The 72,089-nt window shown below is 46.7% G+C and overlaps 1 non-coding gene across 1 annotated transcript; it reads left to right on the forward strand.

Annotated features, from left to right (window-relative positions):
• The first annotated feature begins 11,111 nt into the window (after positions 1-11,111).
• trnav-aac (transfer RNA valine (anticodon AAC)) lies at positions 11,112-11,184 on the forward strand. The gene has a single exon. It is a non-coding gene; the product is annotated as a tRNA-Val (tRNA).
• Positions 11,185-72,089: the final 60,905 nt, after the last annotated feature.

A 72,089-nucleotide genomic window follows, 5' to 3' on the forward strand; every position in this document is an offset into this window, starting at 1 on the left:
GGGACGTGTCCAGGCATGTCACACACACAGGCAATAAGCTAACAGTGGTTTATCACATTCACCCCCTGTTTAAAAAAGAGTCCGGTGGGGGTGAGGTGGGTGGAACGATATTTACAGAATTACAAATTTAGTCTCCCTGGGGGCTTGATCTGCCGCTGCGACCGCCGTAGTGCCGGTTGTGGTGTCGGTTCAGGTGGCCGCGGTGTTGGTTCAGGCGCCAAGTCGTAGTCGCTCGAGTCGCCTGTAGTCCCTTCAGATTGTCAGGTGCGTGGTGGCGGCTCCTGGGGCTCAGGCGTGCTCCATACGGGGGCGAGGGGAGCGTGCTGTGGCCCTGGTGCTGTATGGACAACGTTGGGGGTTGGGGGTGTGGGGTTGTGGGTCGTAGTGTCCCTGGGACACCTGCGGGTGCCAAGTCTCGAATAGCCACCGTGTCCTCCCGCCCGTCAGGGTACGCCACATAGGCGTATTGGGGGTTGGTGTGGAGGAGTTGGACCCTTTCGACCAGGGGGTCCGACTTGTGGGTCCTCACGTGCTTCCGGAGCAGGACAGGGCCTGGGGACGTCAGCCACGATGGTAGTGAGGTCCCCGAGGAGGACTTTCTGGGGAAAACAAACATTCTTTCATGAGGGGTAGCATTGGTAGCTGTACAAAGGAGTGATCTAATCAAGTGTAATATATCAGGGAGGACCTCTTGCCAGTGGGTGACTGGAAGACCTTTAGATCTCAGAGCTAGTAAAACAGGCTTCCAGACTGTCGCGTTCTCCCTCTCTACCTGTCCGTTCCCCCTGGGGTTGTAGCTGGTGGTCCTACTCGAGGCTATGCCTTTGAAGAGCAGCTACTGTCACAGCTCATCACTCATAAAGGAGGATCCCCGGTCGCTATGGATATAGCTAGGGAAACTGAACAGGGTGAAGAGGCTGTGCAGGGCCCTGACGACCGTGGCCGAGGTCATATCCGGGCAGGGAATAGCGAAGGGGAAACGTGAATATTCGTCAATGACGTTGAGGAAGTATATGTTGCGGTCAGAAGAGGGGAGGGGGCCTTTGAAGTCAATGCTTAGGCGTTCGAAAGGGCGGGTGGCTTTTATGAGGTGTGCTCTGTCTGGCCGATAGAAGTGCGGTTTGCACTCTGCGCAGACCTGGCAGTGTCTGGTTATAGACCTGACTTCCTCGATGGAATAGGGCAGGTTACGGGCTTTAATGAAGTGAAAAAACCTGGTGACCCCCGGGTGGCAGAGGTCGTTGTGGAGAGTCTGCAATTGGTCTATTTGTGCGCTGGCACATATTCCCCGGGACAGGGCGTCTGGGGGCTCATTGAGCTTCCCAGGCCGGTATAAGATGTCACAATTGTAGGTGGAGAGCTCGATTCTCCACCTCAATATTTTATCGTTTTTGATCTTGCCCCGCTGCGTGTTATTAAACATGAATGCAACTGACCGTTGGTCCGTGAGCAGGGTGAATCGTTTACCAGCTAAGTAGTGGCGCCAGTGCCGTACAGCTTCCACTATGGCTTGGGCCTCGTTTTCGACAGAGGAGTGTTGAATTTCAGGGCCTTGGAGGGTTCGTGAGAAGAAGGCCATGGGTCTGCCCTCCTGGTTAAGGGTGGCGGCCAGGGCGAAGTCAGACGCATCGCTCTCCAACAGGAACGGGATGGATTCATCTACAGCGTGCATCGTGGCCTTCGCGATGTCTGCTTTGATGCGGTCGAAGGCCAGGCGGGCCTCTGCCGTCAGGGGAAAAGAGGTGTATTTGATGAGCGGACGGGCTTTATCCGCATAATTGGGGACCCACTGGGCGTAATACGAGAAGAAGCCCAGGCATCTCCTCAGTGCTTTGAGGCTGGTGGGAGGGGGAGTTCCAGGAAGGGACGCATGCGGTTGGGATCGGGACCGATGACCCCGTTTTCCACAACACAACCAAGGATGGCGAGGCGGTGTGTGCGGAATACGCACTTCTCCTTATTATAGGTCAGATTTAGGAGTGTGGCGGAGTGGAGGAATTTGTGGAGGTTGGCGTCGTGGTCCTGATCATGGCCGCAGATGGTGACGTTATCCAGGTACGGGAAGGTGGCCCGCAGCCCGTTCTGGTCTACCATTCGGTCCATCTCACGCTGGAAAACCGAGACCCCGTTGGTGATGCCGACGAGGACCCTAAGGAAGTGATAGAGGCGGCCATCCGCCTTGAAGGCAGTATATTGGCGATCCTCCTGGCGGATAGGGAGCTGGTGGTATGCAGATTTTAAGTCGATGGTGGAGAACACCCGATATTGCGCAATCTGATTAACCATGTCAGATATGCGGGGAAGGGGGTACACGTCCAGCTGCGTGTATCGGTTAATGGTCTGACTGTAGTCAATAACCATGTGATGTTTCTCCCCAGCTTTAACAACTACTACTTGGGCTCTCCAGGGGCTGGTACTGGCCTCAATGATTCCCTCCCCGAGGAGCCGTTGCATTTCGGACCTGATAAAAGCTCTGTACCGTCTGCTCTTGGTGGCGATGGGCTTGCAATCGGGGGTGAGATTTTCAAACAGTGAGGGAGGGGCGACTTTAAGGGTCGAGGGGCTGCAGGTGGTGCGCGGTGGGCGATCTAAGAACTGCTGATTGCAAACGGAGAGCGGGGGAAAAGGCCCATTATACTCCATGGTGACACTCGGAAGGTGACTCAGGAAATCTAGCCCCAGGAGTACGGCAGCGCAGAGTTGTGGTAGCACGAGGAGCCTGAAATTTTTGTACACTGTGCCCCGTACAGTCAGGGTTGCCACGCAGTACCCGAGGACATCCACCGAGTGGGACTTTGAAGCCATGGAGATCGTTTGCTTCACTGGCAGTACTGAAAGGGCGTAGCGACTCACTGTGTTGGGGTGAATAAAGCTCTCCGTACTCCCACAGTCAAACAAACAGTTTGTAATGCGGCCGTTTACCTCGATGTCCATCATGGACCTGGCGAGTTGGTGAGGCCTGGATTGGTCGAGCGTAATCGAAGCCACCGTTAGATTTTGCGAGTAGTCGCACGCGGCTGACAGCGTCCAAGATGGCGGCCCGCACGGCCCACACGCGGCTGATGGCGTCCAAGATGGTGGCCCGCATGGCTCAAACGCGGCTACCGGCTGCCAAGATGGCGGCCCCCGCGGGTCACATGCGGCGCTACTGGGCTTGGAGGTCGATTTCGCTCTGCATACCTTCACGTAATGGCCCTTCTTTCCACACCCGGAGCAGATCGCATCCTTCGCCGAGCAGCGTTGTCGGGGGTGCTTCCCCAGGCCGCAGAAGTAGCACTTGGGGCCTCCGGAGACTGCCGCAGCGGTCGGGTCATTAGTGGGACGTGGCGTGGCGTAGGCCTGCGGCTCTCCCGAGTACAGAGGTGGCGGCGGCCGCATTGTCCACGATGCGCCCCTGTGGTCGGGGGTGTAGGCCTAGAGATTACAGAAGGCCACCTCTAACGAGTCGGCAAGTGCCACAGTCTTTTGTAGATCCAGCCCTCCCTGTTCCAGCAGTCGTTGTCGGATATAGTTTGACTTGATACCCGTGACATAGGCATCTCTGATTAAGTCCTCAGTGTTTTGGGCAGCTGTTACGGTCTTGCAGTTGCCGGCCCTGCCAAGTGCTCGCAATGCACGCAGGAATTGATCACCCGATTCTCCTGGCTGTTGTCTGCGAGTAGCCAGAAGATGTCTGGCGTAGATTTCATTAGACTGTTTGTTGTACTGGCCTTTTAAAAGTTCGATCGCATCCTTGTAAGTTTCAGCGTCTCTAATCATCGAGAATACCTGATCGCTTACCCGGGCGTGGAGCACGTGTAGCTTGTCGGTTTCGGTCCGGACGACGGAGGAGGAGGTGAGGAAAGTTTTGAAACAGCGCAGCCAGTGATCGAAGCTGTTAGAGGCTCCTACAGCTTGAGGGTCAAGTTCGAGTTTGTCAGCTTTTAGTATCTGCTCCATCCCAAAACATTTGCTAATAAAATTGATGCACCATCAATCGAGCAAAGACTAGTTTGTATGCAAGAACAAATAGGCTTTTATTAGCAAAAGACTTGGAGCACACCCATGCCGATGAACTGGTCCAGACTGAGGCAGGGGGGTGGGGAGCAGTCGCCTTTATACCTGGACCGGGGGGGGGGAGGAGTCTCGGGTAGGGCCGGCAGGGATGTGTCCAGGCATGTCACATATACAGGTAATAAGCTAACAGTGGTTTACCACAAAGATGTCAGTTGCTGTAAGTGACCAGGGGAAGTCTCAGGGCCTCCTGTAAATGCAGCTGTTCCTTTGCTTGATGCAGTTTGAGTGCACTGCACGGTGCGCATCCAGAGATTTTCCTCTCCATCTCGGTGTAGATGGAGGGTCAGGACAGTGATTCCTTGGCCCTGTATCCTGTGCTTCCAATCCGGAAAGGGAGGCTGCTGTGGTTTCAATTGTAGCATTTTGCAAAATGATTCCATTTGCCACATTTATTGGAATGTTTACCACATGCCCAACATGCTGCTCTGTTCTGACAGCGACGGCCAGTGCAGTCGGGGCAGGGTATGTCCCGTGTCACTAAAGCTTCTGTTTCCCGCCTTCACTCCTTGCTGTTTCATTTAGGCTGTTTGGTTAACGTGTAGATGCCATTGGCTGTTTATAACATGACACCTCTTTCTCACGGCAGCTGCTTACAGACAAAATCAAGGTGGATGCCTCAGCTATTCGACCCCTGACTAACTCATCAGTAAAGGGACCAAATACACATCTTCTTTTAAGGTTTTGAAGGTTGCCGTATCGGATTGTATCGATTTGATTTTGCAGTGTTAAACACGCCTGTTGAATGTTCACTGTGAGGCAAATGTCTTCAGGGTTTTTTCAGGATTCTCTGTCTCTTCCTCCATTGGAAAGATAAACAGTTCAAACATCTCGATGGCCTCACTGCTGCTATGTTTAGTGAGGTGTAAGCTTGTGCCTTTTTTGATTTGTCAAATAATGCAACACTGCAGTAAATATTCCACTCCTTCTCAACCCTTCCCAACCGTCTGCAATGATCTCATCAAAGACGAGTGGGTCGATGCGGCCAAGTCCTTGTGCCCTACTGCCAACTCCTGACACCATGTGGAAGCGCTGGGTTCCAATACCAAGTTCAATAGTTTCTTCACTCGTCTGGGCAGCTGCACATGCATGTACTCTGCCCACGCTCTGGGGAGAACCCTTGTGCTCCTGTCACATGACCCTTTCAGTAGCCACTTCATCACGTGACCACTCAGTCTACAAATGGAGCACCAATCAAGCGGGGCTGCCTTGTCCTGGATGGTGTTGAGCTTCTTGAGTGTTGTTGGAGCTGCACTCATCCAGGCAAGTGGGGAGTATTCCATCACACTCCTGACTTGTGCCTTGTAGATGGTGGACAGGCTTTGGGGAGTCAGGAGGTAAGTTACTTGCCGCAGAATTCCCAGCCTCTGATCTATTCTGGTAGCCACAGTATTTACATGGCTGGGTCCCAGTTCAGTTTCAGAACTGGTGATTGGGTGGTGGTGTTCCCAAATCCCACCTCCATTAGAATTAACTGCTGGAAGGAAGGCCAATTAATGACCAGTTCAGGGCCTCCTCCTGTCGCTGCTGGGTTATTCCAGCTGCAGGGGGGCAGTTGCTCTGCAGAGTGCGCAACAGGTATTAATGTACAAACCGCTTCTCACCTCCAAGGGTGCGGGTGGGAGGTCTTTTGATCAAAGGCATTCATTGCCTGACGAGGGACAGAACATTGTAAAGGGTGACCCGCTACGAGCAACCCCCTTGTCCTTGATTCCAACCCCCTTTCCCACTGATCCCCAGACAGCAAAATGTCCACCCCCATGTTATTTACCTGTTGCCCCAACATCAACCCTCTCCTCCCCCTCCCCCTCTGCAATCCTGGGAGTCCGATGCCTGTCCTTCTGTCAGCAGCCACCCCCATGCTATCCCCCCACCGCACACCCCCCTCCCCCCACCGCACACCCCCCACCCCACACACACACACCCCTACCCCTCACCCCCCGCCCCACTCACACCCCCTGCCCCACTCACACCCCCCCACCCCACTCACACCCCCCCACCCCACTCACCCCCGCCACCCCACTCACCCCCTCCACCCCACTCACAATCCCTCACCCCACTCACAACCCCCCACCCCATGCACACCCCACACTCACCCTCCCACCCCACTCACACCCCCCACCCGACTCACACCACCCCACTCACATCCCCCACCCCACTTACACCCCCCCTACCCCACTCACACCACCCCCACCCCACTCACACCTCCCCCCCTCTCTCTCTCCCCCCCCCCCCCCCCCCCCTTCCCCCCCCTCCCCCACTCAAACTCTTTGTGATCAAGTTTAGGTTTGTCTCAGTGGCTGTTGGTATGTGATTTGCTTGCTGAGTTTTCACTGTTTTGTCGGGTTTCCTGTATCTTTCCAGCTGTACTCTGCAGTTGATAAGTGTCTCTGTTCTGGACTTTCTCATAGACCTGTGCTTCTACTAGCTGGGAGATTGTTTGATTGTTTTCAATCTCCAGATTCACTTTCAATGTCTGCCAAGATATTTTCAATTTGAACATTGAGTTAAAAATAATACCCAGTTTCTGTTTTGCAGCAACTGAACATCTGCTGGTTTCTGTGGTGTTTCTATTTGTTCTGTTTGGAGGGATTGGAGTCTTGTGTAGAATATTTTAAATCAAATGACTCGATGGGCTGTGCTACCGGGGTGCTGCTTTGCTTCAGTGTAAGGTGCAAGCCAATTATTTGTTGTTGGCGTGAGGGAGAGGAGTTTAAAAAAGCACCATCTTCATACAAGACAGTCTTTGGAAAGTTGTTAAGTTTGAAAATGACATACACCCAGCACAAACAAGAATTCTAAACTTAAACAAAACCAATCACATTCCACAGCTATGAGGGGAGAATTGGGTAACATTTAAAACATTCGGGTAACAGCTAAAGAAACAATTCAAAATGTTCGGCAAGAATATATTCCACCTAAAAACCAAAATTCAGCAAGAAAAATCCATCCTTACCTATTAAAGAGGTTAAGGATATGATAAAGAACAAAGAACAGTACAGCACAGGAAACAGGCCCTTCGGCCCTCCAAGCCTGTGCCGCTCCTTGGTCCAACTAGACCAATCGTTTGTATCCCTCCATTCCCAGGCTGCTCATGTGACTATCCAGGTAAGTCTTAAACGATGTCAGCGTGTCTGCCTCCACCACCCTACTTGGCAGCGCATTCCAGGCCCCCACCACCCTCTGTGTAAAAAACGTCCCTCTGATGTCTGAGTTATACTTCGCCCCTCTCAGCTTGAGCCCGTGACCCCTCGTGATCGTCACCTCCGACCTGGGAAAAAGCTTCCCACTGTTCACCCTATCTATACCCTTCATAATCTTGTACACCTCTATTAGATCTCCCCTCATTCTCCGTCTTTCCAGGGAGAACAACCCCAGTCTACCCAATCTCTCCTCATAGCTAAGACCCTCCATACCAGGCAACACCTAAAATAGTTTCAAAGAAGAGACTTAAAGAACGTTAGGAGGTCTGTGTATTGGGAGAGTTTTAGAAACCAGCAGAGGGCCCCCAGAAAGTTTATAAAAAGGTGAAAATAGGAATTAAACTAACCAGGAATATAAAAACAGATCGTGGGAACTTTTGTAAGGACATAAAAAGAAGAAAGTAACTAAATATTTAAAAATTAATTTACAGGGACTTCGGTGTCACTGACGAGGCCAGTATTTATTATACTTCACTGGCTGCCCTTCAGAAATTAAACACTGGAGCCTCAGAAGAGAAATTATCATTGAGGGATGAGGAAATGGCAGAGACGCTAAATAAATATTTTGTGTCTGTCTTCCCAGTAGAAGACACAATTACCAGAAATGGATGGTAACCTGGGGGCTAATAAGAGTGAGGATATGAATGTAATGAATATCAGCAAAGAAACAGTATTGGAGAAACTCAAGGGACTAAAATCGAACAATTATCAGGACTCTCGCGTTCTCAAAGAGACAGCGGGCGGGATTTTCCAGTGCCGGATATTAGCGTATCCGGCCCACTGCGATTCCCGTGGTGGGAGGGACGGGAAAATTCCACCCAGTGGATGCTCTGGTTATGATTTTCAAAATTCCTGAAATTCAGGAACAGTCCCAGCAGATTGGAAGTTAACAAATATCAAATCATTATTCAAGAGAGGTGAGAGAGAAAATAAATGGGGAACGACAGGCCAATTAACCTAACATCAGTCATTTGAATAGTGAAGTCTGAATCATGCATTTAGAAATACACAGAATGATTAAAACACATCAACACTGTTTTCCAAAAGAGAAATCTTGCTAGAGAAAGGTATTAGAGATTTCTGAGGATGTAACTCATAGGGTTTGTAAAGGGGAACCTGTAGATGTGGTACAGAGCTGAAAAGAAAACAAGCTGAAGCTTTTCATCTTGCACTCATCAGGACAAACACAAGAATGCCAGATTTAAAATTATTACAAAAATCAGCTCCACTGATTATCTTAAATTGGTTGTTAGAGTAGCTATTAGTGCAATCAGGATTGTTCAGCAAGTACTGCCCAATCATAGAAACAAATTAAGGGAGGCAGTGGTGCAGTGGTATTGTTGCTGGACTAACAATCCAGAGACCCAGGGTAATGCTCTGGGGACCCAGCTTTGGATCCCAATACGGCAGACGGCAAAATTAAAATTCAATAAAAGTTTGGAATTAAAAGTCTACTGATGACCATGAAACTATTGTTGATTGTCGTAAAAACCCATCTGGTTCACTAATGTCCTTCAGGGAAGGACATTACCCGGCGTAGCCTATATGTAACTCCAGAGCCACAGCAATTGCCCTCAGGGATGGACAATAAATGTGGGCTAACCCAGATCCCATGAACAAATTAAAAACCACACGTAACAGCAGATGTTAAAAATAATTCTGCTTATGATACATTTGAGCAACTTTGTGCCTGAATTTCAATTTGGTGCAAAACCAGATATTTAGACTGTTCCAATGATTGATTGAATCAAACTGCACCTTCCTTGTTTGTTGTTTCTAATAAGCAGAGTACAGACCGTACTCAACCAGCTGTGGTTTTAAAACCCAAAACAAAATATCTACTGTTAGATATGATTCCACAACTGGGCAGCTCTTACTGAACAGACCTGAGTGTGCTAATAGCTACACCAACAACCAATTTAAGAACATCAGTCGGGCTCCTAACATGATTGATTTGCACTCGCTGGAAGTGACACTTTCTTTGTACAAGCCTTTCTTTTTGCAAGATAAAACAGTTGGTGTCCAGCATCCAGCCATTTCATTTGAGAGATTTCCTTTCTCTCCAACATTTGTTTCGAGCTGGCAAGTTCAATCCATAACTTTTCCCACTCACACTATTCGCACAGTGTACCTTATCCCACAATGAAGGATTATCTACAGAACATGAAATAAATATTGTATCTTCTGTATGTCCCTTCTACCAAAAGCAGAATGGAATCCCTAAAGCCACTGCCTTAACAAGATTCAGTGTTTCAGCAGCTGAAGTATTTTTACTGGGGTGGCACGGTGGCACAGTGGCTAGTGCTGTGACCTCACAGCACCAGGGACCAGGGTTTGATTCCCGGCTTGGGTCACTGTCTGTGCACAGTCTGCACGTTCTGCCCGTGTCTGCGTGGGTTTCCTCCGGGTGCCCCGGTTTCCTCCCACAGTCCAAAAGACGTGTTGGTTAGGTGCATTGGCCGTGCTAAATTCTCCCTCAGTGTAACCCGAACAGGCGCTGGAGTGTGGCGACTAGGGGATTTTCACAATAACTTCATTGCAGTGTCAGCCTACTTGTGACCAATAAATAAACTTTATCAATACTTTATATTTTCTATCTTCCCAAGCTAAAGAACAACATTTCCCATTCTCACCCATAGAAAATATTATGAAATGGGCTGCACTTGAATATCCAACAGTTAGATTATCATGTAAAGCATCATTAAAAACATAGCTTCATGTTCTTTGGTTCGCCTAAGGATGAGAATTTAAGTCTGCATTTATTCGGATTTAAAATATTTAAAGTTTTATCTATCCTTTGAACCTTCTCCACTGTAGGATGCTTCACCAGATTTAACTAGATCCAAAGTAGCAGCTAGTGAAGTCTGTTGGCCAGCCTATTCCACCAACCAGGACTCAAACATTTAACACATCATCTTTCTTGTCCAGGTTATTTCCAGGTCATTGAGTGTCTTTAAGACAGAGATAGATAGGTTCTTGATTAATAAGGGGATCAGGGGTTATGGGGAAAAGGCAGGAGAATGGGGATGAGAAAAATACCAGCCATGATTGAATGGTGGAGCAGACTCGATGGGCCGAGTGGCCTAATTCTGCTCCTATGTCTTATGGTCTTATGGTCTTCTGGTCTTGTCAATTTCATCAAGAATTCTTTTAAAACCCTCATCACTATCCAATGATGGGCATCACACTCACAAAAATCTTTACTTTGAATTTTATTTCTGGTAAGGGGTGACAACACCTATTTTCTCTTTGGTAAGGTGTAATCAATGTCAACATATCCACTTCATTCTTCCACTGGTGAAGTGGGGATCATACTCAGCAATTTACACTTTCTTTCTGTCACTTTCCAGAATGATGGCTAGGATTGTAGTTTTTTTGCCTGATTTATTTTCTGAGCTTTCAACCCTCACCTTTAGGAAACCACAGTCTGCTACTATGTTCTAATCCAGAAACAGTAAGAAGTCTCATAACACCAGGTTAAAGTCCAACACGTTTATTTGGGATCACGAGCTTTCGGAGCGCTGCTCCTTCATCAGGTGAATGGAGAGGTAGGTTCACAAACACGGCATATATAGACAAAGACACAATTACATGATAATTACAGATTGGAATATGAAGAATGGTTGGAATGCGAGTCTTTACAGGTAATCAAGTCTTTACAGGTACAAACAGTGCGAGTGGAGAGAGGGGTAATCCCAGGTTAAAGAGATGTGAATTGTCTCAAGCCAGGGCAGTAAGTAGGATTTTGCAAGCCCAGGCCAAATGGTGAGGGTTACATGCAGTGTGACATGAACCCAAGATCCCGGTTGAGGCTGTCCTCATGCGTGCGGAACTTGGCCTCCCTTTTAGTCAGTTGTTTCTGTAGTGTAGTGGTTATCACGTTCGCCTAACACGCGAAAGGTCCCCGGTTCGAAACCGGGCAGAAGCATTAATTTACTCATTTATGGGTGGCACGGTAGCACAGTGGTTAGCACTGCTGCTTCACAGCTCCAGGGTCCCGGGTTCGATTCCCGGCTCGGGTCACTGTCTGTGTGGAGTTTGCGCATTCTCCTCGTGTCTGCGTGGGTTTCCTCCGGGTGCTCCGGTTTCCTCCCACAGTCGAAAGATGTGCGGGTTAGGTTGATTGGCCAGGTTAAAAATTGCCCCTTAGAGTCCTGGGATGCGTAGGTTAGAGGGATTAGCGGGTAAATTAGCGGGTAAAAAAAAGGGATTAGCGGGTAGGGCCTGGGTGGGATTGTGGTCGGTGCAGACTCGATGGGCCGAATGGCCTCCTTCTGCACTGTAGGGATTCTATGATTGGCAGAGCCCTTAAGAGTATTGATAGGCAAAGGAATCTGGGTGTACAGGTACACAGGTCACTGAAACTGGCAATGCAGGTGGAGAGGGTAGTCAAGAAGGCATACAGCATGCTTGCCTTCATCGGCCGTGGTATTGAGTTTAAAAATCGGCAAGTCATGTGGCAGATTTATAGAACCTTAGTTAGGCCACACTTGGAATATAGTGTTCAATTCTGGTCGCTACACTACCAGAAGGGTGCGGAGGCTTTGAAGAGGGTACAGAAAAGATTTACCAGGATGTTGCCTGGTATGGAGGGCATTAGCTATGAGGAGAGGTTGGAGAAACTTGGTTTGTTCTCACTGGAGCAACGGAGGTTGAGGGGAGACCTGATAGAAGTCTACAAGATTATGAGAGGCATGGACAGAGTGGATAGTCAGAAGCTTTTTCCCAGGGTGGAAGAGTCAATTACTAGGGGGCATAGGTTTAAGGTGCGAGGGGCAAGGTTTAAAGCAGATGTACGAGGCAGATTTTTTACACAGAAAGTAGTGGGTGCCTGGAGCTCGTTGCCGGGGGAGGTAGTGGAAGCGGATACGGTAGTGACTTTTAAGGGGCGTCTTGACAAGTACATGAATAGGATGGGAATAGAGGGATATGGTTCCCGGAAGGGTAGGGGATTTTAGTTAAGTCGGGCAGCATGGTCGGTGCAGGCTTGGAGGGCCGAAGGGCCTGTTCCTGTGCTGTAATTTTTTTTGTTCTTTGTTCTTTGTTTAATCCCAACAAGCACAGGTAAGTCATGTCTATTTATAGGTAAAGGTAAAGTCATCTTCCTGTTAGATGACCATAGGCTGTAACAGGTGGTGATTTAACCTGAGGGTCACCACACCTCAGGCAAGGGGCAAGGTTGAGAAGGCGGGGCCTTCATGGATAATCTCAACCGGTATGGGAATTGAACCTGTGCTGTTGCGTCGCTAACCAGCTGTCCAACCAACTGAGATAAACCGACCCCCTATTTGTCTACTTATAGGGTTCAAGTGAATCCCTGGTCAAAGCACATTAAACACAACTAGTATATAAGAAAGAGAGAAGGTATACACCTCTCCAAATGAAAACAAGTCAAAATTGGGAAAGAAAGTTGAACCTGGGCACCTGTGTATTTTTTATGGCACGGTCATCATAGAAGCAATATAGCAACATAAGCAGATCACATCAAAAAATGAAAGTAATTTCGGCACTTCAAACCAAGTTCAGTGTAGTGCACGGCGTGAAATTAGCAACCGTATTAACAATCTGTTCATTCTCATCTTGCATTACCACTCGCTCACTCCTGGGACTGTGTCTCACTTTCCCACTTGTGTTGACATCTACTTTAGACTCATATTTGTACAATTCTGGAAGCCGTTCCTTCACTTGACCTCAGCAAGGGAAGTTGTTATCTGACTTTCAAGGTTAGTCTTGCATAATGACAATTAGAACATAGAACATAGAACATAGAAAGTCACAGCACAAACAGGCCCTTCGGCCCACAAGTTGCGCCGATCACATCCCCACCTCTAGGCCTATCTATAGCCCTCAATCCCATTAAATCCCATGTACTCATCCAGAAGTCTCTTAAAAGACCCCAACGAGTTTGCCTCCACCACCACCGACGTCAGCCGATTCCACTCACCCACCACCCTCTGAGTGAAAAACTTACCCCTGACATCCCCCCTGTACCTACCCCCCAGCACCTTAAACCTGTGTCCTCTCGTAGCAACCATTTCAGCCCTTGGAAATAGCCTCTGAGAGTCCACCCTATCCAGACCCCTCAACATCTTGTAAACCTCTATCAGGTCACCTCTCATCCTTCGTCTCTCCAGGGAGAAGAGACCAAGCTCCCTCAACCTATCCTCATAAGGCATGCCCCCCAATCCAGGCAACATCCTTGTAAATCTCCTCTGCACCCTTTCAATGGCTTCAACATCTTTCCTGTAATGAGGTGACCAGAACTGCGCGCAGTACTCCAAGTGGGGTCTAACCAGGGTCCTATAAAGCTGCAGCATTATCTCCCGACTCCTAAACTCAATCCCTCGATTAATGAAGGCTAGTACGCCATACGCCTTCTTGACCGCATCCTCCACCTGCGAGGCCGATTTAAGAGTCCTATGGACCCGGACCCCAAGGTCCTTCTGATCCTCTACACTGCTAAGAATGGTACCCTTCATTTTATACTGCTGCTCCATCCCATTGGATCTGCCAAAATGGATCACTACACACTTATCCGGGTTGAAGTCCATCTGCCACTTCTCCGCCCAGTCTTGCATTCTATCTATGTCTCGCTGCAACTTCTGACATCCCTCCAAACTATCCACAACACCACCTACCTTGGTGTCGTCAGCAAACTTACCAACCCATCCCTCCACTTCCTCATCCAGGTCATTTATGAAAATGACAAACAGCAAGGGTCCCAGAACAGATCCCTGGGGCACTCCACTGGTCACTGACCTCCATGCAGAGAAAGACCCCTCCACAGCCACTCTCTGCCTTCTGCAGGCAAGCCAGTTCTGGATCCACAAGGCAACAGCCCCTTGGATCCCATGCCCTCTCACTTTCTCAAGAAGTCTTGCATGGGGGACCTTATCGAACGCTTTGCTGAAGTCCATATAGACCACATCCACCGCTCTTCCTTCGTCAATGTGCTTGGTCACATTAGGCTGAGATATTTAGGATGAATATTCAAAAGTTCTTAAACCTTGGGCTATGTTACCCAGCACCAGATTTTTCTAATCATTAATAAAACATTTTTTCAGTCTGTAATTAATTGGGCAAAATGATTAACTAATTCCCCCATTATGCATAGAGATTAATACAAATCTCAACTGCAATAACAATTTCCATTTATATAGCATATTTAATACAGTAAAGATGTCAAGGAGTATCTCAGAGAAATGGATGACAAGCGGCAGTGGGAGAATGAGAAGATGTGACTGAAACATTAAAAAGTAGATTTAAGAAGCCTTTCGGGGCCACGGAAAGTGGTGACAAGGGGAAGAGGTTTACTGCGGAGATTCTGTACGTAAAGCAGTGATGGCTCCGCCATGCAATAAGATCATGGCTGATCTGTGGCCTAACTTCAATTACTTGCCCTCGATACCCCTGCTCAATAAAAAATTGTCTGTTCCAGACGAACAATTGAACCAGCATCCGGTGCCTTTAGAGGAAGAGAAACCTCCACCACTTTCTGCATGTAGAAGTGTTTTCTGATATCTCTCCTGATTGGCTTGGTCCTAATGTTTAGATTCCCTGGTTCTAGAACTTTCAACCAGTGGAAACAATTTATCCTTATCCACCCTGTCCTTCCCTGTAAATACTTTGTCAATTTCTATCAGATCATCCCTCAACCTTCTGAATTTGAGAGAATAAAGGCCTGATTTGTCTAATCTCTCCCGTAACTTCATCCCTGAAGTTCAGGTATCATTCTTGTAAACCTGCGTTGAACTCCCTCCAGGGCCGAAACATCCTTCCTCAGGTGTGGTGCCCATACCTGCTAACAGTACTCTAAGTGGGGTCTAACTAGGGTTTTATACAACTGCAGCTCAACAAGTGTGTCCCTATACTCCAGCCCTCTAGATATGAAAGCTAGCATTCTGTTGGCCTTCTTGTTGAGGGGGAGCCAGTGGATGTGATTTGGATTTTCAGAAGGCTTTTGACAAGGTCCCACCTAAGAGATTACTGTGAAAATTAAAGCACACGGGATTGGAGGTAGTGTTTTGAGATGGAAAGAAAACTGGTTGGCAGACAGGAAACAAAGAGTAGGAATAAACGGGTCTTTTTCCAAATGGCAGGCAGTAACTAGTAGGGTACCACAGGGTCAGTGCAGGACCTCAGCTATTCACTATGGACAGGATTTTATGACCTCGCTTGGGCGAGGCTTGTAAAATCCCGCCCAAGGCCAATGGAGAATGCTGTTGTGTGAGCCTCGCCCGCCCCAGAATTGATGGGATATGAGGAATTAAAATTCCTCAATGAGGTAAAATTCCGGATATAAATGATTTAGATGAGGGAACTAAATGTAATATCTCCAAATTTGCAAATGACACAAAGCTGGATGGGAGGGTGAGCTGTGAGGAGAATACAGCGATCCTTCAGTGTGATTTGGACAAATTGAGGAAGTGGGAATCTGGTGAAGGGACACCGGCCTCTGAGGAGTTATTTCAATCTCTTCAGTGCTTTATTCAGATCCTCACCGTTTTCCAGGTTGTTTCACTGTTACTTTGCTGCTTACCCAATGTGTGGGAGTTGTTATTTTCTTGATCTCTCCCTTCTTTCCCAGCTTTTTGCCCTTGTTTTTGATGCTTGATGTGGGACAGCTGGAACTCTTCTCTGCAGATGCAGAACTGCTCTCACAATCTCATCTACTTCCAGATGATATTCACCAGGAAGGCACATAAACCAGGTAAAGGCACCTTTGTGCTCCTCGAGGATCTGTGCTGTGATTTCCTGTGCTGCAACACATTGCAAATGGCTTTCGGCATGCTTAGGTTATCAGTCCAAGATTGAGACTTGCTCTGGCTGCGATGAGTGGTTTGTGTGTACCGTCTGTGACCTGGAACTTTAGATCTTTATTCTTGCCATTGCACTATACCCTCAGATTGATTTGTCCTCTCGGTACGAGTATCGTTCCATCAAGAAGCCTCAATCCTGCGGGCTTCATGTTTGGATTACAATGTTGAGCCACTTCACACAGTCTGTCAAGGCCATGGTGTTGCAATGATGCACCCGTGTCTATCGGATACTACATGTTGACTTGATGCTCTCCATCCACAGTCACAGCCACTTTATCACCGATACACCTGTTGTACATTGTGTAGAGTTCCAACACAATCTTTGGCTGATACTTCACTAGTGGCCATCTGTATCAGTTTCTTTTGCTTCCTTCCAGCTAAACACTTGTGTGTGTGAAATGACCTGGCTTCTTACAGTTAAACACTGCTTTCCCCAGACTGGACAAGATTTATTTTCCTTTGTGTGATGCTTTCTGCAGATTTTGAATCTGTCCCTTTAGAACATAGAACATTACAGCGCAGTACAGGCCCTTCAGCCCTCTATGTTGCACCGACCAGTGAAACCAATCTAAAGCCCATCTAATCTACACTATTCCAATATCATCCATATGTTTATCCAATGACCATTTAAATGCCCTTAATGTTGGCGAGTCCACGACTGCTGCAGGCAGGGCATTCCACACCCTTACTACTCTCTGAGTAAAGAACCTACCTCTGACATCTGTCCTATATCTATCACCCCTCAATTTAAAGCTATGTCCCCTCGTGCTAGCCATCACCATCCGAGGAAAAAGGCTCTCACTATCCACCCTATCTAATCCTCTGATCATCTTGTATGCCTCTATTAAGTCACCTCTTAACCTTCTTCTCTCTAACGAAAACAACCTCAAGTCCCTCAGCCTTTCCTCTTAAGACCTTCCCACCATACCAGGCAACATCCTAGTAAATCTCCTCTGCACCCTTTCCAATACTTCCACATCCTTCCTATAATGCGGCGACCAGAACTGTACGCAATATTCCAAGTGCGGACGCACCAGGGTTTTGTACAGCTGCAACATGACCTCCTGGCTCCAAAACTCAATCCCTCTACCAATAAAAGCTAACACTCCGTACGCCTTCTTAACAACCCTATCAACCTGGGTGCCAACTTTCAGGGATCTATGCACATGGACACCGAGATCTCTCTGTTCATCCACACGACCGAGTATCTTACCATTAACCTAGTACTCTGTAATCCTGTTACTCCTTCCAAAGTGAATCACCTCACACTTTTCCGCATTGAACTCCATTTGCCACCTCTCAGCCCAGCTCTGCAGCTTATCTACGTCCCTCTGTAACCTGCAACAACCTTCCGCACTGTCCACAACTCCACCGACTTTCGTGTCATCCGCAAATTTACTAACCCATCCTTCTATGCCCTCATCCAGGTCATTTATAAAAATGACAAACAGCAGTGGCCCCAAAACAGATCCTTGCGGTACACCACTAGTAACTGAACTCTAGGATGAACATTTCCCATCAACCACCACCCTCTGTCTTCTTACAGCTAGCCAATTTCTGATCCAAACCGCTAAATCACCCTCAATCCCATGTGTCCGTATCTTCTGCAATAGCTTACCATGGGGAACCTTATCAAATGCTTTACTGAAATCCATATACACTACATCAACTACTTTACCCTCATCCACCTCTTTGGCCACCTTCTCAAAGAACTCAATAAGGTTTGTGAGGCACGACCTACCCTTCACAAAACCGTGTTGACTATCCCTAATCAACCTTTGTCCATGATTGTTCTATTCTTCCAGCCTCGAATGTCGATAATAATGGTCCGTTCTCCCGTTCATCTGCCCCAGCTGACTTTTTACAACCTCTGCATGTGAATCACTTTCTTGAGAGTAAATTTCTCTGCTCTCACTGCAGATCCCCTCTGCCTCAGACAATCCTATCCTCAATGTCACCATCTTTTAGTTGTCTGAATTCACAGGATTATGTGAGCCATGTTATTGCAGTCACATACTGATCAGTAGACACTTTTTCACCTTGAACCCTAGTATTTAACACATAGCGTTCTTATGTTACCCTCACTTGGAATTCAAAGCATGCCTTCAAAACTTTCAAGATTTTTGCCATTTGTTTTTCTGTTCTTCGGAGAGATTTAGGGTGAAATACAATTTCTGGCAGTCTCCTCCCAGCAGTGTTAGAATTGTTGTTGCCTGTATTGGCTCCAGCCTGTTCATTAAATGTGTTGCAATCTTGTAGTTTTGACATTTGCAAGTGGAAAAACTGCTAGTTTCGCAGCATATCACCTTTCATCTCAACAGGAAATAGGAGAGGAACGTTAACAGCCATTTTGACTTACCCAATTGGTTTGCTTTCCTTTTTAGTGGCCATTTTTAGCAGTTCTCTGCAGCTGGGAACATTTCTGCGTTCCCACCAGCAGCTGTGGCTTCACCCCAATTCTTCAAAACCCAATCCCAGCTCCACTTCTGACACCATGTTACGAGAGTGTGTGTGTGTGTGTGTGTGAGTGTGTGTCTGTGTGTGAGTGTGTGAGTGTGTGTGTGTGAGTGTGTGAGTGTGTGTGTGTGTGAGTGAGTGTGTGTGTGTGTGTTTGTGAGTATGTGTGTATGCACGAGTGTCTGTGTCTGCATGTGCGAGTGCGTGTGTGTGTGTGCAAGTGTGTGTGTGCTTGTGAGAGTGTGTGTGTGTGTTTGTGTGTGAGTGTGTGTGTGTGTGTGTGTATGAGTGTGAGTGTGTGTGTGTTTGTGTGAGTGTGTGTGTGTTTGTGTGAGTGTGTGTGTTCGTGACAGTGTGTGTGTGCGTGAGTGTGTGTGAGTGTGTGTGTTTGTGTGAGTGTGTGCGTGTGTGAGTGTGTCTGTGTGTGTGTGTGTGAGTGTGTATGTGAGTGTGTGTGTGAGTATGTGTGTAAGTGTGACTGTGTGTGAATGTTTGTATGTGTGTGTGTGTGCGTGTGAGTGTGTGTGTGTGTTTGAGTGCACGTGTGTGCGTGTGGGAGTGTGTGTGAGTGTGGATACATGTGTGAGTGTGTGTCTAAGTGTGTGTGAGTGTGTGTTTGTGAGTGTATGTGTGTGTGTGTGCGTGTAGTTTGAGTGCATGTGTGTGTATGTGTGCGTGTGAGTATGTGTGAGAGTGTGAGGGTGTGTCTAAGTGTGTGTGTGTGAGAGTGAGTGTGTGTTTGTGAGTGTATGTGTGCGTGCGTGTGAGTGTGTGTGTGCGTTTGAGTGCACGTGTGTGTGTGTGTGTGTGTGTTTGAGTGCACGTGTGTGTGTGTGTGTGAATGTGTGTGTGAGTGTATGAGTGTGTGTGTGAGCGAGTGTGTGAGTGAGTGCGTGGGTGTGTGTGGGTGTTCGTGTGTGTGAGGGTGTGTGCGCGTATGTGTGTGTGCCTGTGAGTGTATGTGAGTGTGCATGTGTATGAATGTGTGAGTGTGTGTGTGTGGTGTGAGTGTGTGTGACTGTGTGTGAGTGTTTGTGTGTGTGTGTGTGACAGTCTGTGTGTGTGAGAGCGTGTGTGTGAGTGTGCGTGTGCGTGTGTGTGTGCGTGTGAGTGTGTGTGTGAGTGTGAATGTGTGAGGGTGTGTATGAGGGTGTGTGTGAGGGTGTGTGTGTGGATGTATATGTGAGTGTGAGTGTAAGTAAGTGTGAGTGTGTGAGTATGTGTGGGTGTGTGTGGGTGTTCGTGTGTGTGAGGGTGTGTGTGCGTATGTGTGTGTGCCTGTGAGTGTATGTGAGTGTGCATGTGTATGAATGTGTGAGTGTGTGTGTGTGGTGTGAGTGTGTGTGACTGTGTGTGAGTGTTTGTGTGTGTGTGTGTGACAGTCTGTGTGTGTGAGAGCGTGTGTGTGAGTGTGCGTGTGCGTGTGTGTGTGCGTGTGAGTGTGTGTGTGAGAGTGTGAATGTGTGAGGGTGTGTATGAGGGTGTGTGTGAGGGTGTGTGTGTGGATGTATATGTGAGTGTGAGTGTAAGTAAGTGTGAGTGTGTGAGTATGTGTGGGTGTGTGTGGATGTTCGTGTGTGTGAGGGTGTGTGTGTGTGTATGTGTGTGCGTGAGGTTGTGTGTGAGGGTACGTGTGGGGATCTGTGTGAGGGTGTGTGTGAAGGTCTGTGTGAGGGTGTGTGTGAGGGTGTGTGTGAAGGTCTGTGAGGGTGTGTGTGAGGGTGTATGTGAGAATCTGTGAGGGTGTGTGAGGGTGTGTGTGAGAATCTGTGTGAGGGTGTGTGTGAGGGTGTGTGTGAGGGTCTGTGTGAGGGTGTGTGTAGTGGAGTGAGATGCTGTGAACACGCCTCTTTTTGATTTTGAATGTGAAATGAAGAAACCTCCTGGGTTTCTCTCAACACGGGTTTGCTCCGAGTTATTAATCAATTAGATCTCACAAAGCGAGGGTTTGGGAAAACTTGCCACGGTGCAGTTTAAAAAGAATTCAAAACCCCTCTGCTTATGGACTCTTGGTGTTTGGGCCAGAGCACAGTTTGCCCGACTCGCCCCTGTGTGGAACAGTTATGATGCTAGATTAAGATGAGGAGGTTCGAGTGGAGCATAAACACCAGCATGGAACGGTTTGGCCCATTAGCCGATTTTTATGCCTCATATCCCATTAATGCATGTGGGTGGGGGGCATGCGGGTGGGGAGGGGGCATTCTGGTGGGGGCCTCCCTCAGAAGCCCCTTCTGTGGGGGCACCCTCTCCTTAAGGCCCACTGACCTCTGGACTTCCGTCCTATCAATCAAGAACTTGATTGACCCTCCATCCACCATTCCACCCCCCCCCCGCCCCCCCCCCCCCCCCCCCCCCCCCCCGCCTCAGGCCTTCCTTACCTAGCCCGCCCTGTGGGACCCTTTACCCTTTCTCTGGGTGTCCAGTTTCTGGGACTGAGTCTCCAGCACTTCCTCTTCCGGCCACTGCACTGCTGTTTCTGCAAGACCCAAAGTACTGCCAGCCAATCAGAACATAAGAACATAAGAAATAAGAGCAGGAGTAGGCCATCTAGCCCCTCGAGCCTGCCCCGCCATTCAATAAGATCATGGCTGATCTGATAGTGGTTTAGTTCCACTGACCCGCCCGCTCCCCATAACCCTTAATTCCCTTATTGATCAGAAATCTATCTACCTGTGACTTAAACATATTTAACGAGGTAGCCTCCACTGCTTCAATGGGCAGAGAATTCCAGAGATTCACTTCCCTCTGAGAGAAGAAGTTCCTCCTCAACTCTGTTCTAAACTGACTCCCCCTTATTTTGAGGCTGTGTCCTCTAGTTCTTGTTTCCTTTCTAAGTGGAAAGAATCTCTCTGCCTCTACCCTGTCTAGCCCCTTCATTATCTTATATGTCTCTATAAGATCTCCCCTCAGCCTTCTAAACTCCAACGAGTACAGGCCCAATCTACTCAATCTCTCCTCATAAGCTAACCCCCTCATCTCTGGTATCAACCTGGTGAACCTTCTCTGTACCCCCTCCAAAGCTAATACATCCTTCCACAAATAAGGGGACCAAAATTGTACACAGTACTCTAGGTGCGGCCTCACCAGTATCCTGTACAGTTGCAGCATGACCTCCCTGCTTTTATACTCCATCCCCTTCGCGATAAAGGCCAACATTCCATTTGCCTTCTTGATTACCTGCTGCACCTGCAAACTGAGTTTTTGCGATTCATGCACAAGGGCCCCCAGGTCCCTCTGCACAGTAGCATATTGTAATTTTTCACCATTTAAATAATACTCCATTTTACTATTATTCCTTCCAAAGTGGATAACCTCACACTTGTCAACGTTATACTCCATCTGCCAGATCCTCGCCCACTCACTTAGCCTATCCAAATCTCTCTGCAGACTTTCCGCATCCTCCACGCAATTCGCTTTCCCACTCATCTTTGTGTCATCCGCAAACTTTGTTACCCTACACTCGGCCCCCTCCTCCAGATCGTCTATGTATATGGTAGACAGTTGAGGCCCCAGCACCGATCCCTGCGGCACACCACTAGTCACCAACTGCCAACCAGAAAAGCACCCATTTATTCCAACTCTCTGCTTCCTGTTAGATAGCCAATCCTCAATCCACGCTAACACTTTACCCCCAACTCCGTGTACCCCAATCTTCTGCAGCAACCTTTTGTGAGGCACCTTATCGAACGCCTTCTGGAAATCCAAAAACACCACATCCACCGGTTCCCCTCTGTCAACCACACTCGTTACATCTTCATAAAAATCCAGTAAATTCGTCAAACACGACTTTCCCTTCATGAATCCATGCTGCGTCTGCTTGATCGAACCATTTTTTTCCAGGTGTCCTGCTATTTCTTCTTTAATGATGGATTCCAGCAATTTCCCAACTACGGACGTTAAGCTAACCGGCCTGTAGTTACCCGCCTTTTGTCTACCTCCTTTTTTAAACAGTGGCATCACATTAGCTGTTTTCCAATCAGCCGGCATTTCCCCAGAGTCCAGCGAATTTTGATAACTTACAACCAACGCATCTGCTATTACTTCTGCCATTTCTTTCAGTACCCTGGGATGCATTCCATCCGGGCCTGGGGACTTGTCTACCTTTAGTCCCATTAGCCTACCAAGCACTACCTCTTTAGCAATAGTAATCGCTCTAAGGACCTCACCCCCCACCAGTCCCACGACCGTCAATTTTCAGTAAGCTATTTGTGTCCTCTACCGTGAAGACCGACACAAAAAACTTGTTTAAGGCCTCAGATTGGCTGGCTACTCTGCAAGGCGGGACTTTCTCCCAAGCAAGGGGCAGAAGAGCCGCCTAACACCAAACAATGCTCGCCAGAGGGCTGCGGCCTCACTGTCCTAACAATACAGGACATTGGGTCAGCTGAGACCATGGTTTCCAGTTTAGATAGAGGAGCTAAGACTGGGGTGGGATTTACCTCGTGGTTTTGTGAAAGGAGGCAGCCAGGTTTATGCTCTTAGTTAATCACAAGATGGTGTTGGGAAAGCCTACATTCCAAACTATTCCCCCTCCCCCTCAGACTGAAAGGATAATTGCACAGCCTCTGTGCAGCATAGTTTGAGGGGAAACATACAAATGAGGAAAGGTTGAAGCTGCAGCTGACTGTTTGCTGACCACAATTGGGTATTTTGAGTGGAACAAGGTTACACAAGTGTAACTGAAATATAATTATTTTACTGCCACAAATCACAGTCTAATGTCACTTGTTTTGATTTCATTTGGGAATAGTATATCACCTAACTTCTCCTTCTGGTGATAAGCAAGTACGTTCTCAGCATTCCACCTGTGAACTCAGCAGCCTTTCACAAGAGGTTTTCAATGAGAAAATGAGCTGGTTTTCTGATCTGATGAATGGGGTTTCCTCAGTCTTTTGTCAGTGAGGAACCATTCTATTACATCAAAGGACTCAATCCCTCCGGAGAACTCAGGCATATCTACTGGCGGCCAATTTTTTTCAAAAAAGTTTGTCAATTCTGCTTGAATAAGCAACGGTGTTGTCCACTGAAATGAGAGGCAAAAAAAACAAATGAGGAAGTTTATCAGAGATTGGCCCTGAAAGCTCAGGCTCGGGTGACAGTGCTGAGCTATTGATGTCATTCTCAACAACTACAACCTCAAACAAGTGACGGCTGGGAGTTTATTCAAATGTTAGTTGTTATGAAGGAAACAGACACTGAAGGAGACGGAGGTTGAATTAATTATGCAGATTAACCCTTTGGGAACTAGGCTGCTGTGACACAATTTATGCACCAATCATTTTTAAAACTGAGTTTCTAGTTTTTCAGACACCACTTCAAGGGGAGAGGAGAGGATAAGTCCTAAAGACAGCGTGCCTGACCACATCACTTATTCTGTTGGAGTTTGTGTTGGGATGAGTAAGGGACGAGGGGAGGCTTCTTTCCCCCTCACTGGACAATGGAAGATGTTGTCTTTCAGTGAGCCAGTGGGTTGCAGGAATCTGCTACACGTGTGATGGGGAGTCCGGGTAGATTTGCCACTGACTTGGACCCGAGGTTGAGGACGAGGGGTGGGCTGGAGAGAAAGGGGTGGAGATTTTACAGCATGGACAAGAATCCTCCTTGGTCCAAGACATTAAAATCCAACAGATAAGAGAGCAGATTGATTGATTGATTGATTTATTAGTCACAAGTTACGTTAACACCGCAATGAAGTTACTGTGAAAATCCCCTAGTCACCACATTCCGGGGCCTGTTCGAGTACAGAGGGAGAATTTAGGATAATGATTGGGAGGAATAATGTCAGCTGCTATTGACTGCAATCCACCCAGTCTGTTTGAATGGTTGGTTGTGAGGAGGGGTTAGTGCAGGAGGATGGTGGAGGAACCCAAAGTCCAGAGAATGCTAAATCTGTCTGTGAAATTGGCAGCCACACTCATACACTTAACGCTTGGAGAAGAATAATCAAACTGCTCGTTAAAGAGCTGTGTGTCTTGCACATTCACATCTGTTCAGGTAAAACATTTTTATCTGGACATAGGGAACGTACAGAGTCATCGAGTCAATCTCGGATAAGAAATTCCAGTGCCACAAAGCTCTCAACGCCGCGCTCTCTTTCTGATCACTCTCTCATCAGCACCAGGATGTTGCCTGGTATGGAGGGCATTAGCTATGAGGAGAGGTTGGAGAAACTTGGGGTGTTCTCACTGGAGCAACGGAGGGACGACCTGATAGAAGCCTACAAGGGTGGATCAGTAAATTTGCTGATGACACCAAGATTGGTGGAGTAGTGGATGAGGTGGAGGGCTGTTGTAGGCTGCAAAGAGACATAGATAGGATGCAAAGCTGGGCTGAAAAATGGCAGATGGAGTTTAACCCTGATAAATGTGAGGTGATTCATTTTGGTAGGACTAATTTAAATGTGGATTACAGGGTCAAAGATAGGGTTCTGAAGACTGTGGAGGAACAGAGAGATCTTGGGGTCCATATCCACAGATCTCTAAAGGTTGCCACTCAAGTGGATAGAGCTGTGAAGAAGGCCTATAGTGTGTTCGCTTTTATTAACAGGGGGTTGGAGTTTAAGAGCCGTGGGGTTATGCTGCAACTGTACAGGACCTTGGTGAGACCACATTTGGAATATTGTGTGCAGTTCTGGTCACCTCACTATAAGAAGGATGTGGAAGTGCTGGAAAGAGTGCAGAGGAGATTTACCAGGATGCTGCCTGGTTTGGAGGGTAGGTCTTATGAGGAAAGGTTGAGGGAACTAGGGCTGTTCTCTCTGGAGCGGAGGAGGCTGAGGGGAGACTTAATAGAGGTTTATAAAATGATGAAGGGGATAGATAGAGTGAACGTTCAAAGACTATTTCCTCGGGTGGATGGAGCTATCGTGTGGAGGACGGAGAAGATCTGCAGAGACATTTGGACAGCCTGAGTGAGTGGGCGAGGATATGGCAAATGGAGTATAACGTTGAGAAATGCGAGGTTATACACTTTGGAGGAAATAATAACAAATGGGATTACTATCTCAATGGAAACAAATTAAAACATGCTACCGTGCAAAGGGACCTGGGGGTCCTTGTGCATGAGACGCAAAAGCCCAGTCTGCAGGTACAACAGGTGATCAAGAAGGCAAATGGGATGTTGGCCTATATTGCGAAGGGGATAGAATATAAAAGCAGGGATGTCTTGATGCACCTGTACAGGGCATTGGTGAGGCCGCAGCTGGAATACTGTGTGCAGTATTGGTCCCCTTATATGAGGAAGGATATATTGGCATTGGAGGGAGTGCAGAGAAGGTTCACCAGGTTGATACCGGAGATGAGGGGTTTGGATTATGAGGAGAGGCTGAGGAGATTGGGTTTGTACTCGTTGGAGTTTAGAAGGATGAGGGGGAATCTTATGGAGACTTATAAGATAATGCGGGGGCTGGATAGGGTGGAGGCGGAGAGATTCTTTCCACTTAGTAAGGAAGTTAAAACTAGAGGACACAGCCTCAAAATAAAGGGGGGTCGGTTTAAGACAGAGTTGAGGAGGAACGTCTTCTCCCAGAGGGTGGTGAATCTCTGGAATTCTCTGCCCGCTGAGGTGGTGGAGGCTACCTCGCTGAATATGTTTAAAGCGCGGATGGATGGATTCCTGATCGGTAAGGGAATTAAGGGTTATGGGGATCAGGCGGGTAAGTGGTACTGATCCACGTCAGATCAGCCATGGTCTTATTGAATGGCGGGGCAGGCTCGAGGGGCTAGATGGCCTACTCCTGCTCCTATTTCTTATGTTCTTATGTTCTTATTACAAGGGGGCATAACTATAGGGTTCAAGGTGGAAGATGTAGGAAGGATATCAGAGGTAGGTTCTTTACGCAGAGAGTGGTTGGGGTGTGGAATGGACTGCCTGCAGTGATAGTGGAGTCGGACACTTTAGGAACATTTAAGCAGTTATTAGATAGGCACATGGAGCACACCAGGATGATAGGGAGTGGGATAGCTTGACCTTGGTTTCAGATAAAGCTCAGCACAACATCATGGGCCGAAGGGCCTGTTCTGTGCTGTACTGTTCTATGTTCTATGTTCTAAGATTATGAGAGGCATGGACAGAGTGGATAGTCAGAAGCTTTTCCCCATGGTGGAAGAGTCAATTACTAGGGGGTATAGGTTTAAGGTGCGAGAGGCAAGGTTTAAAGGAGATGTACAAGGCAGATTCTTTACACAGAGAGGGTAGTGGGTGCCTGGAACCCGTTGCCGGGGGAGGTAGTGGAAGCGGATACGGTAGTGACTTTTAAGGGGTGTCTTGACAAATACATGAATACAGTGTTACGGGTAATGTATTAGCATGGATAGAGGATTGGTTAACTAACACAAAGCAAAGAGTGGGGGTAAATGGGTGCATTTCTGGTTGGCGATCAGTGACTAGTGGTGTGCCTCAGGGATCAGTGTTGGGACCACAATTGTTTACGATTTACATAGATGATTTGGAGTTGGGGACCAAGTGTAGTGTGTCAAAATTCGCAAATGACACTATGATGGGTGGAAGAGCAAAGTGTGCAGAGGACGCTGAAAGTCTGCAAAGGGATATAGATAGTCTAAGTGAGTGGGCGAGGGTCTGGCAGATGGAGTACAATGTTGGTAAATGTGACATCATCCATTTTAGTTGGAATAACAGCAAAATGGACTATAATTTAATTGGTAAAAATTGCAGCATGCTGCTGTGCACAGGGACCTGGGTGTCCTTGTGCAGGAATCTCAAGGAGTTGGGTTTGCAGGTGCAGCAGGTAGTTAAGAAGGCAAATGGAATTTTGTCCTTAATTGCTAGAGGGATGGAGTTTAAAAACAGCAAGATTATGTTGCAGTTGTATAAGGTGCTGGTGAGGCCACATCTGGAGTACTGTGTACAGTTTTGGTCTCCTTACTTGGGAAAGGATATACTAGCACTGGATGGGGTGCAGAGGAGATTCACTAGGTTGATTCCAGAGTTGAGAGGGTTGGTTTATGAGGAGAGACTGAGTAGACTGGGGCTATACTCATTGGAATTCAGAAGAATGAGGGGAGATCTTATAGAAACATATAAGGTTATGAAGGGAATAGATAAGATAGAAGCAGGGAAGTTGTTTCCACTGGTGGGTGAAACTAGAACTCGGGGACATAGCCTCAAATCAAGGGGAAGCAGATTTAGGACTGAATTGAGGAGGAACTTCTTCACACAAAGGGTTGTGAATCTGTGGAATTCCCTGCCCAGTGAAGCAGTTGAGGCTACCTCATTGAATGTTTTTAAGGCAAGGATAGATAAATTTTTGAACAGTAAAGGAATTAAGGGTTATGGTGAGCGGGCGGGTAAGTGGAGCTGAGTCCACGGAAAGATCAACCATGATCTTATTGAATGGCGGAGCAGGCTCGAGGGGCCAGATGGCCTACTCCTGCTCCTAGTTCTTATGTTCTTATGAATAGGATGGGAATAGAGGGATATGGTCCCCGGAAGGGTAGGGGATTTTAGTTCAGTCGGGTAGCCTGGTTGGTGCAGGCTTGGAGGGCCGAAGGGCCTGTTCCTGTGCTGTAATTTTCTTTGTTCTTTGTTCTAAAGGGCAATTAGGATGGGTAATAAATGTTGGCTTTGTTAGCGACTCCCACATCCCAAGAATGAATAAAAAGATATAAATACTTTCACAAACAAATTCTAAATTATTAAATGATTGTCACATTCCTGGTTGCACAGTGGAAGGGTTTATCTGTTAACATGGGAAGGGTGAACCTCAGAAATGATTTGAGTCATAGAATCCTACAGTGCAGAAGGAGGCCATTCGGCCCATCGAGTCTGCACGACCACAAGCCCACCTAAGCCCTATCCCCATAACCCCATTCATTTACCCTATCCAGCCCCCCCCGACACCAAGGGGCAATTTAGCATGGCCAATCCACCTAACCCGCACATCTTTGGACTGTGAGAGGAAACCGGAGCACCCGGAAGAAATCCACGCAGACACGGGGAGAATATGCAAACTCCACACAGACAGTGACCCAAGCCGGGAACCGAACCTGGGTCCCTGAGAGGCAGCAGTGCTAACAACTGTGGCACCGTGCCACCACAGTGTTAAGTGCATCAGGGCTTTGGCCATGTACCGTCAGGAACAGTTAAAATCTTATAAACTACTGCATTTTAAAAATAGTTCTTTATGTTATTAACTGCGAATAACTGTGGTGACAGTGGCAGACTGACTGAGCTGTTTACATGAAGGAGTAAATTCAGGTTAGTTTGGAGACTGTGAAGACTGTTGGCGATAACCCTCAACCAGTCCATTTGACAGATGCTGCAGGTAAAATTACCTTGTCAAAGAACATGCCGAGTGGTTCACACATTCTCACTGGATGTTGGCCAAGACAGAAACACAGCTTTCACAGCAGATCAAGATGGTCTTTGTTTCATCAAATTTACTATTGCTGATTAGGAAGAGAAGCGTGTTTCAATTCAGCTGTGATAACATCAGTGTAAAAATACATTGATTCCAGTCAGCGTTGAGTAATTGGTATGAACTGGACCCACTTTTCTTATAATAACAGAATACTGGTGTAAACTGACGCACATTGATCCTAATGCCGAGTTATCCAAGACTCTTTTATTAGTGTTCACTTGGCTGATGTAGAATGGATCTGGGTAGATAATAGCATTAGATAATTGGTGTAACATTGATGAAATGCTTACTGGCACCAATACAGGTGTATTTATTGATATACTGATTTATTACATTGATAATATATTGAGGTATTTATAATTAATGGCACCTAGTTTTATAGCAGTAGGACAATAAGATAAAATAGACACACATTGATCACTAGGGGAGGATCATCTTTAGGGAAGGAAATCTGCCATCCTTACCCGGTCTGGCCTACATGTGACTCCAAACCCACAGCAATGTGGTTGACTCTTACCTGCCTTCTGAAATGGCCTAGTAAGCCATTCAGAAACTGAACTGGAGTAGCCATACAAACACTGTGGCCACAAAAGCAGGAAGGAAGGAAATACTTGACCCAGAGGGGGAGTAACAGGGGTGCATTAGACTGATTACTGCAATGAACGGGTTGTCTAACGAGGAGAAATTGAGTGGACAATAGGATCGTGGAATGGCTACAGGACAGGAGGAGCCCATTCGATCCGTTATGTCCATGTCGGCTCTCTGCAAACGCAACTCACCTAAACCAAGTCTCCCACCCTATCCCTGTAATATTTAAAATTCTTTCTGTTCGCATAATTCCCCAATTCTCTTTTGAAGATAATGGATGGAATTTTCCCGTCCAACCCGCCACGGGAATCATAGCAGGCGGGACATGACATGCAGAGATCATAGAAACACAGGAATTAGGAGCAGAAATAGGTAAATGCAACCTTTCAAGCCTGCTCCACCATTCAGTCAGATCCTGGCTGATCTCTCCCTGGGCTCAAATCCACCTCCCCGCCTGTTCCCATATCCCTCTTTCTCTTTTTTATTGGAAATATATCTATCTCCCTCTTGAAACCATTCAACAATTCAGACTCCACCGCAATGTGGGGCAGCGTGTTCCACAAATTCACCACCCTACGACTACTACGCTACAACTCTCACCAACCTTTACCGATGTGGAGATGCGGCAATGGACTGGGTTGGGCACAGTAAGTAGTCTCACAACACCAGGTTAAAGTCCAACAGGTTTATTTGGTATCACGAGCTTTCGGAGTGCCGTTCCTTCATCAGGTGACTCACCTCAGTTTTAAATCTACTGCCTCTCATCCTATACCTGTGACGTCTTGTTCAGATTGCCCCGTAAGAGGAAACACTTGGTCTACATTTACTTTATCAATCCCTTTTAAAATTTTACATACCTCGATCAGATCCCCTCTCATCTTTCTAAACTCCAGCGAGTACAAGCCCAAACTGTTGAATCTTTCCTCATTCGTCAACCCTTTCATCCCCGGAATCAATCTGGGGAACCTCCTCTGAACTGCCTCCAATGCCACAACATCCTTCCTCAAATAAGGAAACCAAAACTGGACACAATACTCCAGATGTGGTCTCACCAACACCCTATACAATTACAACAACACTTCTCTACTTTTATACCCCAATCCCTTTGCAATAAATGCCAACATCCCATTGGCCTTTTTTATTACATGCTGCACCTGCGTACCGACTTTCTGCGATTCATGAACACAGACACCCAGATACCTCTGCCCGGATGCATTTTGAGTCTATTTTCCATTTAGATAATAATTTGCCTTTCTATTTTTTCTGCCAAAATGGACAACCTCACACTTATCCACATTAAACTCCAACTGCCAAATTTTGGCCCATTCTCCTAGCCTATCTATATCCAACTGTAGAATCTCTATATCCTCTTCACTGACTGCTTTCCCACCTATTTTAGTATCATCTGTAAATTTTGCGATGTTACACTCTGTCCCTGCTTGCAGATCATTTGTATAGATTGTAAACAGTTGAGGTCCGAGGACTGAGGTCCGAGGACTGAGCCCTGCGACACCCCGCTTGCTACATTTTGCCAGCCAGGAAGGACCCATTTATCCCTACCCTCTGCTATCTGTCAGTCAGCCAATCCTCAATCCAATTGAGAACTTTAGCCCCAGTCCCCTGTGATCTCACCTTCTGGATCAGTCTTTCAAGTGCACCTTGTCAAACGCCTTCTGGAAGTCTAGATATACCACATCCACAGGTTCCCCACTATCCACCTTGCTGGTTACGTCCTCAAAGAACTCCAGCAAGTTTGTCAAGCATGACTTTCCCTTCATTAAACCATGCTGACAATGGTGAATTGAGCTTTGTCTTTCCAAATGTTCAGTCGTCTCCTCCTTAATGATTGATTCCAGCAACTTTCCCACCACAGAGGTCAAGCTAACTGGCCTACAGTTTCCTACTTTTTGCCTCTCTCCCTTTTTTGAGTAAGGGTGTCATGTTAACGTGTTTCCAATCCATCGGGACTTTACCAGAAAATCCCAGGAATTTTGAAATATCACAACCAGTGCATCCACGATCTCTGCTGCCAGCTCCTTTAATACCCTAGGGTGCAGGCCATCAGCTCCCGGAGACTTACCTGCCTTTAATCCCATTAGTGTATTCAATACCTTCTCCCTTGTGATTGTTATTGCACCAAGTTCCTCTGCATTAACTACAGTTTTTGGAAAATCGTCATTATTTTCTACTGTGGAGACAGAGGCAGAATATTGGTTTCATTCCTCTGTCATCGCTGTGTTCCCCATTAATACCTCACCAGCATTGTCTTCTAAAGGGCCAACATTTACTCGTTTTCCAACACCTGAGATCAGTGTCCTCTCATTCTGGAACCTTCCGTGGAAGGTAACAACTTCTCGATATCTACTCTGTCCTGACCCCTCTTGATTTTAAACACCTCGATCAAATCTCTTCTTCATCTTCTCTTCTCCAAGGAGAACAGCGTCCGCTTCTTCATTCTATCCACGTAACTATAGCTCCTCATCCCTGGAACCTGCTCACTAATCCTTTCTGCACCTTCTCTAACTCTGACACATCCTTCCTCCAGGTGCCCAGAACTGGACACAATAACCCTGGTGAAGTCTTTTCAATGTTTTATTCCAGTTTATCACAACCCCCCAGCTTTTGTCCTCCATTTATAAATCATCTTCAATGATTTGTGCCCCGGATCCCTCTCCTCCTTTACCCCTTTTAGAATTGTATTCTTTGGCCGGAATTTTACCGGCACACCCGTCCTGATTCCGGGAGCGGGCGAGGCTTGGAGGACGGCATTTTCCGTTGGCCTCAGGCGGGACCATATGAACCTCGGGCGGATGTGCCGGTAAAATTCCGCCCCTTGTTTTGTATTGCCTTTCATCGCTCTTCCAGCCAGAATCATATATCCCCCAGAATTGTGAAGAATGAGAAATGATCTAATGGAAAGGGTTTGACAGGGGAGATACAGAGATGTTCCCCATGGCTGAGGAACCAAGGGCATTAAGTCACAACCTAAAAGTAAAGGATCGATCAGTTAGGACTGAGATGAAGAGAAATTTATGCATTCTCCTTTCAAAGGGTTATTGCATCCAGTTCTGGGCACCTGGAGGAAGGATGTGTCAGAGTTAGAGAAGGTGCAGAAAGGATTAGTGAGCAGGTTCCAGGGATGAGGAGCTATAGTTACGTGGATAGAATGAAGAAGCGGACGCTGTTCTCCTTAGAGAAGAGAAGATGAAGAAGAGGTTTGATCGAGGTGTTTAAAATCAAGAGGGGTCAGGATGGAGTAGATATCGAGAAGTTGTTACCTACCACGGAATGTTCTCCTCCAGGGGGCTGTGAATGCTCAAACCCTGATTCTATGCATGGCGGAGGTGATTGATTTTGGGAAACTAAGGGAATTAATGACTATAGGGATTGTGGGGGTAAGGTAAAATGGAGATAGGAAATCAGTCCCAATCTTGTTAGTGACAAAACAGCTTCAAAGGGCCGAATGGCTTCCTCCAGTTCCTCTCACTTATGTCTTTATGTTCTAACAGTTCCTGAGTTAGTGATTTCATTACGGGAGTCTATCTGAGATAGAAAACATCTGTACAGTACATCCCAAATACACTGAACATGGGCGGCACGGTGGCACAGTGGTTAGCACTGCTGTCTCACAGCACCAGAGATCCGGGTTCAATTCGCAGCTCAGGTCACTGTCTGTGTGGAGTTTGCACTTTCTCCCCGTGTCTGTGTGGGTTTCCTCCGGGTGCTGCAGTTTGCTCCCACAGTCCAAAGATGTGCAGGTTAGGTTTATTGGCTATGTTAAACTGACCCTAGTGTCAGGGGACAAACAGCGAAAATATGTACGGTTATGGGGATAGGGCCTGGGTGGGATTGTGGTCGGTACAGACTTGATGGACCGAATGGCCTCCTTCTGCACTGTAGGAATTCTATGAACAACACCCATCCCAAAACCAGAAAGCTTGTACCTGGAGTCAACTATCTCTCTGTTTCACATAATATATTTCAGGAAAGGGAACCAGTAGGAGGAAGCCTTTATTATTGAATAATGCCAGCAGCGAGGAATTGAAAAGAATATTAACATTCATCTTACCGAGAGAATAAAATTAATTGTCCTCGTTACATCTCTCTCTTGCACTGATGCCACTTGCTGGGTCAGGTTAGGGCACAGGTCAAAAGTACCGCATCTATCCACCTCTTTAATCATTAAATGATGCCGCAATTTCAACCTTACAAAGGGGCCTCCGTGACAAGTAAGTAATATTCGTACACGGTAGCCGAATGCATGCCAAATTCAGGAAGCTCTTGTGTTGTGTTCCAACTTATTACAATCTTAAATTACAACCTAAAGACTCAGCTATTCACACATAGTCCCACTGTCGATAAACAGCCGGCGACACTATCCGCCTGCAGTGACTCTTTAGAAAATGAAACTGCAAATCACTTCAGATTTCTCAGCAGAAACAACTGTTTCAAAATTGTGTTACAGTTGGATTCAATCCCGGGTGTATATTTCTGTGTTTTAAATATTATTAACTGCAACTTCTGTTTAAACATGGGGACCTCATCACTTTAGAGCTGTTATTTGCTACTTTTTATTTTTTACCTTGTTGTTACATTAAGCCAAACTATTCTCTAAGAGCTGTCACTCCTGTTTCACTCTGTCTATATAACTGTCAATGGCTTGGGTATGGCCTCATTATCTCAGCCAGGACTGTAATATTTCACAGGGCCTGCTGGTCCACATAAAGTAAATCACGGTGCCCAGAGGTATTGGAATGGTCCAACACATCACTCTAATGTGCAGCTATCACACAATATTGCCCACTGCTCATAGATTACCAGTCAGTGTGCCTGGAGTTGCCGGGGAGAGTCCGCAGTGATCAAAGTAAAGGAGCCTTTATCTTCTTGTGACTGTATCTGATCCCAGGTGAATTGATTGCATTGGAGGCCACAGTGCAGACCCCATTCTCCATTTAGTAGAAGGAGACTTCCACCACATCTACCGGACTGGATCAGAATCCTGGAGTGATGGGTGTAAAAGCCATCCCAAAATGACTCAAACCCAATGACCTTGGAGCCAGCAGCAAGATATTAGTGGTTGGTAATGAAAGTTAAGGTGGGCTAACATTTACAACTTTAAATGGTCTCATATTGGCATCACGTGGCAGGTTTTCGACCGAGAGAGGAAATGTGCTGATTGCAAACAACCATCTCAGATTCCTCCATTGGCGCCAGGTTCAGATTTTGGTGGGGGAGGGGGGGCGGATAGGGAGCAGACTTAAAGGAGGGAAGAAGGTAAGATTGTCATTAAAAAAGGCATCACACCATTTAACAAACTGACTGCACATTTTTTTTTACTCATTTGTGGGATATGGGTGTCACTGGCTGGGCCAGCATTCATTGCCATCCCGAGTTGCCCAAGGGCAGTTCAGAGTCAACCGCATGGAGCCTGGAGTCACATGTAGGCCAGACTGGGTAATGACGATAGACTTTCTCCTCCCTTTCAAAAGCCTTGGTGCTCCTCTCCCCCCACCACACATAACCCATCGAGCTCCACAGGGGGCCTGCCCCAGCACATAGTTTGGCACAGGTTGGCATCTGTGTGTGTGTGAGTGTGTGTGTGTGCGTATGTGTGCGTCTGTGAGTGTGTGTGTTGGTGAGCGTGTGTGAGTCTGTGTGTGTGTGTGTGTGTGTGTGTGTGTGTGTGTTGGTGAGTGTGTGTGCGTGTGTGTGCGTGTGTGAGTGTGTGTTGGTGAGTGTGTGTCAGTGTGTGTGTGTGCGTGTGTGTGTGCGTGTGTATGTGTGTGTGTGTGTGTTGGTGAGTGCGTGTGCGTGTGTGCGTGTGTGAGTGTGTGTTGGTGAGTGTGTGTCAGTGTGTGTGTGTGTGTTGGTGAGTGTGTGTGTGAGTGTATGTGCGTGTGTGTGTGCGTGTGTGTGTTGGTGAGTGTGTGTGTGAGTGTACGTGTGTGTGTGTGTGCGTGTGTGTGTGCGTGTGTGTGTGAGAGTGCGTGTGCATGCGTGTGAGTGTGTGTTGGTGAGTGTGTGAGTGTGTGTTTGTGAGTGTGTTGGTGATTGTGTGTGTGTTGGTGAGTGTGTGTGTGAGCGTGTGTTTGTGTGTGTGTTGGTGAGTGTGTGTTGGTGAGTATGTGTGTGTTGGAGAGTGTGTGTGTGTGAGCGTGTGTTTGTGTGTGTGTTGGTGAGTGTGTGTTGGTGAGTATGTGTGTGTTGGAGAGTGTGTGTGTGTGAGCGTGTGTTTGTGTGTGTGTTGGTGAGTGTGTGTTGGTGAGTATGTGTGTGTTGGAGAGTGTGTGTGTGTGAGTGTGTTTGTGTGAGTGCGAGTGTGTGTGCGAGTGTGTGTGTGTGTGTGAGTGTGTGTGTGTGTGTGAGAGTGTGTGTGTGTGTGTGCGAGTGTGTGTGTGTGTGTGCGAGTGTGTGTGTGTGTGCGAGTGTGTGTGTGTGTGTGTGTGTGTTTGTGTGTGTGAGAGTGTGAGTGTGAGAGTGTGTGTGTTTGTGTGAGAGTGTGTGTGTGAGAGTGTGTGTGTTTGTGTGTGTGTGTGAGAGTGTGAGTGTGAGAGTGTGTGTGTTTGTGTGAGAGTGTGTGTGTGAGAGTGTGTGTGTTTGTGTGTGTGAGAGTGTGTGTGTGTGTGTGTGTGTGTGTGTGTGTGTGTGAGAGTGTGAGTGTGAGAGTGTGTGTGTTTGTGTGAGAGTGTGTGTGTGAGAGTGTGTGTGTTTGTGTGAGTGTGTGTGTGTGTGTGGGTGGGTGCTGGAATATTTTATAAAACAGGTGCATAGTTATGCTTCCTGAGAACAATTGTGTGTTAATCACTTCTTGCAGATTGTTTAAAACAAATGTTTTGTTTTCTAATAAACGAATCATTCCGAGTTTATTGCCAGAAGCTTTGTTACTCTGGGTCTAACAGGAGCTTTGTTACTCTGGGTCTAACAGGAGCTTTGTTACTCTGGGTCTAACAGGAGCTTTGTTACTCTGGGTCTAACAGGAGCTTTGTTACTCTGGGTCTAACAGGAGCTTTGTTACTCTGGGTCTAACAGGAGCTTTGTTACTCTGGGTCTAACAGGAGCTTTGTTACTCTGGGTCTAACAGTAGCGAAGGTAAATATCTGGCAATTTTGCTGAGTGAATTAAACGTTCAGACCAGCGGTGTAAGCTGTGGCATAGTGGGCTGGGAGAAACTGTGCCCTCCTGCCATTCTAGCCAAGATGCGTCGCTGTATGTTATCCCAGAACACTGCCACAGGCACTATCACAATGCAGGTTTAAAGTTTACATTCAAACTCCTCCTTTATGATGTTCTTTCCTCAGGCTACAATATGTCCCTTGCAAGAGTTAGTGGCACTCAGATACTAATGAACTAAGGTTCATTATCTTCGAGATAAATTCAGGCTCCTCCAGTAATATGGCTATGGGACCTCCATGGTCCTCCTGAGGCTCAGACACTTTGAGAGAGGGCCAGCACCATCAATTGACTTTAATATCCAGGTTGGTCCTCCTTCCACACTCAGGCACTTATTATCTAAATGGAGAGAAACTTCAGAGTGCTTTGGCGCAGAGAGATTGGGGTGTCCACGTGCATGAATCACAGAAAGCTAGTCTGCAGCTACAGCAGATAATAAGGAAAGCAATTGGAATCTTGGCATTTATTGCTAAAGGAATAGAATATAAAAGCAAAGTGTTGCTGCTACTGTACGAAGCATTAGTGAGACCCCACTTAGAATAAATACAGTTTTGTTCCCCTTACTTGAGGAGGGATGTGGTTGTATTGGAGATGGTTCAGAGGAGATTCACCAGATTGATTCCAGAAATGAGGGGTTTGTCTAATGAAGAGAGATTGGGCAGTTTAGGCCAATACTCTCTGGAGTTTAGAAGAATGAGAGGAGATCTGATTGAGGTATGCAAGATGATAATGGGGATTGACAAAGTAGACACGGAGAGGATGTTTCCTCTTGTGGGGCAATCTAGAACAAGAGGTCAGAGTTTTAGGATAAGGGTTCAAAACAGAGCTGAGGGGAAATTACTTCACTCAAAGGGGGGTGAATCTGTGGAATTCACTGCCCCAGAGAGTGGTGGATGCTGGGAGTAAATTTAAGGAGGAGTTAGACAGGCTTTTAAATAGTAACAGGGCTATGGTAAATAGGCAGGAAAGTGGAGTTGAGTCCAAGATGAGATCAGCCATGATCATATTGAATGATGGATCAGGCTCGAGGGGCTGAATGGCCTCTTCCTGCTCCTAATTCTTATGATTCCTATGAACAGTCTGTCGGTTTCCCCGTCTTTCACCTTTCCTGCTCCTTTTCAATGTGGTTTTCAGGCCTGCCAGAAAGAAGCCCGGAGAGCTGTGGGTATGAAATCATCTTGTCGTTTCCTTGTATTTTGGAGCAGAGCACTTTACAATTCCTGATGGAGTGGGCTATGGATTGGAGCCATGTTAACATACTGTTTGTACTACAGCTGCTGATGAAATGACTTGCTAATGGTAATATTAATAATTAATTTGTCTGCCTTGCACCTACTTTGTCACAGTTTAGCAATTCCAAGATTGTTCCTTGAGAAAGATTTGCTGGATTTTATTTGATTCTTTCTTTGAAGCTGAAACTACTGAATATTCGAAGTTAAATATTTCCTTTTTCATTGGATAGATAACACTGGCTTTTAAACCCCTGTGTGACCTTATCCCCACCCACCCAGTGTAAACCGGGCGAATGAGGGATTAAAATTGGACAGGTGATGTGTCTGCCAATGTCCCAAACTCTTTCAGCTGTCTTCCATTCCATTCCTTTGCAGGTGTCCACTTCACACTTACACACGTACACACTCACACACACACAGACACACACACACAGACAGACAGACACACACACACACAGACAGACACACACACACGCACTCACACACACAGACATGCACACACACACACAGACAGACACACACACACGCACTCACACACACAGACATGCACACACACACACAGACAGACACACACACACACGCACACACACACACAGACACTCCACTTCAATCTGGTCTGAACCTCTTTTGAATAGCAGATCAGTCATCAGGGCCCTGAGTGCAATTAAAAATGGCTGCCCGAGTGTGACTTGAAGATAACTGGAGTATTTCTCTGGGAATTACATGGAAAGTTTAGATTCAGGCGAAGGGGTCAAAGGATATGGCGGGAAGATGGGATCAGGCTCTTGAGTTGGATGATCAGCCATGATCAGAATGAATGGCGGAGCAGGGTCAAAGGGCCAAACCGCCTCCTCCTGTTCCTATTTTCTATGTTTCCATGTTTCACCTGCCCCAGGCTGCCTCAGAAAATATTCCTGATTGTGAGACTCTCCCAACATCTGAGCTGAATGCCAGTGAACATCCTTTCAGTCCCGATTGGTAACCTCCTGCCACCTGACACTGAGCTTCCTGCCTCTATTGGACAGGCAATCAGAGCTGAGGTGCAGATTGTTCAGGTGATGGTGGGGAGTGTTAATGTCACTGGACTCGTTATCTAGAGGCCCAGCTGTTGCTCTCGATAATGGTGGCCATGCAACTATGATCGAATGTCATAAAGACCCATCTGATTCACTAATATCCTTTACGAAAGGAAATCTGCCGTCCTTACCCGGTCTGACCTACATGTGACTCCAAAGCCACAGCAATGTGGTTGACTCTTAATTGCCTTGTGAGTTCATTGGGGATAGTCAACAAGAATCTCACTATCTCCTCTTGACAACAGTTTTAGTATCACTGAATCCCCCACTATCAACACCCTGGGGGTTACCATTGTAGGGTTCATTCATTCCTTTGAATAGACGGAGACGGCACTGGTATGATGATTTTCTTTTATTGAACAGAACTTAAAAATAAATCATTATAAAAGCGAACAGAAAGAGCAAAAGCTTGAGAGAGAAAGACTGGCTTCTTCTGACCTCAGTCCTGTACTGATCAAAACAGAACTCCGAAACAGATTGAACTAAACAAGGCTGAACTCAAAACATAGAGCTGAAATTACAATATGTGTTATTCGGTTATCTTTGTTATTGAGATTGTTTGGCACATGCTGTCTCTGACTTGGAGACACCGGCCTCGCAGATGTTGTTTATGAAAAACATTGATTGGCTGATGAGAAGCCTGTTTCTGCTCGCATTGTACTTTTCAAAGATGCAGCCAATTTTCTGGCTAACCCAGCATGCCTTCTGAGTTTTAAAATGTAGTCAGTTAAAGCTGAGTTCATTAATTTTTTAAGTTTGGCATTTAAATGTGATTGCATTAGGCAGAAATATCTTAAAATGAAGTCATAAATGAAGCAAAACATACACAAGCTCGACACCATTGACCAGAAACTGAACTGGACTAGCCATATAAATACTGTGGCAACCAGAGAAAGTCAAGTACTAGGAATCCTTCGGCGAGTAACTTGCCTCCTGACTCACCAAAGCCTGTCTATAATCAGGAGTGTGATGGAACACCCTCCATTTACCTCAAAGGGTGCAGCCTCAACAACACTCAGGAAGCTTGACACCATCCAGGACAAAGCAGCCCACTTGATCAACACAATCACGATCTTAATCATCCACCCCCTCCACCACCGAGGCACAATAGCAGCCGTGTGTACCATCTACAAGATGCACTGCACGGACTCACCAAGACTCCTGAGGTAGCACCTTCCAAACTTGGGATTGTCACCATCTAGAAGGAATACCACCACACTTGGAATACTGTGTACAGTTCTGGTCACCTGCAAGTTCCCCTCCAAGCCACTCACCATCCTGACTTGGAAATATATTGCTGTTCCTTCACTGTCGCTGGGTCGGGTTGTTTTTCAAACTGGAGGCCTGTGACCAGCGGTGTGCCTCAGGGATCGGTGCTGGGTCCACTGTTATTTATCATTTATATTAATGATTTGGATGAGAATATAGGAGCCATGGTTAGTAGTTTGCAGATGACATCAAGATGTGTGACATAGTGCACAGTGAAGAAAGTTATCTCCAATTGCAACGGGATCTTGATCAATTGGGCCAGTGGGCTGACGAATGGCAGATGGAGTTTAATTTAGACAAATGCGAGGTGATGCATTTTGGTAGATTGAGCCAGGGCAGGACTTATTCAGTTAATGGTAGGGCATTGGGGAGAGTTACAGAACAAAGAGATCTAGGGGTACATGTTCATAACTCCTTGAAAGTGGAATCACAGGTGGACAGAGTGGTGAAGAAGGCATTCAGCATGCTTGGTTTCATTGGTCAGAACACTGAATACAGCAGTTGGGACGTCTTGTTGAAGTTATACAAGACATTGGTAAGGCCACACTTGGAATACTGTGTACAGTTCTGGTCACCCTATTATAGAAAGAATATGACTAAACTAGAAAGAGTGCAGAAAAGGTTTACTACGATGCTACTGGGACTTGATGGTTTGAGTTATAAGGAGAGGCTGGATAGACTGGGACTTTTTTCTCTGGAGCGTAGGAGGCTGAGGGGTGATCTTATAGAGGTCTATAAAATAATGAGGGACACAGATCAGCTAGATAGTCAATATCTTTTCCCAAAGGTCGGAGAGTCTAAAACTAGAGGGCATAGGTTTAAGGTGAGAGGGGAGAGATACAAAAGTGTCCAGAGGGGTAATTTTTTCACACAGAGGGTGGTGAGTGTCTGGAACGAGCTACCAGAGGTAGTAGTAGAGGTGGGTACAATTTTGCCTTTTAAAAAGCATTTAGACAGTTACATGGATAAGATGGGTATAGAGGGATATGGGCCAAATGCGGGCAATTGGGCCTAGCTTTAGGGTTTAAAAAAAAGGGCGGCATGGACAAGTTGGGCTGAAGGGCCTGTTTCCATGCTGTAAACCTCTATGACTCTAACTCCCTCCCTCTCAGCACAATGGATGTACCTATACCGCACAGACTGTAGAGGTTCCAGAAGGTGACTCATTTTAGGGATGGATAACAAATGTTGGTCTAGCAGCAATGCCCACATCTCAGAAACAAATGAGAAAGCAATCCTGGATCGATCGGCCATCAGTGCTCCTGAATGAAACAGGAAATATACAGCTTGAAATCCGTGCTAGAATTCTGCTGCTTCAAAGAGAGCGTGGCGAGGGGGGCTGGAGTGTGAGTGTCACGGGAGGGTGTGTGGGAGAGTGAAGAGGAGGGTGGGGGGGAGTGAAGGTGGAGGGGATGGGGAATGAAAGTGGGGATGGGGGGTGGGGAGTGAAGGTGCGGGGGGGTGGGAAGTGAAGGTGCGGGGGTAGGGGGCTGGGGAGTGTGGCTAACTGTGTAATGAGGGTAAATGGGCGCAAAGCCATTCTCGCCGGCAAAACATTATCCTCACCCATTGTCTTCCGGGTTCGCCAGGATAATCAATCGGCACAGTGAGCCGGTAAGATCGCGCCCAGAGACTGGAATGGTTTAGAATATGCTGTGTGAAACAGGTTTGGAGTGAAATCAGTGACGCTGTCTGGTCAATCTTTTCTACTTGACTGTGAGTGAGAATAGGAGCAGAAACATACCTCAATGTACCAATTAGTGGGAAAGGCATGGATCTGTGCAACACAAGGCAGCGCACTCCACACCGAACCGGAAGCAGAATCAGACACATGTCCCATTCAAGCAGAGAGAGAGAGGGGGACAGTCCCTGCTTCTCTCCCCACATCTTCCTCATTCGGTCTATTCATTGCATTTTCTGCTTCTGCCAATCACTACATATGCTTTCCATCTCCAGTAAGTGTTCACTAACTGTATAATCAATAAAGTAGGAAAAAGACAATCAATAAGAACTAGGAGCAGGAGTAGGCCATCTGGCCCCTCGAGCCTGCTCCGCCATTCAATAAGATCGTGGCTGATCTTTCCGTGGACTCAGTTCCACTTACCCTCCCGCTCACCATAACCCTTAATTCCTTTACTGTTCAGAAATGTATCTATCTTTGCCTTAAAAACATTCAATGAGGTAGCCTCAACTGCTTCACTGAGCAGGGAATTCCACAGATTCACAACCCTTTGTGTGAAGAAGTTCCTCCTCAACTCAGTCCTAAATCTGCTCCCCCGTATTTTGAGGCCATGCCCCCTAGTTCTAGTTTCACCTGCCAGTGGAAACAACTTCCCTGCTTCTATCTTATCTATTCCCTTCATAATCTTGGATGTTTCTATAGGAGCCCCCCTCATGCTTCTAAATTCCAATGAGTATAGCCCCTGTCTACTCAGTCTCTCCTCATAAGCCAACCCTCTCAACTCTGGAATCAACCTAGTGAATCTCCTCTGCACCCCCTCCAGTGCCAGTATATCCTTTCTCAAGTAAGGAGACCAAAACTGTACACAGTACTCCAAGTGTGGCCTCACCAGACTTAGACAGGTTGCAAAGTTGGGCCGAGAGGTGGCGGATGGAGTTTAATGCGGAGAAGTGTGAGGTAATTCACTTTGGTAGGAATAACAGATGTGTTGAGTATAGGGCTAACGGGAGGACTTTGAATAGTGTGGAGGAGCAGAGGGATCTAGGTGTATGTGTGCATAGATCCCTGAAAGTTGGGAATCAAGTAGATAAGGTTGTTAAGAAGGCATATGGTGTCTTGGCGTTTATTGGTAGGGGGATTGAATTTAGGAGTCGTAGCGTTATGTTGCAACTGTACACAACTCTGGTGCGGCCGCACTTGGAGTACTGTGTGCAGTTCTGGTCCCCACATTACAGGAAGGATGTGGAGGCTTTGGAGAGGGTGCAGAGGAGGTTTACCAGGATGTTGCCTGGTATGGAGGGGAGATCCTATGAGGAGAGGCTGAGGGATTTGGGATTGTTTTCGCTGGAAAGGCGGCGGCTAAGAGGGGATCTTATTGAAACATATAAGATGATTAGAGGTTTAGATAGGGTGGATAGTGATAGCCTTTTTCCTCTGATGGAGAAATCCAGCACGAGGGGGCATGGCTTTAAATTGAGGGGGGGTAGTTATAGAACCGATGTCAGGGGTAGGTTCTTTACCCAGAGGGTGGTGAGGGATTGGAATGCCCTGCCAGCATCAGTAGTAAATGCGCCTAGTTTGGGGGCGTTTAAGAGATCCGTAGATAGGTTCATGGACGAAAAGAAATTGGTTTAGGTTGGAGGGTCACAGTTTTTTTTTAACTGGTCGGTGCAACATCGTGGGCCGAAGGGCCTGTTCTGCGCTGTAATGTTCTATGTTCTATGTTCTATGTATACAGCTGCAACATAACCTTGCTGTTTTTAAACTCCATCCCTCTAGCAATGAAGGACAAAATTCTATTTGCCTTCTTAATTACCTGCTGCACCTGCAAACCAACTCCTTGAGATTCCTGCACAAGGACACCCAGGTCCCTCTGCACAGCAGCATGCTGCAATTTTTTACCATTTAAATAATAGTTCATTTTGCTGTTATTCCTACCAAAATGGATGACCTCACATTTACAATCACGCAAGGGAGCCAATAACCTAACTACACATTATTTAGATGGTGTCATGTTATGCAGTGCACATCTTCTGATAGCCATTCAGTTTCCTTACAGAACCTCGGACCTCCCTACACAGCCATGTTACTAATGGTACCTGGATACCGTTGTTATGGCAACAATTTAGGTCATTCCAGGCTGTCACCAAGTGGATACATCCACCTTAAATGAGACACCATTGACCTTTTGTCCAAAGGCTCTCTCTCATTATGCAGTGAATGGTTCTATTCCCCAGACCGCTGGCAATATTGGTTTTAAGATAACAACAAGGAGTCTGACTTACAATCCTTGCTTTGCTTCCTCTGAGAATGGTCTTCACTTCCACCTGATGTCTCCCCCCTTCAGTTAAAGAACAGAAACAAGGTGATCATTTAACAATCTAACATGGCATCCTGTTTGAATAATCTCAGCTTTCTCTTGTACCCTCTTTTTGTTGCTCTGATGGGAGTTTCTCTCCATTCTCATGAGCAGACGGCCAGTCTCTGATCATTCTTTTGGTTTATGGTAGCACTGGGAACGGGATGATTGAATGTGGAATGCTGCTGATCCCCTGGGTTCAGTTCTATACAGTACAGTATTTACCAGCCATGGGGCTGCAACCCAAACCTTCAAGGGATAGGTCACATGAAGAAAGAGGTTGAGCTTAAAACCGTAACTCTCACCCTCGGGATGTCCCAAAGCGCTTTACACCCAAGTGACTACTTGCTCACAGTCAAATTCTGCACAGCAAGACCCCACAGACAGCTGTGAATTAAATGGCCTAATCATCTGTTTTAGTGTTAGTTGGGGGAATAAATGCTGGCTTGGACACCAGGGGACTGCATCACGGTGGCACAATGGTTAGCACTTCTGCCTCACAGCGCCAGGGACCTATGTTCAATTCCAGCCTTGGTTGACTGTCTGTGTGGAGTCTGCACGTTCTCCTCGTGTCTGTGTGGGTTTCCTCCGGGTGCTCCGGTTTCCTTCCTCAGTCCAAAGATGTGCAGGTTAGGGGGATTAGCAGGGTAAGTATGTGGGGTTACAGGAATAGGGTGGGGGGATGGGCCTTGATAAGATGCTCTGTCGGAGAGTTGGCGCAGATTTGATGGGCTGAATGGCCTCCCTCTGCACTGGAGAGATTCTATGAACCTTTGGGTACAGGAAGTGGATTTGAGACCACGTTGTTATGACCTATCCTGGTGAAGTTTGCCAAAGTTGTTCTGGGTGGGACGGCTCATTTTGTTATCGTCTGTCTGGGATACCCCCAAATTGTTACAATCCAGGTGGAGATCGATGAATTGGCTCCTGTCTTTACTCAACCCCTCTGCTGGTCACAACAACATTTAATCTACAAAGAATCCCTTTTCCCCAGATCTATTAACTATGTTTTATAAGGAGCCAGTTTAACCAGGCTTTATTGAACCATTGAATCCCTACAGTGCAGAAGGGGGCCAATCGACCCATCAGGTCTGCATTTACTCCCCAAAGAGCATCCCACTTATGCCCACACTCTCCACTGTCCCCGTAACCCCCCACACGGTCAATCCACCTAACCAGCACATCTTTCAGACTGTGGGGGGAAACTGGAGCACCCGGAGGAAACCCACGCAGACACGGGGAGAACGTGCTGACTCCACACAGACAGTGACTCAAGCCGGGAATTGAACCCGGGTCCCTGGCGCTGTGAGGCAGCAGTGCTAACCACTGTGCCACCGTGCCGCCCAATAGGAAACAACAGCAGAGTAACAGATAGAGTTAGCTTATTAATTACAGAAGACAAGAAAATGGAATAACACATGAATAACTTTCATTTACATTAGACGGGAGTAGGTAGATGTTTTTTAAAACAGTTCCTGACCGTTGAGGAGTAGATGTTTGAAGGCTGTGGCTGTTGTGATTCAAGGCTCCAGTTGAGCTAAGTTCAGCAAGTGAGTAGTCAATTTTGGGGCATTTTTAAACAGTTTTTAAAAACTTTTAAAAACAGGTTTGGGAATGCTCTTCTCCCCAAAACTCTGGAACTTTGCTGTCTGCAGTCCCTCAGTGCAGGGGTCTCTACCCACACCCCCATCCCGGCAGGGGGCACTACCCACACCCCCATCCCGGCAGAGGTCTCTACCCAGACCCCCATCCCAGCAGGCCCTGCTCAGACCCCCGTCCCAGCAGGCCCTGCTCAGACCCCCGTCCCGGCAGGCTCTGCTTAGACCCCCATCCCAGCAGGCCATGCTCAGACCCCCATCCCAGCAGGCCCTGCTCAGACGCCCGTCCCGGCAGGCCCTGCTCAGACCCCCGTCCCAGCAGGCCCTGCTCAGACCCCCATCCCAGCAGGCCCTGCTCAAACCCCCATCCCGGCAAGCCCTGCTCAGAACCCCATCCCGGCAAGCCCTGCTCAGAACCCCATCCCAGCAGGCCCTGCTCAGACCGGGAGACCAGCAATTTTGGCCTCTTCAGTTTCCTGTGGTTCTGGAGCACAGACTTTAGCTCCCTGGGAATCTTCCTTTTCACTTTAGACACTATTCTCTGTGTTCTGCAACATCTCTTTGTCTTTTTCTTCAACATAAGTTTCACCTTTCTTTAAACTCAGAATCACAGCTCTTGCTGCTGAAGATTATTTCCTCTTGATTTTTTTCTTCTAAACTTCTGGCTGCATTGACCAATTAAATCAACTCCACGCACGTTCCTCAGGGTCCAGCGATATCTCAACATCTCAAATAGGTCTATTCAGGTGGGCAGCCCAGGTTACGCATAGGTGTCAGGCCACAGGGGGTATGCTCATCATCCATCCCATCTTCATTGCCAATGATGGAAGGTCGCAGGCTACATCAGGGACACAAAGGGTATTTATTATCAAGGAAAAACTGTACAGAGCCAGCAGCCCTCTGATGCTTTTGAGCAACCCCCCACCCCGCTGCTCCAGTCCAGTCCCTACATGTCTTCAGACTGTCTTCTGCCCAAGGGTGATGAACCACCCCCAGTTCCAATTGGTCTCTCGAGCCAGATGACCCTCTTCTACGTTGCCCTTAAAAGGGACAATCACCTGCAACGATTTTAATTAGGCAGTTGAGGTTGGCCTACTTGAATATGAACAAAGAACAAAGAAAATTACAGCACAGGAACAGGCCCTTCGGCCCTCCAAGCCTGCACCGACCATGCTGCCCGACTTAACTAAAACCCTCTACCCTTCCGGGGACCATATCCCTTTATTCCCATCCTATTCATGTACTTGTCAAGACGCCCTTAAAAGTCACTACCTTATCCGGTTCCACTACCTCCCCCGGCGACGAGTTCCAGGCACTCACTACTCTCTGTGTAAAACATCTGCCTCGTACATCTCCTTTAAACCTTGCCCCTCGCAACTTAAACCTGTGCCCCCTAGTAATTGACTCTTCCTCTCCGGGAAAAAGCTTCTGAACTCCCTGATTAAGGGCCAAATTGATGGTCCAATCAGGGAGCCTCATTCTCTGTACTGAAACAGGAGTGTCAGTTCCTCTGGCACTCCAGATGCAGACTGCATGCTGGGAGCACTCTGTATAGTGTTGTTGGATCTTATAAATAAAGGAATTTTGATGAAGGGACTTCCCCCTCCAAGGACTTGTTACATCACCACAGTTAGAAAATCACTATTTTCAAATAAGATCTCATTATAACAATATGATCTTATTGGATCAGTGCTGTGTCTACAACACTGTGCCTCACAAAGGCAGTTTCAGGGTGGACTAGTTCCCCAAATGCAATGAACTAATCATTTTGCTGCCCAACCCTTGTGGGGTGCAGTGTTCTGCTGTTGTTGGCACAACGCTGATCCATAGAAATACATTCCCAGGCGCCGGGTCTATGATCTTATCGGAAAATATCTGAGGGGTTGATGATTTTGGCACTTTCAGGAGTGAAATCAGAAAACACTCCGACACACAAAAGGTGGGAGAAGTTTGGACTTCTCTTCTGTAAATGAAAATGAATTATAAATTGTCCATCTGAGATTAATAGATTTTTATTATCCAAAGGGATTAAGGGATATGGAACAAAGCTTGGTATAGGGAGTTGGGTTCATTGAATAGCAGAATGGGCTGAAGGGGCTGAATGGCCTCCTCCTGATTCTGTGCTATTGTGCTGCTGCAGGCTCCACAGGAAAGTCTTGGGCTGTACTGAGCTGAGCTTCCTCACTTCCAACCTGCAAAATGACCCCAAGCACCCACCTGAATGTTGGCAGGAAGACTCGCGGCCATGAGATCTGGATCTGCCCAGAGTTGCCCATTTCGGGAGGGTAGTTGGCTTTCCGGGTGTAAACGAAGAACGGGGGGTTAAATAGTCAGACTTATATTCCAACCATTATCCTGTAATTGAGTTTATGTCCATATATGCCCTGTCTGTGAAACAAATCCTGCACTCACCTGGTGAAGGAGGGGCAGCGCTCTGAAAGCTTGTGCTACCAAATAAACCTGTTGGACTTTAACCTGGTGTTGTGAGACTCCTTACTGTGCTTACCCCCCAGTCCAACGCTGGCAACTCCACATCATAGGCCCCAAACTGATAACACTGGGTGGGGGGGGGGGGGTTGGTCTGACTCGCCCATCCGAAAGCTGGTCCCAGTTAAAAGGACTTTCCCATTCCTTTCCCCCATCCACCTGGCAATCAGACCTTTGGCCATTCTCGAGTTTGCAGATTTCACATCGAAGCTCTCTGTAAGCTCTGAGGGCACTGAGGGCATGGTGCCATCGTACAGCCAAACCACCAGACATACAGGTCAACACAACAGGAATTTCTGACTTACAAAAGGTACAAGTCGCGAACAAAACTGGCCGTTTAATGAACACATCTGCGAGAATGGAAATGCTAATCTTTCTTTCTCTCTTATCTGAAGAATGTCCAGGTGCTAGTGGATTCAGCCAGCGAAAACATTAACGTTGCTATGGTTTCCAGCCAAACATTTTTTTGTCACCAATAAAATGGGTTTCCATGGAGCTGCCTTGTCCAGGTTGAAAATGAGGCTGAACTCTGTTACTGAGCGTGGAATTTATGTATGCAGAAAATCCCTTGAGGAGAACGGCTGCTGTTGCCACATTGTAAAAACAACATCTCAAACATGTGACCCATGTTAGTTCAAGGCAGAAAAACAATATGGGTAAATGTCAAAAGAAGTTCTTTTCGAATTGTGTTCACAGTTCTGCTCTTATTTGATCATGAAAGGAACAGACAGTAAAAATCACTAGTGTCCAAGTTCCTTCTTTTTGTCCCTTTGCATAATGTTTCGGGTCATGATTTACAATTATCTCCGACTGAAAGGAATCAAAATTAAGCATTGGAGGCAGGAATAGCTGGAGCACTGGTTCATTGCAGAGTAAATGCCACAGCTCCATGCTCTGTGTCAGGCGAGGGTGTTACCTTGGTTCTCCAAGCCCTGGCCATTGGTAACTTTGGGATCTCTGCACCATCCACCAATCAGGGTTCAGGAAGAAGCAAATGGAAGCGGACACTCAGTTTTCCAGGGTCAACCCAGTAGATGGCTTTCCGTTGGATATCTGGACTGGATCAGGGGCAGAAAGTTGTTCTTAATTCAGATTTAGCAGGATGAGAAGAACTAAAGGCCGGGGGGTGGGGGTCACAGGGAGACAAGTTCCAATCACCTTTGCAGAATTTCAAAAAGTATTTCAACCCATTAGCAACTTCACCAACTGTGAAAGGTCAGTAATTCTGGGAGAGAAAGACAAAGGTCCACATTTCTACATGACTGAGAGACCCTCCAACATGGTGATAATGTCAGATCAGCCCAGACACCCTAAATCCCCACTCAAACACAGCATTTCCTGTTTTTAGGTGGGGAATGGAGCTGGGCTGAGGTTTGTGCGTGTACATTTAACAGAGGCAGCTGGCCACTGGGATTTAAGTTGGCCAGTGGTGTGAAACCCAACATGTGTAGATTAATCCTGGTAGCAGCAGGCCTGAACTTAGTAGGTTTGTTTGGATGGCAAGGTAACCCTTTGGAGAGGTAAGGTATCCCTTTGAAAATGGTCCCCAGACACCTGTGGGAGAGCTATGGCATTGTTTAGGATAGGTAAGGCACCCTTTGGAATTGTTCAAAGTAAACATGATTGTGTCTAAAAAATACATAAACTCATTGAAACTGTCAAAGAACTGTCAAGCTGTCAGATCTGTCAACATTTTCCAAAACACATTGGAACTGTCAAAGCTGTCAGTGGATTTAACTTTCTGGGCTTTAACTCCAAAAAATAAACAGCCAGGAGTTTAAAACACAGTGGATGATATTTCACTTTGTTGACATTAAGCTGAGCGTTATCATTACAGGATTTGTGCTGCAATGACTGATTTTACAAACGATATCACAGTGGCGTGCCTGGTAAGTGAGCAGACAGCTCCAAGTGGTTATAAAATAAAAATGCTTATTTACATATGTGACATTAGTTGAAGGAATTTCTATGTGCTAATATTTTATAGACATTTTATTTTATGTCAGAGCAGTTCATGAGATTTTCCTGTGGTGGATATTGGTTGAGTTAACATGGAGGGGGTAGGGGCAAAGGGTGCTGGGTGGGGGTAATGGGCTGATATAAGATGGCGCTAAGATGGCATATGGGGGTATAAAGGGCTGGAGGGATGTGGGGAGGAGGGATAGAGGGCATGAAGGTGATGGGAATGGATAGACGGGCATGAACTGGCATAGTTTGGCATGGATAGGCATGAGGTGTGTGGAGAATGAGGGGTGGTTATTGTTTTGATCATTCTTTTATTAAATTCAGCCAAATTCCAGAGTAGAGGCCGGCTTTCTGCCCAGTCTCCTTCTGCACCCAATAACTTCTGCAGTTGTTGTAGGGATGGCTGGTCTGACTTCTAATCCAGGCTGTGCCCGGCCCCCAACTCCGTCATCTCCCACAGCCCCCCCCACCCCAATCCCCAGACTCCCCCCAATACTCCCTGGAATGAAAATCAGAACAGAAATATGGGCCATCATTTCTAAAGGTCGGGTTTAGAGAGATGGGAATTCTTCTGTCTCTGTGCATCCAACCACTAGTGAAAATCTGGGCCAAAGCTTTAAAGGTCAAAGTTGCTGTTACTAACTTCACACATAAACTTCCCGTTGTGACAAATATCTCCAAAATAGTTAAACAGAATGAAAACTTCATGATGACCCAGAGGACAATCTGGCCTTTTTCTAACCTGGGTGGGAGTGAGCAAACCTCTAAAACCTTTCTCTGTTCCAGGAGGGATTAAATCAGCTGCAGATTTATTATCACCCATTTTATTCTCTAACACCAGTTCCAAATTAACCCCTCTCGCATCTCTGACACGTGCTGTCTGCAGGTTACCCACCAGCGTACAGCACAGTTCCATGATGGCTAGCCTTGTGAAGCACTGAAACCTTTCTCCTCTGTGCCCTGCTGGTGTTTCTGGAAGTATTTGCGGGACTTGGGCTGATGTCAAAGTGGCCTAAGTATCCCCAGGTGTCACTCACCTGCATTTGCTGGCCGTTTGCGAGCTGCTCTTTGCCGGATCCATGGACAGAAAAAGACAATTTCCATCTTGATAGAAGTACGGGGTTTTGAGGAGTCAGAGACCTAAAAACGCAAAACAAACCAACACATGGAGGAAAATCCAGCAATGGATATGTAAGAACACAAACTGTTCATCCCACCCCCCGACCCCCCCACTCCCCTTCACCCCACCCACCAAAATACTTCATCAAAAACCTACCTGTTCCTTTAAGAAGGTTGCCACGGCAGTCCCCATCTGAGGGTTTCAATGTATGTGATCATTTTGCAGGTAAAGGTAAAAGATAACATAGGAGCCATTATATCATTGCTTCCATATTCAAAATGAGCCATGTCTGCTGTGCTCGCATGAATGTTTCCGTGGTGATCCTTGGAGAACAGCGGCCCTGTGGATGGAGGACAGGAGCTGGCGTGCCCAGCATTCCAATCCATGCCGATAAAGATGCTCGTTCACCAGGTTATTTACGGATTAAAACTTTACAGAGACTTGTAGCCTCGTGGCTGCAATCAGCTCACAAGGTGACTCGGAGTACAAAAGCCTGCGCTTACCAGGGTGATTCCCCACCCTGTTCCCGAATTGGTTCCGTGGGTCATGTGACCCTTACTCTGAGGTATTTATCCTCAAAGGGACAAACACCACATCCCTCCCCCTCTAAGTCTCATTATAGAAATGTCAATACTCAATTTACACAGTCCCAGATAATTGAACAAACACGACAATGAATCAATGTATCTCTTTGTGTGAAGTCAGTGTAAAAAGTAACTTTGTAAATTGAATTGTTGTGGTGGGAATTATTCCTAAATCGCCTATCAGAGGGATAGATTTCATTCTAGATAATGATTTGGCTTATGGAGACAGCAGTGCGTTGACAACTGTTGCAGCAGACAATTCACCATGTTGATTTTAACAAACTCGTGAAAACTACTGTTGATAAAAATGAGACATTATTGTCGGTAACAAACATTTAAGATAAAACTGATTAACACGAAAATCAACTTTCACAAACGAAAGAGGAGTTTGTGATGAAAGAAAGAATTGGTGAGAACAATTGAGAATCAATAATGGAAAATGGAACATCTGTCTGACAACTTGAACTGTCCAAATGCGAAACCTGAAAAAGTAATCTGAGCAAATGTTGATCTTCAGTTAATATTTGATGAACTTCAAGCAGCAGAACTGTCTATGAAGTATTAGGGACAATACCTTGAACAGGGAAAGGAATTGCTAGTACATCAGAATAATTGGTTGAATACAGAATTCAAAAGCAAAACCAACAAACAGTTTTTGAAACGGTTCTTGAGCTTAGAACCTCCATGCCGACACTATAGTTAAGAAAGCCCACCAACGCCTCTACTTTCTCAGGAGACGAAGGAAATTTGGCATGTCAGCAATGACTCTCACCAACTTTTACAGAATGTGCCATAGAACGCATTCTTGCGAGTAGAATCACAGTTTGGTATGGGCTCCTGCTCTGCTCAAGACCGCAAGAAACCACAAAAGGTTGTGAATGAAGCCCAGTCCATCACGCAAACCAGCCTCCCATCCATTGACTGTCTACACTTCCCGCTGCCTTGGAAAAGCAGCCAGCATAATTAAGGACCCCACGCGCCCCGGACATACTCTCTTCCAACTTCTTCCACCAGGGCAAATATATAAATTATACACATATATAAAGAGCAAGAGGGTAGCCAGGGAGAGGGTTGGCCCACTCAAGGACAAGGGAGGAATCTATGTGTGGAGCCAGAGGAAATGGGCGAGGTATTAAATGAGTACTTTGCGTCAGTTTTCACCAAAGAGAAGGACTTGGTGGATGATGAGTCTGGGAAAGGATGTGTAGATAGTTTGAGTCATGTTGAGATCAAAAAGGAGGAGGTATTGGGGTTCTTGAGAAACATCAAGGTAGACAAGTCTCCAGGGCCTGATGGGATATACCCCAGAATACTGAGAGAAGCAAGGGAGGAAATTGCTGGGGCCTTGAGAGAAATCTTTTTATCTTCACTGGCTACAGGGGAGGTCATGATGTGGAGATGCCGGCGTTGGACTGGGGTAAACACAGTAAGAAGTCTAACAACACCAGGTTGACATCTTCCACTCCACCTGACAAAGGGGCAGTGCTCCGAAAGCTAGTGGCATTTGCTACCAAATAAACCTGTTGGACTTTAACCTGGTGTTGTTAGACTTCTTACAGGGGAGGTCCCAGAGGATTGGAGAATAGCCGACGTTGTTCCTTTGTTTAAGAAGGGTAGCAAGAATAATCCAGGTAATTACAGGCCGGTGAGCCTTACATCAGTGGTAGGGAAATTATTGGAGAGGATTCTTCGAGACAGGATTTATTCCCACTTGGAAATAAGTGGACGTATTAGTGAGAGGCAACATGGTTTTGTGAAGGGGAGGTCGTGTCTCACGAACTTGATCGAGTTTTTCGAGGAAGTGACCAAGATGATTGATGAGGGTAGGGCAGTGGATGTTGTCTACATGGACTTCAGTAAGGCCTTTGACAAGGTCCCTCATGGCAGACTGGTGCAGAAGGTGAAGTCGCATGGGATCAGAGGTGAGCTGGCAAGGTGGATACAAAACTGGCTCGGTCAAAGAAGACAGAGGGTAGCAGTGGAAGGGTACTTTTCTGAATGGTGGGCTGTGACAAGTGGTGTTCCTCAGGGATCAGTGCTGGGACCTTTGCTGTTTGTAATATATATAAATGATTTGGAGGAAAATGTAACTGGATTGATTAGCAAGTTTGCGGACGACACAAAGGTTGATGGATGTGCGGATAGCGATGAGGACAGGATATAGGTCAGTTGGAGACTTGGGCGGAGAGATGGCAGATGGAGTTTAATCCGTACAAATGTGAGGTAATGCATTTTGGAAGGTCTAATACAGATAGGAAATATACAGCAAATGGCAGAACCCTTAGGAGTATTGATAGGCAAAGGGATCTGGGTGTACAGGTACACAGGTCACTGAAAGTGGCAATGCAGGTGGGGAAGGTAGTCAAGAAGGCATATGGCATGCTTGCCTTCATCGGCCGGGGTATTGAGTTTAAAAATTGGCAAGTCATGTTGACGCTTTATAGAACCTTAGTGAGGCCGCACTTGGAATATAGTGTTCAATTCTGGTCGCCACACTACCAGAAGGATGTGGAGGCTTTGAAGAGGGTACAGAAAAGATTTACCAGGATGTTGCCTGGTATGGAGGGCATTAGCTATGAGGAGAGGTTGGAGAAACTTGGTTTGTTCTCACTGGAGCAACGGAGGTTGAGGGGAGATCTGATAGAAGTCTACAAGATTATGAGAGGCATGGACAGAGTGGATAGTCAGAAGCTTTTTCCCAGGGTGGAAGAGTCAATTACTAGGGGGCATAGGTTTAAGGTGCGAGGGGCAAGTTTTAAAAGAGATGTACGAGGCAGATTTTTTACACAGAGAGTGGTGGGTGCCTGGAACACGTTGCCGGGGGGGGGTAGTGGAAGTGGATACGGTAGTGACTTTTAAGGGTCGTTTTGACAAGTACATGAATGAGATGGGAATAGAGGGATATGGTCCCCGGAAGCGTAGGGGGTTTTGGTTTAGTCAGGTAGCATGGTCGGTGCAGGTTTGGAGGGCCGAAGGGCCTGTTCCTGTGCTGTAATTTTCTTTGTTCTTTGTTTTTTGACAAAGATCCAAAAGTCTGAGGTCATGTACCAACCAACTCAAGAACAGCTTCTTCCCTGCTGCTGTCAGACTTTTGGATGGACCTATCTCACGTTAAGTTGATCTTTCTCTACACCCTAGCTATGATTGTTACACTACATTCTGCACTCTCTCCTTTCCTTCTCTATGAATGTTATGCTTTGTCTGTATAGCGCGCAAGAAACAATACTTTTCACTGTATGGTAATACATGTGACAATAATAAATCAAATCAAATCAAATAGAAAACTGGAGAAAATGAGGGAGAGGATATGTGGTACGGTTGTTCCCATGAATAAAAACTCATTGCTGAACAGTGCTGCGGTTGAGCAAAGAAATGATCCGAGTAAAATTATTGATGTATCAAAATTAGCAATGGGCAATAGGGAAACGACGGAGGTGGATGTCCTATCAGTGTAAAGAAATCTTTGTGGTTATGAAGATTTCTTTCTTTTTAAAGTGGCAGGTAGTTTTAAATAATCTGTATTTATAGAAACGTCATAGAAACCCTACAGTGCAGAAGGAGGCCATTCGGCCCATCGAGTCAGCACCGAGCACAATCCCACCCAGGCCCCACCCCCACATATTTACCCGCTAATCCCTCTAACCCACGAATCTCAGGGGCAATTTTAACCTGGCCAATCAACCTAACCCGCACATCTTTGGACTGTGGGAGGAAACCGGAGCACCCGGAGGAAACCCATGCAGACATGAGGAGAATGTGCAAATTCCACACAGACAGTGACCCGAGCCAGGAATCAAACCCGGGACCCTGGAGCTGTGAAGCAGCAGTGCTAACCACTGTGCTACCGTGCCGCCCTTTGTGAGTATTAGAAACAAAGTATAACTTAGTTTAATTATGTGTTACTGTGGAAGAAAGGATTAAAACCTTTTTTTGCTTCATGCTAAACAAAGGTGCCTGCATGTTTGTGAATACTGATTTCATTTTAATATGTGCCTGCATTGTAATTCAAGAGTTTACAGTTTGAAAACAAACAGGGTGCTAAGAAAGACTGGGTTGTTGCTTAGCAACCAGAAGCTCACACTGAACACCATAAGCACTTCTGGTTCAGTTGGAACAAGGTACCTGAGAAGAAAGCAGCTCTTGCCGGTAGAGAGAGAAAACAATGGAGTAAGTGGTAGAAACCAGGTCCAAGGAGCTAAAGAACAGATAGTTTTAGAAACCAGGAAAAGGGGACAAAGAGAACTGGGATCTGAGCAAAGCACTGTTCACTAAAGTTAAAGAATGGGGCAGAGAGAGGCTCCAATTAAAGACAGAGCTGAAAAGTGCAGAACTGGTGAAATCAGCTCACAAGAAGCCAGACATCTGAAGTAATCATGAGGTTGATGATATCTCAATACAGCCTGTAAATCAGTGGTGTTCTGTTGGCATGGCTGGATACCTGAGAGATTGAGTGGAAGCTTGAATGCACGTGACAATCCAAAGAAGAGGAATCTGATAGGAGAGATTGAATGGAAGTGGATTCTTGGTGAAGGCATTCAAGACAGCGTCGTTTGGGAGAAGATTCCAAGGTGTGTTTTCTTTTTGAAAGTGGGGTTTGGAAACACTCGGGTAGAGGTCAGATTCCAGTGAGATCAGTTGGCTCACAGTGTGATAAGCATCAGTGGGCATTTGATGAGGAATCCACATAAGTTGTATTGGGTGGCATCTGCCACTTGGTTTCAGAGTGGGGTGTGTCTGACCACAGTTGGCCTGTTGATTTACAGAGACTGTGTACTTACTGACAATATTATAGTACAGGTAGATTTTGTAACTTTGTGTTATCCTTAAAGATCTGTATACATCTGTGAAGATATGGATGGGATGGAGGAGCAGTATATTATAGTCAATCTTTTCTTGTTTAATAAATATTTTATTCTTTTGTTGAAATTGGCCATTCTGTGACTATTCACCCTTGTGTCTAAAATAAAAGTTATGGTCTTTTGAGCCAGAGTTGCATTCTGGGACCTAACTGCCCAGTAGTAACATCGGCTGGAACTGTGACAATATGAATGTAGGAAATAGGAGCAGAGACAGGCCATTCGTCCTCTCATGCCTGTTCCGCCATTCAAAAAGATCATAATTGATTCTCTGTCTCAACTCCACCTTCCTACACTACCTCCATATTCCTTAGTTCCCTTATTACCCAAAAATCTAGCAATCTCTCTGGAATTTACACGATAACTGAGCAGTCATAGCTTTTTGGGATAGAAAATTCAAAGTTTTCGAAAAGTTGTCATTCGGTTTGGGTTTTGTCCAAGGTATCTGACTTCCAATGAAAAGAGAATGTTCAAACTTCTCATTTTTAAAAAAAGCTTGTACATCCAATCCTCCGTGACTGTTGATTAAGATCAGTTGTGCAGACATTGGAATCCCTCCGTGTAGTAGATTCTCGGCTAGAACATCTGCTGTGATAATTATTCCACTCACAAGTTGGGTTGATGTGACTCACTTGGTGCTGAATTGAATGGACAGCGACCATTGTGGTTTCACCACCTGGCCTCATTTATTATTCATCAGCTATATTTAGCTAAATGTTTCCACGCACCCAAACCAAAATGGTTTTGAAGCAAAAAAACATTTATTTCTGAGCTGCAAGGCAACATCTAAGAGGATTTTTTTCCATGAGTTTCATGATATCAGAAAAATCAGTCCCATTAAATTATCCAGCATCTCCCCTCCATGTGTTTTCGCAGTGCCAGATCTGCCCTGACTGGGAGGATGGGTAAATGTGGGAATGATGTTCTCCCGCATCTTGACACAGGACAAGCAAGAGTGGGTCATACTCCAAATTTGAGGAAATTTTAAAAAGATTTGTAATTATATAGCTCTCCTGTTTGGGAGGTTTAGTTACAGTTGTACAGGGTGTTGGTGAAGCCTCACCTGGAATACTGCGTACAGCTTTGGTCCCTTACCATAAAAATGATATAGTAACACTGGAGGCAGTCCAAAGGAGATTCACCAGGCTAATACCTGAGCTTAGACAGTTGTCCTATCAAGAGAGACTAAGTAGTCTGGCTCTGAATCCCTTGGAGTTTAGAAGAGTGAGGGGTGACTTTATTCAAATAGTTAAGATCCTGGGGGGCTGGACAAGGTAGATGGTGAGATGTTCTCACTGGTGGGAGAGTCTTGAACAAGGGGACAAAGCTACAAGATAAAGAGCTGGTCATTTAAAACTGAGATGTGTAGAAATTTCTTCTCGCAGAGGGTGGTGAATCTCTGGAATTCTCTGCCCCAAAGGGTCATGGAGGCTGAATCATTGTTAGTATTTAAAGTGGAGGTGGAGAGATATTTGATAGATTGAGGAATAGAGGGCGATGGGGAAAAGGAGTTGAGGCCGGCATAGATCAGCCATGATGGTATTGAATGGCTGATTGAAGGGCCCTTGGTGGCCGACTCCTGCTCCTACTTCTCGTGTAGTGTCACAAACACTACACATTTCAAACTGCACTAGGGTTTGGGTTCATGCCTCATGTAGTGACTGTTGTAATGTAGGAAATGTGAGTTTCAACAAACTGTCACAACTTGTGAGGTGATAATCACCAAATAAATTGCATGTTTTTTGTGTGACATTGATATACAGCGCACCAGAGTAAACTCTGGAGGCTCTGATAACACAGCAGAATGCATCTCCACATCCTCTGCAGTGCAAGTCAGGAACTCAGAGGCAGAGTGGAATATGGGTGTGAGCATTGTGTCTGTCTGTTCTGCACCTAATCAATGCTTTTTCAAATTAAACACAGACAAACAACCATAAACGGCAATGTTTACAGAAATCACTCCTTCAGTGAAAATGAATTTTCATTAAACTCCATTAACCAACTGGACACTGAAACTACTGCTAAGTTGCAGTTTTCACGGTAAACATGAGTCTCTTATGCTAAATTCATGGCGTGGGTATGATGGGCCAATGGCCTCCTTCTGTGCAGTAACCTTTCTCTGATTCTATGACTTATCTTACTGCACTTGTTAGCCCAGGAATGGCTGCACTCTGAGGTCAGTGCTGTGGTACCACTAGCTTCAGAGATCCTGGCAGCTAGATAGAAAATGGTCGTTTGCATTGGTGCTTGACAGAGACAATGGTGTCCTTGGCAACAATGATAACATTACCAGCAGAGACACAGGCAGGCGTCTTCTCATCCGCTGGCGTCCTTAGCAGCTCAGTTTCACTAGACAGACATGGGTTTTGCAATTTGCAAGCTGCCACTTTAAGGAATACTCAGATTGTTTCCGAAATAACTCCTCGGAGGCTGGTATCCCTTCACCAGATTCCCTTTATTTACAAACTGCTAGAGTGATTCCGGTACACAGTCAGAATCCGGAGTGCCAGTGGATCCGACACTCACAGTCAGAATCCGGAGTGCCAGTGGATCCGACACTCACAGTCAGAATCCGGAGTGCCAGTGGATGACACTCTCAGTCAGAATCCGGAGTGCCAGTGGATGACACTCACAGTCAGAATCCGGAGTGCCAGTGGATCTGACACTCCCATTTTTGTATACAGGTGAGACTCCCTGATTGGGCAGGAAATTGTGACCCTAATCAGGGAGCTCATACTCCAAGAGGCCAACTTCCTGGGCCTCGTTGAAGTCATTACAATTTCTCTCTCTAATGCTGGGATTATCTCTAGCTGGTGTTTATAACATTTGATTGGATCCCTGAAAAGGTTTTGCTAAAACTAAAATAACATCTCTCTCCCGGGATCTCTTCCCAAAAATAGTTCCAGGATTGAGGAGTTTCCGTTTTGTGGACAGATTGGAGAAGCTGGGGTTGTTCTCCCTCGAGACAGGAAATTGAGGGGAGATTTGGTAGGGTTCAAAGTTATGAGGGGTCTGGAGTGAGTAGAGAGAAACTGTTCCCAATGGCGGAAGGATTGAGAACCAGGGAACACTGGTTGAAGGTGATTGGCAGAAGAACAAAAGTCAGCAGGAAAAACCACGTTTTCTAACACAGCGAGTGGTTAGGATTTGGAATGTTCTGCCTGAGAGGCTGGAAGCAGATTCAATGTGGCTTTGGAAAGTGAATTGGCTAAACACAGCCAAAGATAAAAGAATTGCAATGTTGTGAGTAAAAGGCCAGGCAGTGGTGGTGGAACAGAGGGATACAGGCGGTTGGTCTAGATAGGACAACGTGATTGGCGCAGGCTTGGTGTACTTGGTGTGCTGTTCTCAGATGAATTACCTGTACAGTGAGTTGGATCGGGCTCGACAGGCTGGCTTCCTCTGTGCCATAACCAATCTTTGAGTCAGTGATTTTAAAAGGTCTCAATGATACAAGCTCCTTTAAAGGGATTGGTCACAAGGATATATCATTCTTTAGAGATCTGATTGGAATTATGGTTGTGTTTTTCATCAAACATCATCTGTTGAATGTGTGGAGTGCTTTCCGAGCTAAAAATGTCAATGTTGTTTCAGTTAAAGTGCTTCAAAAAAGACAGATAAATGTCCAGGAAGAAATGAGATTCAAGGCTGTAACTTTGAAAAGATTAGAAACTTCTCAGGATCTTTTCTCAGGGATTGAATGTAGAGATTGTCCCCAATACTGGAGTTTGCACAGGGTCTTCAGAACAAACGGATTTGTTGAATCAAAAATAGCCATCTTGTGTTCTGAGGTTTTGCATATTCTTATCAGTTAGCAGTGTGCCATTGAATTATAACTTAGAGAGTCAGACAAAAGATAATGACATTTTCTAATGTATCTGAGTAACAGATCTAATGATACTGTCACATGACTTTGGGGGTATAGTTAATGAAAATGCCCTCAGACCGAGTTCACATTAAACTGGGACAGATCTTTCTCTGAGGACATTGAATGAGTTTGTTTGATCTTAGCCCAGTTCCCAAGTCACCAACACCAACCCACTGCAAAAAATTGCTTTCATTTTGACTTTCTTGTTCTGACAAGTATTGGAAGAGACGTGGGTGGAGTAGTGGTTTGTGCACTTAACCTAGTAAGGCAGAAGTTGTGACTTCTAATTAGACCAGCTAATTGTGGACTTGCAACAGCATAAAATAATAATGTTGCTCAATGTATGAATCGTAATATTCTGAAGTGACCGAGCAAACCGAGGAAACAATGAGATATATGCAATAATTGTAACCAGATCAAATCCTGAAATATTCTTTGAAGATAGTAAAAGGCAAGTGGACTGAGGTGAGGAAATTTGTCTCTGTAGCGAGTAATTGATACCTGGAATGTTCCCAGGATGGATGGGACAGGCGGTACAATCTCTGGAGTTATTCAAGAGGCAATTGTAGATTTCAGTGGAAAGCCTGAGCGCTCCTGACTTTCCTTATCTTTGTAAGACTGAGTGCTTTGGATGGGTACAGTCACAGGCGCTCTTCAGAAGCTGAGTTGTATCGGCTCCTGACAATATCAGAGGAAGGAAAAGGAGGGGGAGTGGAGGAGGGAGGGTGGCAGTGGTAACAGTGGATAAGGGTGAGGATGAAAGTGAGGATGGGAGTGAGTGTGAGTGGTTCAGGTGGGCTTGGGAGTGAGAATGGGAGTTGGAGTGGCGGATGGAGATCACATGGCAGTGGGGGTGAGTGCGAGGGACTGGGGTAGGAATTGGAATTGGAGTGGGGGTGGGGGCAGGGGTGAGTGAGAGTAACTGGGGTGGGAGTTGGGGTGGGAGTGGGGGCAGGGGTGAATGCGAGTGACTGGGGTGGGGTGGGAGTTGGAGAGGGAGTGGGGGTGAGTGAGAGTAACTGGGGTGGGAGTTGGGGTGGGAGTGGGGGCGGGGGTGAGTGAGAGTGACTGGGGTGACTTGATGTTGACACAGAATGAAAAGTAAAATGCACGCATAAAACACGTATAGAATAAGATGTGGCCCAGAAAGCACAATTTAATCTGCACTGCCTGTTCTCTTAAACAATTAACATTTTATTCCAAATGATGTAATTATTACAGCATTATCACCATCCTCCCTGGTATTATTTTATCAGTGAACTGTTGGAGTAAAACACATCAGCACAGCAGAGACACAACAGCAGAATCAGTCAAGCATTGAATCCGCCAGTTTCTGAAGCTCTAAGCAGACAAATACAGTGAATGCCTCTCAGTCTCTGGTCGGAGTTAACTCCTGACCAGAACAATGTCAGAAACATTTAGCTATGCTTCACTGGACATAATTACTGGCACAGCAGCCTCACTCTGTGCTGCTCCTAATGGCTCTGTGCTAAGGGCAGAAATCCATTTACCAGAATGTTTTCTCAGCTATTGATCTAATTTGTTGAATCAAATATTTATGTTGCCTCAATTAAAAGGTAATATTTGCCTTACAAAAGTATTTTTTTTCTGTTTTTGTGCTCATCGACAGCTCTTTCTATCTGAACACAAACTCCTGGGTTAATATTGCTGGGTTAAATGGACTGCACAGTCTGGTTGCTGATGGTGTCCATCACATTTTTACCGAGCGCATCTCTTAATTATCGAGAATATGCTCAAGGGAATCATCATTAAAGTTAAGATTTCATTCTTTGACCTTGTGGGGACTCTGTAAGGGTCAGTTTTGGTGAATCGTTTCCTGTTTCGAAGGATGCATTTATTCCACTGATTCAGTCGGTCTCCCGCTTGTCACGGGGTCAGAAAGTTGTGGCTTCAGATCCTGCACCAAGACTTGCACTAAAATCACCAAGAACCAGTGCCAGTACGAAGGGAGTGCTGCACTGTCAGCAGTGCTGACTTTTGGATGAGGGCTTAAACTGTGGCCCGAACTGCCCTCTCAGGGGATGTAAAAGAGGCCCTGGAACTGTTTTGAAGAAGGTCATAGGAGTTATCACCGGTGCTCAGGGGAAAATATTTATCCATCAAACAACATCAATTAAAAGAGATTATCACATTGCTGTCTGTGGGATCTTGCTGTGCACCAACTGGCTGCTCTATTTCCTTCATTACAACAGTATCCACATTTCATCGACCATAAAGTGCTTTGGAGTGTCCAATGAAATGCTGAGAAATGCCAGTCTTTTTTTAAACTGGAGAAAGTAAACCACGTGGATAACATGCATCCTCCCGCAGTATCTGTCCTGTGAAGCTGTCAATCATCCATTTTGCCTCTCCTCCCTAAACAACAGGAGCGAGGACATTTGCCAACCAGTGTTTGCCCTGCAGCAGCCCTTTCTGAATATCTGCACAGTGCAACAGGCCATCCTCAAACCCAAACCCAGGCCATCCTCAAACCCAAACCCAGGCCATACCCAAACCCAAACCCAGGCCATACCCAAAGCCAAACCCAGTCCATCCCAAACCCAAACCCAGTCCATCCTCAAACCCAAACCCAGTCCATACCCAAACCCAAACCCAGTCCATCCTCAAACCCAAACACAAGCCATACCCAAAGCCAAACCGAGGCCATACTCAAACCAAAACCCAGGCCATTCCCAAACCCAAACCAAGGCCATACCCAAACCCAAACCCAGTCCATACCCAAACCCAAATCCAGGCCATCCTCAAACCAAAACCCAGGCCATACCCAAACCCAAACCCAGGCCATCCTCAAACCAAAATCCAGGCCATACCCAAACCCAAACCAGTTCATACTCGAACCCAAACCCAGTCCATACTCGGACCCAAACCTAGGCCATACCAAAACCCAAACCCAGGCCATCCTCAAACCAAAACCCAGGCCATACCCAAACCCAAACACAGGCCTTACCCAAACCCAAACCCAGGCCATACACAAACCCAAACCCAGGCCATCCTCAAACCAAAACCAGGCCATACCCAAACCCAGGCCATACTTGAACCCAAACCCAGTCCATACTCAAACCCAAACCCAGGCCATACTCGAACCCAAACCCAGGCCATACTCAAACCCAAACCCAGGCCATACCCAAACCGACACCGAGGCCATCCTCAAACCAAAACCCAGGCCATACCCAAACCCAAACCCAGTCCATACCCAAACCCAAACCCAGGCCATACTCGAACCCAAACCCAGGCCATATTCGAACCCAAACCCAGTCCATACTCGAACCCAAACCCGGACCATACTCGAACCCAAACCCAGGCCATCCTCAAACCAGAACCCAGGCCATCCTCAAACCCAAACGCAGGCCATCCTCAAACCCAAACCCAGGCCATACCCAAACCTAGTTCATACCCAAACCCAAACTCAGGCCATACTCAAACCAAAACTCAGGCCATACCCAAACCCAAACCCAGGCCATACCCAAACCAAAACCCAGGCCATACCCAAACCCAAACCCAGCCCATCCTCAAACCAAAACCCAGGCCATACCCAAACCCAAACCCAGCCCATCCTCAAACCAAAACCCAGGCCATACCCAAACCCAAACCCAGTCCATACCCGAACCCAAACCCAGGCCAACCTCGAACCCAAACCCAGGCCATACCCAAACCCAGACCAGTCCATACTCGAACCCAAATCCAGGCCATACCCAAACCCAGACCAGTCCATACTCGAACCAAAACCCAGGCCATACCCAAACCCAAACCCAGGCCATACCCAAACCCAAACACAGGCCATACCCAAACCCAGACCATCCACAAACCAAAATCCAGGCCATACCCAAACCCAAACCCAGTCCATACCCGAACCCAAACCCAGGCCAACCTCGAACCCAAACCCAGGCCATACCCAAACCCAGACCAGTCCATACTCGAACCCAAATCCAGGCCATACCCAAACCCAGACCAGTCCATACTCGAACCAAAACCCAGGCCATACCCAAACCCAAACCCAGGCCATACTCGAACCCAAACCCAGGCCATATCCAAACCCAAACCCAGGCCATACCCAAACCCAAACACAGGCCATACCCAAACCCAGACCATCCACAAACCAAAATCCAGGCCATACCCAAACCCAAACACAGGCCATACTCGAACCCAAACACAGGCCATACTCGAACCCAAACCCAGACCATCCACAAACCAAAACCCAGGCCATACCCAAACCCAAACCCAGTCCATACTCAAACCCAAACCCAGTCCATACTCGAACCCAAACTCAGGCCATACTCAAACCCAAACCCAGGCGACACCCAAACCCAAACCCATGCCACACCCAAACCCAAACCCATGCCATACCCAAACCAAAACCCAGGCCATACCCAAAACCAAACCCAGGCCATATTCGAATCCAAACCCAGTCCATACACGAACCCAAACCCAGGCCATACCCAAACCCAAACCCAGTCCATACTCGAACCCAAACACAGGGCACACTCGAACCCAAACCCAGGCCATACCCAAACCCAAACACAGGCCATACCCAAACCCAAACCCAGTCCATACTTGAACCCAAACCCAGGCCATACTCAAACCCAAACCCAGTCCATACTCGAACCCAAACTCAGGCCATACTCAAACCCAAACCCAGGCCACACCCAAACCCAAACCCATGCCACACCCAAACCCAAACCCATGCCATACCCAAACCAAAACCCAGGCCATACCCAAAACCAAACCCAGGCCATATTCGAATCCAAACCCAGTCCATACACGAACCCAAACCCAGGCCATACCCAAACCCAAACCCAGTCCATACTCGAACCCAAACACAGGGCATACTCGAACCCAAACCCAGGCCATACCCAAACCCAAACACAGGCCATACCCAAACCCAAACCCATGCCATACCCAAACCAAAACCCAGGCCATACCCAAAACCAAACCCAGGCCATATTCGAATCCAAACCCAGTCCATACACGAACCCAAACCCAGGCCATACCCAAACCCAAACCCAGTCCATACTCGAACCCAAACCCAGTCCATACTCGAACCCAAACACAGGGCATACTCGAACCCAAACCCAGGCCATACCCAAACCCAAACACAGGCCATACCCAAACCCAAACCCAGTCCATACTTGAACCCAAACCCAGGCCATACTCAAACCCAAATCCAGTCCATACCCAAACCCAAAGCCAGGCCATACTCAAACCCAAACCCAGGCCATACCCAAACCCAAACCCAGTCCATTCCCAACCCAAATCCAGTCCATACTCGAACCCAAACTCAGGCCATAACCAAACCCAAATCCAGGCCATACCCAAACCCAAATCCAGGCCATACTTGAACTCAAACCCAGGCCATACTCGAACCCAAACCCAGGCCATCCTCAAACCAAAACCCAGGCCATACCCAAACCCAAACCCAGGCCATACTCGAACCCAAACTCAGGCCATACCCAAACCCAAATCCAGGCCATACCCAAACCCAAATCCAGGCCATACTTGAACTCAAACCCAGGCCATACTCGAACCCAAACCCAGGCCATCCTCAAACCAAAACCCAGGCCATACCCAAACCCAAACCCAGGCCATACTCGAACCCAAACCCAGGCCATACTCGAACCCAAACCCAGTCCATACCCAATCCCAAACCCAAGCCATACCCAAACCCAAACCCAGGCCATATCCAAACCCAAACCCAGGCCATACTTGAACTCAAACGCAGGCCTTACCCAAACCCAAACCCAGGCCATACCCAAACCCAAACCAGTCCATACTCGAACCCAAACCCAGTCCATACTCAAACCCAAACCCAGGCCATCCTCAAACCAAAACCCAGGCCATACCCAAACCCAAACCCAGTCCATACTGAACCCAAACCCAGGCCATACTCGAACCCAAACCCAGGCCATACTCGAACCCAAACCCAGGCCATACTCGAACCCAAACCCAGTCCATACTCGAACCCAAACCCAGGCCATACTCGAACCCAAACCCAGGCCATACTCGAACCCAAACCCAGTCCATACTGAACCCAAACCCAGGCCATCCTCAAACCCAAACGCAGGCCATCCTCAAACCCAAACCCAGGCCATCCTCAAACCAAAGCCCAGGCCATACCCAAACCCAAACCCAGTCCATACTTGAACCCAAACCCAGGCCATACTCGAACCCAAACCCAGGCCATATTCGAACCCAAACACAGGCCATACTCGAACCCAAACCCAGTCCATACTCGAACCCAAACACAGGCCATACTCAAACCAAAACCCAGGCCATACCCAAACCCAAACCCAGGCCATACTCGAACCCAAACCCAGGCCATACCCAAACCCAAGCCCAGGCCATCCACAAACTAAAACCCAGGCCATACCCAAACCCAAACACAGGCCATACTCGAACCCAAACCCAGGCCATACTCGAACCCAAACCCAGGCCATACCCAAACCCAAACCCAGGCCATACCCAAACCCAAACCCAGGCCATACTCAAACCAAAACCCAGGCCATACCCAAACCCAAACCCAGTCCATACTTGAACCCAAACCCAGGCCATATTCGAACCCAAACCCAGTCCATACTCGAACCCAAACCCAGTCCATACTCAAACCAAAACCCAGGCCTTATCCAAACCCAAACCCAAACCCAAACCCAAACCCAGGCCATACTCAAACCCAAACCCAGTCCATACTCAAACCCAAACCCAGTCCATACTCAAACCCAAACCCAGTCCATACTCGAACCCAAACCCAGTCCATACTCAAACCCAAACCCAGGCCATACTCAAACCCAAACCCAGTCCATACTCGAACCCAAACCCAGTCCATACTCAAACCCAAACCCAGTCCATACTCGAACCCAAAACCAGGCCATACTCGAACCCAAACCCAGTCCATACTCGAACCCAAAACCAGGCCATACTCGAACCCAAACCCAGGCCATACTCGAACCCAAACCCAGTCCATACTTGAACTCACACCCAGGCCATACCCAAACCCAAACCCAATCCATACTCGAGCCCAAACCCAGGCCATACTCAAACCCAAACCCAGGCCATACTCAAACCCAAACCCAGGCCATACTTGAACTCAAACCCAGGCCATACCCAAACCCAAACCCAAACCCAGTCCATACTCGAAACCAAAACCAGTCCATACTCGAACCCAAACCCAGTCCATACTCGAACCCAAACCCAGTCCATACTCACACCCAAACCCAGGCCATACTCAAACCCAAACCCAGTCCATACTCGAACCCAAACCCAGTCCATACTCGAACCCAAACCCAGTCCATACTCACACCCAAACCCAGGCCATACTCAAACCCAAACCCAGTCCATACTCGAACCCAAAACCAGGCCATACTCGAACCCAAACCCAGTCCATACTCAAACCCAAAACCAGGCCGTACTCGAACCCATACCCAGGCCATACTCGAACCTAAACCCAGTCCATACTTGAACCCACACCCAGGCCATACCCAAACCCAATCCATACTCGAACCCAAACCCAGGCCATACCCAAACCCAAACCCAGGCCATACTCAAACCCAAACCCAGGCCATACTTGAACTCAAACCCAGGCCATACCCAAACCCAAACCCAAACCCAGTCCATACTCGAACCCAAAACCAGTCCATACTCGAACCCAAACCCAGTCCATACTTGAACTCAAACCCAGGCCATACACAAACCCAAACCCAGGCCATACCCAAACCCAAACCCAGTCCATACTCAATCCCAAAGCCAGGCCATACTCAAACCCAGGCCATATTCGAACCCAAACCGAGTTCATACCCAAACCCAAACCCAGGCCATACCCAAACCCAGGCCACACTCGAACCCAAACCGAGTTCATACCCATACCCAAACCCAGGCCATACTCGAACCCAAACCCAGGCCAGACCCGAACCCAAACCCAGGCCATACCCGAACCCAAACCCAGTCCATACTCAAACCCAAACCCAGGCCATACTCAAACCCAAACCCAAGCGGGCTCCCATGTGATGCTGTCAGGTCTTCTCCTTTTGACAATACCAGTTTTCGCAGAATCAGAAAACTGTTTGGGAACATATTCCCGTGTCTCCGTCCACTTGCCCCATTTTCAGCTGTAACCTGCCTGATGAATTCTACATTCATTCAGATTGAAATCAGGAAGATTCACCATCCATCACTCCTGTGGGAACCTAACCAACAAAAGGTAGTTGACCACATTGTAAATACTCAATCTTCTTTACTTATAAAAATAGGAAAATAACAGTACAGCATGTACTCAGAAACTAGTGGCAGCTATACACAATTATACATAGCTACACACAATTATGCACGGCTATGCACAGTTATACACAATTACACAAGCTATACACAATTATACATGGCTACACACAGTTATACACAGTTATACATGGCTGTACACAATTATACACAATTATACACAGTTATACATGGTTATACACAGTTATACACGGCTATACACAGTTATACACAGTTATACACACCTGTACACAGTCATACACAATTATACACAGTTATTTACGGTTACACACAGTTTTACACGGCTATACACGGCCCATGCATCGAGCAATGCCCTCGTTGTAATGGAGAGCAGTTGTAATATGCCTTTAAAAGTTATCAGCATGACATCATTAGAAGGGAAATGTATCATGTGATCCAGTTTTAGTTTCACTTTGCTTTTGCAGAACACACACGCACAGCTCTGATGTCTTCAAACTTTCTACTTCTGTGTAACTGTTGTCATGTGCTTAAACTGAATAAATCAACCTACAACAGCTTTATCCAATCCCTTATGAGTGATTGGTGCCTTTATATCATTAAAAAAAAGAACAGAGCCCAACATTTGTTTTTGGCACCAGGGCGAGTGCAATCACTCGCAACATCAGACCTTATACAGCCCAAGAAGCCAAAACATATGTTTGCAACTGAGTTAAAGGCTGAAATATCAATGAGTATATCCAAAGCTGAGAAAGGCAGATTCTTGAATGAGAGGGGAGTGGCGCATTAAGAGGAGAGGCAGGAGAATAGAGCTGAGGCCAATATCAGATCAGCCATGATCTTATTGAGTAGTGGAGCAGGCTCGAGGGGGGTAGAGAGGCTGCCCGTACCTCCAGATCTCCAGGGGCAAAACTGCTGGCTTTGTCTGAGCCTCCTGATTAAAACTCCCCAATGTGACGAGTAGCGAGTGATGGTAAAACCCTGCTCCAGGGTGCAACACTGTCTTAAGAAGAGGAGAAGCAAAACATGGAAGACGAAGCAAAGACGTCTCCAAATTAATGGCAGCCCAGTTGTATTTTATAAGTTTGTGTTTCTATGCAGCGGTTAGTGAGATTGCTACAATAAACGTATCATTGTTGTGTGTTAATGTGGATTGGAGGAATGGAAACTTCCACTTGGCAAATGGCTGAGAGCGAGCGGCTTTTCAGTTTGGGTATGGCGAGGAATGGCGATTTACCGGTAAGGTTTCCACTCTGTTGTGACGTTACTGCCTAAATCCGTACTGACTGTGGGATTGTCAGCTAGTTACTCAGCATTAACCAGGTGGAAATGTTCCACACCACAGTGACCTCAGAAAAAATGTGTGAATAGAGAGGAAAGGCATTCTGTTCATGGTGACGTCCGCACAGAATCAGGCCAGATAATTTGTGAGTCATTTCTACACAAAGCCAAGAGGATGTGAGTAACTATTCTTTTTAAATATTCCATCAGCATTGGAAACGCCATCATGTGAAGCAATCCTCCCTCTCGCCTGCCATTCTATAAGTTTACAGAACGCAGCTCTCTGCATAGAGAAATCATTGACGTTTATTTCAGATGAGGTATGAAACCGATCGCCCATCTCTCTATTCAGGTGAATGCAGAAGATCCCACAACTCTTTCTCAACTGAGTTCTCCCAGTGAGCTGGCCAACATTTATTCATCAACAAATCATAGAATCTCTCCAGTGCCCGTTCTCCAGTCTGCATCAATTCATCGACAGTCCAGGGCCACCCTCCGCTCTATCCCCATAACCACACGCCTTTACCGTGGCTGATCCACCTAATCTACACATCTTTGGATGTTAAGGGGCAATTTACCATGGCCAATTCCCCTAACCCGCACATCTTTGGAGTGTGGGAGGAAACCGGAGCACCCGGAGGAAACCGGAGCAGACACGGGGAGAATGTGCAAACTCCACACAGACAGTGACCCAAGGCCACAATCGAACCCAGGTCCCTGGCACTGTGAGGCAGCAGTGTTAACCACTGTGCCACCGTGCTGTTCAGTAAAACAGACCAACTGATCACTGACCTCATCACCTGGGAGTGGACAGAGCGAGGTGGGGAGTTGTTAGGAGCAGAGCTGTATGGTTGTGTTGCAAATCCTTCAGTAAATCGTTTTTTCTTGTTAAATAAACCTTCTTGTTTAATGATGCCCTACCAAGTCACCTCAAGTTATCACAGCTTCATCATCTTACCCTGCTCCTTTCATCCTGTCTCACTCTGTATATTAATTACATTGAATTTACAGCTCAGAGACAGCCATTTGGCTCAACTGGATTGTGTCAGAGTTTCTGCTCCACACGAGCATCCCTTGTCCCTTTTTATCTCACCCTATCAGCATATCCTATTCCTTTCTCCCTTGTGTGTTTATCCCCCTTGAATGTCTCCAATCTACTCACCCCATCACTCCCTGTGATAGTGAGTTCCACATTCTCATACAAACTCAAATTAGGAGCAGAGTGGGCCCTCGAGCCTGCTCCGCCATTCAATGTAACCTCCACTGCACATTCCTGCCGACCCTCAATAACCTTTCACCCTCTCATTAATCAAGAATCTTTCTATTTCTGCCTTGAAGGTATTCGAAGAATCTTGCTCAACTGCCTTTTGAGGAAGAGTACAGGGCCTCAAATGACTACTTCAATCCAGTGACCAGTCCAGGAATCTCCCAGGATCTCCCATCTCCGATCCACGCAGGAATCTTAGTTACTGTTTCTCTCTCTGAAGTTAATTATATTTTATTCTCACTGCCTGGGCTAAGCACGGGCCAGCCATGCTACCTGGGATCCTTCTGTTTGTACGAGTGACTGCTACTCCTTTTGAGCCTCATTCCACCCACAAAAAATGAAGATATTTTGTTCCCAGAAAGCTGTTGTTTCAATGTAGGTTCTTCAGAATGTCATGTTGCAACTTTTTAAAACTTTGGTTAGGCCACACTTGTTACGTTCAATTCTGGTCGTCACAGTACAGGAAAGATGTGGAGGCTTTGGAGAGGGTGCAGAGGCGATTTACCAGGATGCTGCTTGGATTGGAGATTATGAGCT

Source organism: Mustelus asterias, chromosome 20 (assembly GCF_964213995.1).
Source record: "Mustelus asterias chromosome 20, sMusAst1.hap1.1, whole genome shotgun sequence".
In the NCBI taxonomy this organism is placed as follows: Eukaryota; Metazoa; Chordata; class Chondrichthyes; order Carcharhiniformes; family Triakidae; genus Mustelus; species Mustelus asterias.